Here is a 52,851-nt window from a genome sequence, read left to right on the forward strand (position 1 = left end):
ATTCGAGTTCTACCTCTGATCAATTCATCTCCTGTCATGTACAACACTGCTCACTAATGCCCACGGGGGAAATCCCACCCAAATATTTATTAATAACATCATTGTTTTGAGGCTTAGGACATAAATCAAAAGCATACGCTCAGCTGTATCCTATTAAAGGGCAATTATCGCTAATTGGAACAGCATTTATAGAAACCACTGTGAAGTATCCATTATGTTATTGTGTAATAATAATAGATCGTTTCAGAAACACTGTACAATGCACACCTTTCTTGTGTTTGAGTTTTAAGCAACAAGCATGTTGTGTGGAAGTTACTGTCAGTATACAGGAAGCCTATTTTCAGGAAGATTATGAACACTTCCAGCGAAAACTGCAGTATTTTTGGACTCTGATTTGTGTTCATTTGTGAAAATGCATAGTTTTATTATTGCATAACAAGTGCTGTATTTCTGATAAACATAAAAAAACTCTTGTAAAACATAGAAAAGACATTAGTGTGTGCCTCCCACAGCTCTTAATGCCTGCTGTTTAATTTAAACCAGAATCATGCCATAATCTGCTCCTCATTAGTCACAAATGTGTTTGCAATGAAGACAAAATCTAAAAGAAACCATTTTTATATACTTTATTTGCATGTTGTCTTGTAGATCAGCCAGTGTATATGTAATATGCTTTCTAAAACCACACAAGATTCCCTGAAGATCTGGAAGTCTTTCTAAACTAAACTACAATGGAAAAAGAAAATGTATAAAACAGATAATTTACACACCTATATATATATATATATATATATATATATATATATATATATATATATATATATATATATATATATATATATATATATATATATATATATTGAAGTCAGAATTATTAGTAGCCCTGTTTTTTTTTCCCCCCAATGTCTTTTTAATGGAGAGAAGATTTTTTTCAACACATTTCTAAACATAATAGTTTTAATAACTCATTTTTAATAACTGATTTATTTTATGTTTGCCATGATGACAGTAAATAATATTTTACTAGATATTTTTCAAGACATTTCTATACAGCTTAAAGTGACATTTAAAGGCTTAAATAGGTTAACTAGGCAGGTTAGGGTAATAAGGCAAGGTGTTGTATAACGATGGTTTGTTCTGTAGGCTATAGAAAAAAATATATAGCTTAAAGGGGCTAATTATTTTCACCTTAAAATGTTTTTAAGAAAATAAAAACTGCTTTTATACTAGCCTAAATAAAACAAATAAGATTTTCTCTAGAAGAAAAAAATATTGTCAGACATGCTGTGAAACATTCCTTGCTCTGTTAAACATCAGTTGGGAAATATAAAAAAAAAATTCAAAGGGGGGCTAATAATTCTGACTTCAACTGTATACAATATAGTAATTTTACATTTATAGTGATGGACAAGTTCAGATTTTCTTTACAGATTTTTTTTTTCAGTAAGCCAGCACAATTTCTTCTGGTGAACTCATGCCTTTACAAAATCGCAACATCTGATTTCTTTAAAAATCAGTGATCTTCACTGCTTGATTACTATAAAATATAAAGTGGGTCTCAGACCGAACTGCATCAAATTCCATTGTTCTGGGCCATGTCTTTAAAATATGGAAATTTATTTTACCCTAGTATTTTCAATGGACTTTCAGCACTTGCCTGCAGATTTTTATGATGTTTTTATCTCATTTTATGCTTGAACAACCAAAAGAATGCTTAAGTCTATTTAAGTAATTATATTTTCAATACATTACAACATCAATGTAAAAAAATCATCACATAAACCTAAAGTTTTGTCAGTGGCTGAGAAACACTTGCTGTGCGTGTACCTCATTGGTGAATAGAGACGAGTGCAACATGACACAAAAGCAGCAGAGCTTTTATTATGACACAGTCCACCGGTTCTCATGGGTGCTGGAAATACTTGAAAATGCATGAGGTTTATTGTAGTGTGTTCAAGGGCTAAGTGCATAGATTTTGGAGAAGCTTTGAAAATTTCACTGTGTTGCTTTCATAATTTATCTTACTTAATAAGTAATAATAATTAACATTAACAATAATTGTTTAAATAAAAATGAATCTTTTTGCTTTCCCAAAAAAAGAAAACCGGTGTTTGCGCATGTGCCTGTAGTGTGATCTGCCTGTTTCACCCTTTGAAATTGAAATTATAATATCGGTAACACTTTAGTTAAAGTAACAATTGAATTGAATTCAATTCATCTTTATTTGTATAGCGCTTTTACAATGTAGATTTTGTCATAGCAGCTTCACATAGAAAATTATAGTGAATTGAAACCATATAGTTCAAAATGCTAATTTTGTAATTTAAATAGTAATTAAAAGCATTTACTACTGGCTTATTAGCAGCCTATTATTAAGATATTAACTGTCTTATGAAATATGACCTTATTTACATCCCTAATCTTTCCCAATACCTAAACACAACTACTACCTTAATTACTATTATTAAGCAGCTAATTAGTAGTTTATTGAGCTAAACATCTTAGTTAATTTTTTGTTAATGACGTTAACTGTAGTTTAAAATAAAGAAATATATTTTCTTTGGGGGGAGCAAAGTCGAGTATAAAGGGAACGAGAATGCAGGAATAAGAATTGAGAAGAACCCTGTGTCTCTTCGGTCACGTTTCTTCTTTATTCTGATGCTTCAGCAGATCACCATGACCACATCATCATGCTTAAATGCTGCCATGTCATTGATTGATAAGATATTTGCTTTAAAAAGCAATTGATCAGATGTGCCTAATAAAGTGGCCAATGAGTGCATTTTCATCAACTATAATGCCCACGAAACTTAAAGTGGCCAGATGGAAGTGCCAGAACTGCTTACGTAAAGGGATAGTTCACACAAAAAGGAAAATGTACTCATTTCAAACCTGTATGTCTTTCTTTTTTCTGTTGAACACAACGCATAGTAGGAAAATCAAATAGGAAGTCAATGTTTACTGGTTTTCAGCATTTTTCAAACGATCTTCTTTTGTATCAGGTGACAAAAAAAGGTCCAAACAGGTTTGTGACAAGAGAAGGGTGAGTAAAAGATGAAAGAAATTTCAATTTTGGGTGACCTCTCTTTTTAGGAATGCTGGAATTTCCTGATTTAAACATGCAACAGCTTTGCCATGTGTAGAAATCACAGGTCTAAACATTACAGAACTACACTCACCAGCCACTTTACACCTGTTCAATTGCTTGTTAACGCTAATTCCTAATCAGCCAATCACATGGCAGCAACTCAATGCGCTGCAGTTCAAACTTAGCATCAGTTTAAATGGGGGAGAAAGGGGATTAAAGTGACTTTGAATGTGGCATGGTTGTTGGTGCCAGGCGGGATGGTCTAAGTATTTCAGAAACTGTAAATCTAGGGTTTCCAGAGAATGGCCCTAAAAAGAGAATATATCCAGTGAGTGGTAGTTCTGTGGGCACAAATGTATAGTTGATGCCAGAGGTCAGAGGAGAACTGCCAGACTGGTTCTAGGTGATAGAAAGACAACAGTAACTCAAGAAGAGCATCTCTGAACACATCGAACCTTGAGGCAGATGGGCTACAGCAGCAGAAGACCACACCGCGTGCCACTCCTGTCAGCTAAGAACAGGAAACTGAGGATACAATTCACACAGGCTCACCAAAATTGGACAATAGAAGATTGGAAAAACGTTGCCTGGTCTGATGAGTCTCGATTTCTGCTGTAATATTCGGATGGTAGTGTCAGAATTTGGCTTCAACAACATGAAAGCAAGGATACATCCTGCCTTGTGTCAATGGCTTGTAAGTGTTAGAGCCATAAAGAACACTAAGAATATTTGTAATATTTTTCTATAATATTATATTATTTGTATTGAGATATATAGTTATTGCTATTTAATATAGCACTTAATATGTATATTTTGTGATATTATATTATGTACATGACGTTTTATATGTTAAATAATGCCATACACTGAAAAAAGTGTTGCATGCAAAACTGTTGCAAACAATTTATTTGTGTTGAATTTAAACAAACAAATTAAATTGAGCAATGTTCAACTTAATTTGTTTGTTAAAATTTAGCCCAAATAAATTGTTTACAAACACTTAACGTAAAAAACAAATTGTAAATCCAAGGAATCATCTTTGAACAATTTTTTTCAGTGTACGTCATATGTATGCATAAGCAACAGGAAAAAAGATTGGTAAGAAGGAACTGGCTTGATGGTAGACAGTCTTTTGACCGTTCTTTGAAACCATATTTATATTGAAGCTTGGTAAAGTGTAAATAGTTCTTCCGTTTGTTTTTTGATTTTGTTGTTCCTGACAAATTAAAAGTAAACTGTTGCATTGCAAGTTTGTGGTTTTACGCGTCAAATCCTTTGTGCCGAATCCCTATGGAAATGGTGGAGAACTGGAAGAAATAGATCGCCATTACAGTAGTGTTGGTGAAATGGTGTGGGGAATATTCTCTTGGGACACTTTGGACTCTCAGTTAGTACCAGTTGAGAATTGTTTCAACACCATAGCCTACCTGAGTATTGTTGCTGACCATGTCCATCCCTTTATGACCACAGCGTACCCATCTTCTGAACATGACAATGAGTTCACTGTACTGAAACGGCCTCCATAGTCACCAGAGCTCAATCCAATAGAGCGCCTTTGGGATGTGGTGAAACGGGAGATTCGCATCATGGATGTGCAGCCAACAAATCTGCAGCAACTGTGTGATGCTATCATGTCAATATGGAGCAAAATCTCTGAGGAATATTTCCAGTGCCTTGTTGAATCTATGCCATGAAGTATTAAGGCAGTTCTGAAGGCAAAAGGGAGTCCAACCCAGTACTAGTAAGATGTGCCTAATAAAGTTGCCGGTGAGTGTATATAGTTGAGATTGAATTTTCTGGATTATATATATATATGATCACAGTGGACAAGAAAGTGCCTGTTTTTTCCGTCTGTTAAAACACGACTCTTTTTTTTCCAATTCTTAGATGGCAAGCAATGTTGGTTAAGGAAAGGGAAAAATCCAGGAGGTGAAACTCTCAGAGAGATAATAACTCTGGTGTGGTTTTATTTGGGGGAATCCTAGAGGCCACAATCACCAATCACGTCCATATTGGCAGCAATCAAACATCTAGCAGGTCCTAAACATTTACTGCGCACACTCATTAAAGATGATTAAAACATGATGGAGAGCAGATCAGACAGGTTTAAACGCTGAGGGACATTTAAAGACTTCTCAGCTTAATTGAAAACAACAACAGGAAATAGAAACTGTTGGTGTGGGGGGTGTGTGTGTGTGTGTGGGAGGGGGGGGGGGGGGGTGAATCGTTAAAGAACAAAACATGATCAGCAAGAATAAAACTAAAGTGAATAAAGTAGACCTGAAGTGAACAAAGAGACCCACAACAATAAGTTTAAAACAGATGGAAGCGTTTTTTGGTTTTGTTCAGATTTCAATTGTCGCCGTTTCTTCTGATCACGCATTTGGTGCATAAAACCTCTGCTTTTTTACTTGTTTGTCTCTTTAGAAACAAAGTAACAGTCATGCACTCGTCATTATATAAATGGAATGTTTCATAGTTTGACGTTTAAATAAACAGAATATTTCGAAGTTTAAATAATTGGAATGTTTCATAGTTTCAACTCTGACTTCACGTTTAGCTGTTAGTTAAATAAGTTGAAAGAGCGGTCAGCAGAGCGATAAAACATCATCAACAATAAATATAAAAGCTGCCTTTCTTTTATAGTTCCCCTGTGTATCGACAAGTTCACTCTGTGCTTTATTACTACTTTTTAAAAATGGCTATATTCATTTTTTAGCATCTTACATCATCTGGAAATATGTCTGTTTATTATCCATCAAACTTCTTTTTCCAAGGCTGCAAATGTTTGTTTTTACATCCAAAGACAATCAGTGTGGATGAAGTACTAGTTTCACGAAGAACGCTTTCAGTGTTAGTTTTCAAAAGGCTCTTGGGAAGTTTAAAGTCTTTGCATCTTTTTGAAGCTTGTTAGAGAATTTTATTTGGTGGAATATAAAGTATATGAATATGAAGTCGTTTTGAAGGAAATTGAAGTGGAAATCAACTGATTTAAAATTAAATAGTATATATGATTTTATGATGTAAGGCAGGGATGCCCAAACTCGGTCCTAGAGGGCCGGTGTCCTGGAGAATTTAGCTCCTGCCCTAATCAAACACACCTGAACAAGCTAATCAGGCTCTTATTAGATTTACTAGAAACCTGGTAGATGTGTTGAAGCAAGTTGGAGCTAAACTTAGCAGGACTCAGCATTTCAGTACTGAGTTTGGACACCCCTGATGTAGGGGCATCTGCTGTGTAAAACATATTCTGGAGAAGTTGGCGGTTCATTCCGCTGTCGCAACCCCTGAATATAGGGACTAAGGAAAATGAATTAATTAATTAATTATATGATGTAATATTTTGATATGAGAGCGACATAATAGCTTTGTGGTTAGCAATGTCACCTAACAGCAAATAGGTCGCTGGTTCGAGTCCCAGCTGGGTGCTGGGTTGCAACTGGAATTGTATCCGCTGTGTAAAACATATGCTGGATAAGTTGGTGGTTCATTCTGCTGTGGCGAGCCCTGATGATTAAGGGACTAAGCCGAAGGAAAATTAATGAAATGAATATTTTGATACTTCCATTGCAAGTAAATGTTAATAATACTGTAAACATAACTGGAGCTAGCCATGGTAGGACAAAGTGTTTTATTGTATGAAAAGTGATATCTTTTGATCAGTGATATTTTTAGTTAATGATTCTAAGCTAAATTGTTGAAAACTATAAATACTATCACTTGTAATTCTTTGAAATGGCAAATCACTTTTAACCAGTAGGTGGCGCTGCACACAAATTGGTGTTGCGTGGTCAATTTGGGGTGACAATGGGCCCACGCCGTTTTGGCGCCCCCAGAGTTACTATTAGTGGTCCCCTAATTTTCACTTTCATTCATGACAGAAATGATTTCAAAAAGTCTTTACTAAATTTTGCCATCATGGTCTGATTTAATTTCTTTGAAGATCCAAGTTTACAAAAAAACAACGTTTTTTTTACCTTTTTAAAAGAGCCAAGAGATAAAATGTCCGACGGTTGAAATGATGTTTACCTCTGAATAGTTTTAGACCCAGAAAGTAGACAGAGATTCAATATCTAAAGATTTTAAGTCTTCATATACTAAATCCTCTGTATAAGTCTGTTGATCAGACAAAAATGCAAGTTTTTTTGTTTGAATATTTTGTTTTGAATATTTGTTTGAATATTTCCTCGTAAATTTTTACTAATTTGTGACATTGGCAAAAATAGCCCTAGACTGCTTCAGACAGTGATGTCTAAGTCACATATCAAATTTGGTAAATCTACACGGTTAACATGATTTAACCAATAGGAACATATTGGATCAACATCTCCTGGAACAACATTCCAATCAACCAATTAGATTTGAGGGATAAGGTTATATTTATGTTGAGTTTAGGTTTATAACAATTATAAGTTAGAGTATTAACTAGGGCTGCATGATCTTGGAAAAATCTGACATTGTGATATTTTGTTTTTCTGCAATAAATATTGCGATATGAATACAGTTTTACAGGATAGTGAATAGCACGACGTATTTCTGAAGAGGCTACCCATATTCAGGGACAGAAATTGAATAATTACAATGCAAGAAATGCATTTCTTACTTTGAATAGTCTCATTTCTAGCCCAAATATCTAAAAAATCTTAGATCACGTAAAATAAGTAGTTTTGTTTTTAACTTGAGAAGAAATAAGTCAATATTAGGAGTTTTTCCTTAAAGCGAGCAAAATGATCTGTCAGTGGGGTCAGTAAAATAATCTTGTCTTCGCTTTGAAATGTATCTAGACTGGAAACAACACAAAAATTCTAAGTAAGAAATACATTTTAAAATTCCATATAAATACAGTAATTAAATACCACAGTACCACAGTTCTGTGGCTCATGGTCAACTATAATTCAGACTCAACATTGCATAACTTATGATGTGACTATTGTGGATATGGACATTGCGATATCGATGCTGAATGGACATATTGTGGAGCCTTAGTTTTAACACTTTTAAATTAAGGAGTACTTGATTACTTCTGCCACATTCTCATTCACAAATCCTGATTTTATGAATAAATTCCGCAAAGTCAAGCTTCGGGTCCAGTTTTACCCAGGAATGATGTTCTACATTTAAGAAAAGTTTTTGATCCAGAAAATTCTTACAATTTGCCTGATTTTCCTTTTTTCTTGCGTTTTTTTGCATTTCTTCATTTTTATTCTTGCATTTTTTTTATTTATAGTAAATGTTACGTTATATGCTGTGGTGTACCATTAGTTATCTGATCTTCACAGGTCAAGACATGTTTGTATGAAATTGGGTTCAAATTGGCTGTGACTAGTTTCAAGTCTGTGTATTCTATCTGTGTGCCTAATTACAAAACAGTTTTACATAAACTTCAAGAGTGGAAGTAGATGAAGTAGAAGAAAACAACTAACAGATACACCTTCAGTCATTGGCCCCTTATTTCAGCTTTTCCACTCCATCATGAGAGAGTGATTGGCAGTGACAGACCCAGTAGAAAACAAGCTGTCAATGACCCATCAGTTATTATAAGGGGAGGCAGTTCTCTCCTCCAGATATCTCCGCATACTGGACCTCTAACCAACAGGGCCTGGGAACAACATGAACTTAAGCGGTGCTTTCCAAGAACGACATGTATTCATTCTTCTCCTTTAACATGATTCAGACCCCAAGGCCTGATTATCAATGAATAACATAGTCATATTTCCAATGGCTGATTGTGGAGAATCTCTTCGGACCATGTTGGTGCCATATGTTACAAAACCGAAGCCAGAATTCAACATTCAGTGCTAAAATATGCTACAAACAAAAAAAAGTCGGGAAATGAACTGGAGTTTGTCCATGAATAGCTAAACAAATGTATTGCTAGATCAGAAATAAGCATTGCGTATTTATCTAACTCAGTAGAGTTTCAGGAAGAGAGGCTTAAGTTTGGTCTGTCACATCATCGTCTCCGTTGATATGATTTACTGTGGTAGTAACTGATGAGTTTTATTCGCTGTCTTTCTTCAGAAAGAAGGCGAGATGAAGGGATATAGAGGGAGGAAGAGAGAACATGCTGCCACTGGATCGCTCACACCCACACCACGTGTGTTGTGTTTAGACAGCTGCTGTTTAAATGACCTGCCTGAGGACAAGAAACATGCACTCCGCACAGCCGTAAATCATCTCGATTATGGAGTTGGTAAAGCTTATAGCGATCTCTGCAGAGCACTTACAGAATAATAATTGTCTCTTTAAAGTATAGGGCCATATTATGCTCTGACACGCAAAGCCTACTTCACTGGATTGCTTCGACACTACTGTAGAATCTGGAGGATAGGTTTTAACACAGATTTCAAATGCGACATTGCTTTTTGTATAAATGTTAATTTCATATCAAAGGCACAGTGGATAATTTTTGCTACTAGCTTACTAACAACAAACAAGGTGTAGGTGTGAAGCTGTGATTGAGTGTGAAATCATGGGAGTTGCGGTCTTAATTTCATCCTACCGGACTCCTGCATAAATCATGTCCATGGATGAGCTAAAGTTCTTTTTATTATGGTAATATGAAGTAGAGTAAGGGGTCATTCACAAAATGCTTTTTTTTCTTTCCATTTTTTTGTTTTTCAATGTAAACATGTGGTTGAAGAACATGTGTGACCATTACAATTATGTCTGTTGTGGGCGTTGCGTTTTTAGAGGCCGTGTCAAGTTAATTGTCTTTGACTTTCACATGCATCGCTACTCATCAATGTCAGTTCCAAAGTAGTGGACCAATCAGAAGACACACACAGAAAGAACCTATATAAACATATATGTTTTAATATAGGTTTTGATATAGGTTTTTAGTATATGTGACATATGTAAAATTGGCCGTTTTGCTATATTATATGGACATATATGCACATATATGAGTACATATATGAGTACATATATACGTGCATACATGTACCTATATACCGTAGGTGCATTTTATATATATATATATATATATATATATATATATATATATATATATATATATATATATATATATATATATATATATATATATATATATACACACAGCTGAAGTCAGAAATATTAGCCCCCCCCCAGAATGTTTGGCCCCTTGTTTGTTTTTCCCCAATTTCTCTTTAACGGAGAGAAGAATTTTTCAGCACATTTCTAAACATAATAGTTTTAATAACTCATTTCTAATAACTGATTTATTTTGTCTTTGCCATGATGACAGTAAATAATATTTGACTAGATATTTTTCAAGACACTTCTGGACAGCTTAAAGTGACATTTAAAGGCTTAACTAGGTTAATTAGGTTAACTAGGCAGGTTAGGGTAATTAGGCAAATTATTGTTTAATGATGCTTTGTTTTGTAGACTATTGAAAAAAGAAATATCTTAAATGGGCTAATAATTTTGACCCTAAAATATTTTTTAATAAGAAAATTAAAAACTGCTTTTATTCTAGCCAAAATAAAACAAATAAGACTTTCGCCAGAAGATAAAATATTATCAGACATACTGTTAAAATTCTCTTGCTCTGTTAAAAAAATAAATAAATCAAAGGGGGGCTAATGATTCTGACTTCAACTGCATATATATATATATGTATATATATAGTTTTTTAGTTAGTTCTTAGTTATTGCCTTTATAATAAAAAATACGAGCTAGGTATTATGACAGTTGCTAAAGTGAGATATGAGCTATATAGGAAACATATCTTGTATGTACATATAGAGCTTAAATGTAGAAATAAAGATGCAATGCAGGAGACCTATATGGGCTGTATATGCAACTCAACTTTGCCTATATGTGGCATTCATACACAAATATACAGCATAAGCACTATCATGTATGTGCAAATACTGCATATAGGTTTCATATATGCGCATACATCCTCATATTGGTTCTTTTCATGTGGGGAGCTCAGAGGCCGGAAAACTATTGCAACGTTCTGTTTACTGGATACCCTTGTGCTTTATACTGTGCTTTTTTTTTTTTTTTACAAACCATTCCTGAGCACAGAGTCCTACATTTTTGGAAGCAAAGATGCATTCGGTGTGAATGAGCCCTAACAAATGTTTCACACCACATGGATAAGCAGTGCACGCTTTTTCTCTGAACTCATATTAACAGATTGCAGCGTTCACACTACACACAGAAGCAAATCTAAAGCAGCAGTCTATTTTTGTGGTGCTGTTTACGCTCAATCAATGTGATATTACGTTGATTATGATCAAATACATGAATGCACATTGAACAGTGGAGGAGGAATTAAATGGAAAAGATTTATAAAGTCATGTCATAGACACACTGAACAGTATGAAGCATTCATAGTAACAGTGTTTTGTGTCTGTGTTCACAGGCCTGTCACAATAATTACTCTATTGACTTACAGTACAATATATGGACATTACTACAAAACATTTTAGGGATGCAAAATTATTCAAAATTATACATGACACAAGCACACAGTTACAAACTCACCAACATGCATAGCAAATAGCACTGCAGCACTGCGGTCCACTGGAAAACACACTTAAAATGAAAACAACATGAAGTTTCAAATAAAGCCACTAGATGCTATCTTTGCCATTTCTTTACAGGTAAATGATGTTTTTGATTTAAATTCATGTTAGACATCATAAAATGAGTATTACACCTATAAAAACACCAGTTTGTGGATATGGGTTTCTTTATTATGTTAAAGAGCCCATATTATACATGAAATAGGGTCATATTTAGGTTGTAAGGGTCTCCAACAACAGTCTAATATGCATGCAAGGTCAAAAAACACGTTCATGGTCTTATAATCTGCATTTATTTTTACCTAATTATTCCAGCAACTCTCATATGAATCGTTCAGCGATTCATTTGTTCCCAAACCCCTCCTCAGCGCGAAGCTAATTTGGCTGATTGGACCGATGACAGCCTGCTGTGATTGGTCGACGACACTGACAGGCTTCAGCGCGAGACAGAGTGAAATGCCCAGCAGATAATCAACAATATAAAAGTAGTCACAGTGCATACACGCTTCATAGTGGATTTTGGCTGCCAGTGGGTGAATGTAAATGCAGACAATGTATTTAGCCCCCGCCCTCCGTCCTCAATTTCAACCGCGACCTGGTCCTCACTTTACTAACGGGTCCCTTTCGTTTTCACTATCGCGTTGAGGGCGGCGTGATCATCCTTTGCCTAGACCGGCAGTTCAGCTTGCTCCGGTGCTACGCACACACATTACACTCCTCCCCAGAGAACACAACACACACGCCTAGAGCGCCAGTTCAGCTTGCTGGGTGCAATTTAGACACCTCACCTCGAACCTGAGCTGAACCATGATGCACTGATCCATGTTCTGACAGTCTTTACTGATCCTTCCTTTAACAAACTGATGAAGTCTTCTTTGTAAGCATGTAGTTTCCAGAAGCACTCGATCTGCTCAAGGCTGGGCTATATTGCTGAGGTTTCATCTTTGATTAGACTGTCCATAATATCCATCTGCACAGCGTGACTTCATTCGACCGGTGTCTGTGTGCGTCTCTGTGTGTGTGTGTGTGTGTGTGTTGCTTTTTTTCTGTTAGTGGGCGGGGCCGCAGGTTTCAAATCTCCCGGGTTTGCGCATGCAACTACTTGTGTTTCGTAGCTGCGTCATCACGAAACACCTAATGACTCGTTATCAAGACGACTCGTTTGAAGCACTATGAGTCGACTCCTTTATAGATGAATCAATGGTTTTAAACACTGTACACTTACAGATTTAAGCCTTAGCTGGATATTTCACTTCACTTAGAGCTGTGTGACACACTACATGGAAGAGCATTTTCAAAAACCCATAATATGGGCTCTTTAAACACCAATGAAGATATTTTGAAGAGAGCTAAAAATCTGTAACTATTGACTTCCATGTTATGAAAAACAAAAACTATAATCAAGATATCTTCTTTGGTGTTCAACAGAAGAAATGTAACCGTAAAGGTTTGGACTAAGTAAAGGGTGAGTTTAATGATGACTGTTTAGGGTCAACCATCCCTTTAAAACATACTTACTTGTAATATATTTTCAATTTTTTTTTTATTTAAATTTTTAATTTACTTTTGATTATATTTTCATTATGCTGTCGATGGCATTAAAATGTCAATTATATTGTTTTTTGCTATTTATTTTGAGGACATTAGACCATAGAGAATTAGACCGTAGCACATGCTAGATGGTGCTGTGAAGTTGTGTTATATGTAGTGCACACATAGACATGTCTGATCATCCGTCAGAGCACAGAAAACCATTGTGCTCTTCAGAGTCACCCAGCAGCTTACTACGCTGTGTTAATATTTGCCTCATTTTAGATAATTTGTCAATGGCTGGAGTTTGTGAGGTTGATGATGAGGAGCTGATCATGTGACATGAGGCTGAAGCCAGACTGGGCTTCCAGAAGGGAAATGCACTGCATTCCTCACCGATCCCTACTGAGGGCTGGCTGAAAACCGATAGTGCTGATGTACAGCGCACAGTTATAAGAGCCAGATTCAAACGACACAGCATGAAAGAGCCATACAGAGCCTTGCTTCAGAACTGACATCATTTCTCTTTATTCACTTTAATGTTAAACTGCAATGCAGAGGTAATTTTTATGATTTTATAGGATCTTCAAAGTAGGAAAATGGGGTTCAGGTTGATGCTAATTATTTTGGTCGTAATTATATTTAGCCAAGTTTTTCTTACAGTAACACTCCAGTTTTTTCTTTGGTAAATAGGCAAATTTTACAAGTTGAGTTTTACCATTTTTGAATCCATTCAGCTGATCTTTGTGTCTGATGGAAGCACTTTTAGATTAGCTTAGCATAGATTATTAAATTGGATTAGACCATTAGCATCTTGCTCAAAAATGCCAAGAGTTTAGATAATTTTTCTACTTAAAGCTTGACTCTATAAATATTATTGCGTTTGCTGCAGCCGTGGTACGGCAGCAAGGTTCCTTGATTAATACGCTGGAATTAAAGTTCCTATCTATATCAGCCTAAAAAGCAGCAACTTTGGCAGTCATAGTACATGGTGTAATCACAATAAAGTCAATCTTTAAATAGGGAAGTTATTGAAACACTTAGGTTATTCGAATGGTCTAATCCAGGGGTGTCCAAACTTGGTCCTGGAGGGCCTGTGTCCTGCAGATTTTAGCTACAAACTTGCCTCAACACACTTGTACAGATGTTTCTAGAAAGTCAATTAAGAGCTTGATTAGCTAGCCCAGGAGTGTCTGATTGAGGTTGGAACTAAACTTTGCAGGACACCAGCCATCCAGGACTGAGTTTGGGCACCCCTTGTCTAATCTGATTCCATAATCTACGCTAAGCTAAAATAAAAGTGCCCCCACCAGACCCAGAGATTGGCTGAATGGATCCAAAATTGGTAAAACTTTAGTGTTCCTTTCTTAGCTTCCTTTAAAGCACCCACACCATGCAAGTTTTTGTGTGTGTGCTGTGTTTTAATGTCAGGAAGCATGCGGCTTATATCAAGTCAGTTTGTTAAATACTTGAGGCACTTGAAGAGTGCTTGTTAACATTTGTAGTGTGGGAAAATTAATCGTTTCCTCACACATCTTTTCTGCCCTTCTGTGCGATGGCAGTGAAGGAGAACTCTCTTTTGTTATTCTGTGGAGTTGCATGATGATAATGATGGAAAACAAAAACCCACGCCTTCGCTCTCCACCCTTTAAGTGGTCATTCGGCTATTCCCCCAGATATTGTAGTCAGAGTTTCCATTTTTCAAAAAGGGAATTCTTTCCACTCTGAGTCAAGAGTCAGTACAACTTTTTTGTGGGCTATTTGATTTGACAATTGCATTAGGTAGGAGCTGTATAGGGTGGAAACAGAGTGTTTTTCCTTAGAGCAAGCAGCAGCTTGAATTTTGTTTGTTGTTGCCGTGAAATATAAAGCATTGTATATTTTTTATGTTCATTTAGCAGATGGTTCTATCCAAAGCAACTCACACATACATTGTTAACATATCTGGAGCATTGGGGTTCAGTGCCTCAAGGGATTCAGCTCAGCCATGGTTTTGAGGGTAGAGAGGAGTGCTGGTTATTCACTCTCACAATATTTAACCCCTGCCAGTGTCAGGACTGGAACCTGCAAGTTTGGGTTCACAAATCCAATCCTCTAACCATTAGGCCACAGCTGCATTTACTGAATTATGGGCTCATGCTACAAAAACTTTAACTTTCTCCATTATATGAGTGAGATTTGTTTCAGCTGTTTGCTGGGCCAATTGTTGGAGGACAGTCCTTTGGCAACATCTAACCAGAGGTGGTCGGAATTTGGAAGATGGAAGGGTCTGTGAATGAAAGGCTGCGTCAGAAATGACCTACTACAGGAGTAGGAACTACATTTGAATTTGAATTCACTACACGACTGTTTGAAAAGTACATTCTGGATAGTATGAAATAGAATGAATGTTAGTAGTATGAATGGAGTTCCGATGTACTACATCTGTCATTTGTCAATATCACTTGACCTACTCATGTTACTTTCGTCGTTTCACTCCCATTCATAAATTCTTTCACATGGCATCATGGGATAGAATAGCGTCCATCGAATGTGCATTTCTGAATCTCGCCAGAAATAGTAGGTCATCTGGTACTTCTTGGCGACTGGACATGCTACTTGGCTTGCATACTGTTTTTATGTACTATATACTATGGAAGTATGCAATTACGGACACAGACAATTGCTGCGTCCCAATTCACACACTCATTCGTACTTTTTTGTGAAACCAAAGTATATACAGTTGAAGTCAGAATTATTAGCCCCCTTTTTAATTTTTTTTTTTTCTTTTTTTAAATATTTCCCAAATGATGTTTAACAGAGCAAGGAAATTTTCACAGTACGTCTGATCATATTTTTTCTTCTGGAAAAAGTCTTATTTGTTTTATTTTAGCTAGAGTAAAAGCAGTTTTCAATTAAAATTAGTCAAAATTATTAGCCCCTTTAAGCTATATTTTTTTCTATAGTCTACAGAACAAACCATCGTTATACAATAACTTGCCTAATTACTCTACCTAATTAACCTAGTTAAGCCTTGAAATGTCACTTTAAGCTGTATAGAAGTGTCTTGAAAAATATCTAGTCAAATATTATTTACTGTCATCATGGCAAAGATAAAATAAACCAGTTATTAGAAATGAGTTATCAAAACTATTATGTTTAGAAATGTGTTTAAAAACTCTTCTCTCCGTTAAACAGAAATTGAGGAAAAAATAAACAGGGGGTGGGGTGAATAATTCAGGGGACGCTAATAATTCTGACTTTTGAGTGTGTAACAGAAGAGTGTGCAAGCTGTGTGACATACTGCTTCCTTGTTGACAGATCGTTATGTTGCTTAGTTACATCCCCTGTCAATCATCTCGTCACATCATCTACATTTCTTTCATATGTAATTATCTACCTAACTGAAAAAGCAACAGCAGGTTAATCTGCCATCTCCTCAGGTCTTTGGGTAATTTTGCATTCAAAAGTTAATGTCCAAACATATCTTTATATAAGTTCACATTGTTGTTGCAGATGAAATATAACATGGTAAACATGATTTAAATATTTTCTTGTGGGCTAGATATTAATTAAAAGTCTTTACCGAAGCCTCTCTGCTTAACGGCTGGTCTTGCGCGTCCGCCATGTTTGTAGTTTGTTTACACTTTTTACCAGAGTTTGAAGTTCTAGTCAAATTCGCATCTAACGTATCGAGAGCAATATTAGCAGTTAGAATATGGATGGTTCTACACCTCGAACTATTACCGGAAATAGTAGACCATCCGGGAAACTGGCATACTCTTTTCAGCATTGGGACACACTAATTCTATTTTCGAAAACTATTTAAGGTGGATAGTATGCGAATTGGGATAAAGCAAGAAAAAGTCTGACCATTTGCTTCTATCTTTGGAGTGGTGGTGCTTCTCTGTTGGGATCAGTTTGACAGCTTTAAATACAGTATTCTTAATAATGCTCTTACCGTTAGTTTGGTACAAGAGAATGAAGCACAAAAATAAAGTCCCTGTCCTACTAAATAATCTGTTTCAGCACATCAATATGCTGAAATAAAAGTCTCAGCAACTTTCCATTCATCCGAACTTTAAGTATTGGTTTGGTTATCTACATTTTAATTACTGTCTTTAACAATTAAAATGCATAAAAAGAGAGAGAAATGTTTGATTAATTTTTCATTCTATTTCTTCACTTCCTGAAAATGACTCCGTCTGACACTCACGTCCCCCATCAAGGGCATGAGAACCCAGAGTTTTATCCCTAATTAGGGAGGACTGGAAAATGAATTAAGGAATCTTGTAAATCTAGCATGTAAATAAAACCCACATTGGAATCCAGTTGCAGGGCTTACTGCGGTTGCCCACCAGTGTGTTTGTGAAATACTCTGGCAGAAATCCTGATCGACCCAAATCAAAACCAAATGAGAGAAAGAGAGAGAGAGAGAAACGAAAAAGAGAGTGAGAGAAAGAGAAAGGGAGAGTGAAGATCATTAAAATACTATCCAGCGCAATTACCGGCAGATTTAAAACAGATGACTCAAGCATGTTTTTGTCTTGCTAGATCAACCGGATTAATTTCTGCACTGTATTTTTTTGTTTACGCAGGCTTTCTAACTGCTTCCTGTCTGAATATGATAAAAGCGAACGAAAACTCTAGGTCATCAGTGATCTGTGGCAGAAATTTCCGTTTCAATGGTGAGTCTGCAACAAGTCAGCGTATGACATAATGAAGTTTGCATGCTAGGAATACTAGTTTTTTATCTCTTTGATTCTCAAAAAGTTCTTAGAAGACTTATTGACATTAGAAAAAGCTGTATTTAAATAAGAAATAAATCTATCTTAAAAATCCAACATGTATCTGAGGGGAATTGGTGCAACTCAAGACTTGCTCACTGTAATCAGATGTAAAGAATTTGAAAATAGAATTTAATATGATTGAGATCTCCTCGCCACGCTGACAATTAGTCGTAATTGGTAATTGGAAAGCTAAACTGAGGCTGTGGGTTTGCTGCCAGACAGGAAATTAAAGGCAGATTTTCTGTGGCCTCCTGACCAGAGTCTGTTTGGATGGAACAATCATAGGCATGAGAGTTATGTTATTAAATATCTCATTAGTATGACTGAAACCTTAAATGATTTCATATACAGGAAGCTACTCATGAATTAATGAGTTCCACTGCAGTCAAACTTCTCATTCTTGACTAAAAATAAGCAGAAGCTAACAGGATAACTGACTATACATTGAATTAAAGCGTTTACTTACTTTTGTAGTCAAAATTGCAAATTTTTCCCTTTACTTTGCCCTTTGAAACATCACAATTCTTAATTTTTTGGGTGAATATTTTTTTATGTTCAATCCACTTAAATTTGTAAAAGCCATTGGTTAACTTAAAGGGCACTAATTTTACCTCTTTTACAAGATGTAAGATTGGACTTTGGTGTCTCCAGAATGTGTCTGTAAAGTTTTAGCTCAAAATGTCCATCAGATTATTTATAATAATGTAGAACCTGCCCATTTTAGTGTCTGAGGACTATGTAGCTGTTTTTGTAACCTGTGGCTTTAATCCAAATGAGGTGCTTCTCCCCGCCCACCGCTCCGATGTGCATGTCTGCTTCTCATGTGTTACGTCAGATAAACAGCCATCAGTGACAGAGACAGACACGGCTAAAGCTGAGATGAGGTCATTAGTCAAAAATACCAAGCAAGTTTATTTGATGTATTTGTGGTGGAGTTTATTCAAGCCTTTCTGAAATAATGAGTCACACGCAAGTGCCGTTTGCAAGTGGGTTCCTATTTTAATGTCAGTAAATTTAAAAAAGAGACTTGTGTTTATATCACTCCAATATGACAGTAGACACATTGCACAAAGTTCTGTCCAAACAGCTTACAAAAGTTTGATAACTGGATCATTTTTGCAGCATTTCTGATGAAAGCTCAAAAGAACAGTGCATCAATTTTCTAAATAAAATTTTCTAAAGTTTTAATGTGAAATTTGCTGAAAAATTTTAATACTAAATCCTACTCCATACTAAATACTAAATAATATTTATTTAGTTTTGAATGTATCTTTGCTGAAGTTGCTTTTTAATTCAATTTCCTTTTTTTTTTGTTGCTTAAATTGTTAATTAATATTTAATTATATATCTTATATAAATTATTTATATTATGCTAATATTATACCATAAAATATAATAACTGTAAAACAAAATTTAATTGCATGTACAATTTTTTCAATAAATAAACTTTTAATACATCATTTTTGTGTAATACAGAATGGTAAATCTGCAGGAAACCATAATTTATAATCTTTTCTAGTGCACATTGTTAACATTCCTTCATTCTGTAATAAAAGTCTACAGCAAAGGATCACATGGACTTTACACACACACATATCACAAGGGTAGCACAATGGCCTAGTGGTTAGCACTATCGCCCCATAGCAAGAAGGTTGCTGAGTCCCGGCTGGACCAGTTGGCATTTTTGTGTAGTTTGCGTGTTCGCGTGGGTGCTCCGGTTTCTCCCACAGTGCAAACACATGCGATACAGGTGACTTGAATAAACTAAATTGCCCATAGTTTATGACTGTGTGAATAAGTCTGTATGGGTGTTTCCCAATACTGTGTTACAGCTGGAAGGGTAACCACTGCGTAAAACATATGCCGGAATAGTTGGGGGTTCATTCCACTGTGGCGACGTCTTAAATAGAGATTAATTCGAAGGAAATTAAATGAATGAATGAATATCACTGACAAACAAAAACTTCAACTATCATTTTAATAACTCAGAGCTTTTCAATTTTAATAACGATATTTTTTTTTCTGAAAGACATTCGTTTTGCTCATTGAACAACCTGTAATTTGTTAAACAAAAGCTGAATGTCTATATTAAGTGATAAATCATAAACAGTTGTCATAAACTCAAACCAAGTTCATCAAAATCATGTCAATCATTTCTCTAATCAAACTCGACGTAATGATAATGCTATCTCCTTTCATGACAGTGCTGTCCTCTGGTTCATAATTAAGTGTATAAATCAGAGGTATTTTTGAGCTGCAGCGGGGGGCTGATTGAATTGAATATATGGATGAATTATGATAAGGCAGCACAATAGTAGGCCTGTTTCTGGCCTTTATGAATGAGGCCTCCTAATCAGCCTGGGGAGGAAGGTGCAAAGCCTCTGGGACAGATGTATAATATCACTACTTCCTTCCATAAGCCGCTCTGAGGATTTATGGCGTGGCTACTTTGTTAGAAAAACTCTCTCATGCCGTCTTCCGCTCAGACCTGTTTTCCTTCTCCTGCAGTTTTAGTGTAGTGTTGTTTCCTTCACTCGGGGAAACAGGGAGTTTCCTTTAAAGCAACAGAGAATGAACAGTCCAGCTCATTTGGGCCAAAGAGCAGCTAATTTGCACACAGTATATGGGGTTTGACTTACCAGCATCTTTGACTTTCCATACGGTTTTAGATGTGATATGTGAATAGCCCCAGCCACCAGTACAAAGCTGCCTGAAGCAAACACAACTAAATACATATTTTGAAACCAACAGATAACAAAGAGGCAACCATTTTAGTCACATTTAAAGGTTGTGATTCAGAGGAAGAAAAAAATGGTCAAAATAAATTGTGTACTGACAAAAGTCCTTGTCAGGTTTTGACAAAGTCCCATTTACATGTTTAATCTTTGGTACTGATCCTTCCTTTAATAACAAATGTATTATGCATACTAGCTGTCAAAAGTGTTGTCATCAATCACAGTTATAAGAGCAACAAATAATAACTTTATCATTTGGAATCATTTGGAAAAGTGGCAGAAGGTAGATTTTTCAGATGAATCGTGTTGAGCTGCATCCCAATCATCACAAATACTGCAGATGACCTGTTGGAACCCGCATGGACCCAATATTCTCACAGAAATCAGTCAAATTTGGTGAAGGAAAAATCATGGTTTGGTGTTACATTCAGTATAGGGTGTGTGAGAGATCTGCAGCGTGGATGGCAACATCAACAGCCTGAGGTATCAAGAAATTTGTGCTGCCCATTACATTACAAACCACAGGAGAGGGCAAATTCTTCAGCACGATGGCACTCCTTCCCATACTTGAGCCTCCACATCAAAGTTCCTGAAAGAAAAGAAGGTCAAGGTGCTCCAGGATTGGCCAGCCCAGTCACCAGACATGAACATTATTGAGTATGTCTGGGGTAAGATGAAGGAGGAGGCATTGAAAATGAATCCAAAGAATCTTAATGAACTCTGGGAGAAGAGTCATTGCAGAGATGTATGGATGCAGTCCTCAAAGCAACAAAATTTATTATAAAAAGAAAATTCTTCTGACAAAAATATAGGCACTTCTTTTCTTCAGGTGTAGACTACAGTTGTCACATTAACACACCCTTTGGCAACTACAATTAACAAATTGCACAAAACACAAACAGTAATATTTAATTTAAAAGTAAAGGCTAATATTTAAGTACACTTTAAAAAAGTAACTACATTTGCTTTAATGAGAGAGAGCAATGTTATGCTTTGAGCCAAAAGCGTCAGTTGCTGTTATATAAAAAAAAAAAACATTACAGAAATGAACAACTGCAGTTTTGGGGGTGAATGGGCTCTATGCACAGCTAGTGTTTTTCCAGTCAATGACGAACTTCCGGTGAAAGCTTTATGTGACTATTTTCAATAGACCCTTTTCACACTTCCGGGTTTCTTAGTAGCAGAAGTCATCATAATTGGGAAAACTTAAGAGCGCAGTGAATAGAAGAATACAACAAATAATCTTTTTTACAATCTTATTTGCTGAAATAATAAAAGAAAAACTCCACGATGATGTTATAAAGACTTTCAGAAAAAGGAAAATAATTGTGTGAGACTGATGACGACAACCAGAGGAGAGAATAACATCAAATTCGCTGCATTAGAAACACCTCACATAAGCGGTAATTCGTTTTTTGTAATTTGAACCAAAGATGATATACTACATACATAAATAAATAAATATAAATATTCATAAGTTTTTTTTTAAATAAAAATATAAAAAACTTTAAACGATTTAAGAATATGATGACCGTTAAACACGTAATAACAGGCTTCTGAAAAGGTTTCTTTTACAGCATCGACATTGTGATGTAATTCAAATATATTCAGTTAAATAGACTTAAGCATCTACTTGGTTGTTAAAGCGTAAAAAGAGACGAAAGACTGTTTAAACACAGGCGCGTCATTAGCAGCAGGCTAGTGCAGAAATTCCATTGAAAATACTGGGGTAAAATAAATTCTATTTTTTAAGGACATGGCGTCGAAAAATATAATTTAATACAGTGCTTCTTGTTTAGTTTGATACCCACATATCGTATCTCAGCTCAGCAGTGAAGATCGCTATTTTTTTTTAAAGAAATCAGATCTTAAACGTAGTAATTTTGAATGGGATGACAATTAACTGGAAGCCCTGGGACTGGCTGACTGAATTTAAAATCCGTGTCCATATAGCCCTTTGCGTGCCCATCCTATGCCAGTATGATTAGTATTATTTACTCAGTAAGCCTACTTAGTAGGCTATTAAACTTGATTTTTATATTAAAGTTATTTTATTCATTCATTTTCTTTTTGACTTAGTCTCTTTATTAATCAGGGGTCGCTACCGCAAACTTATCCACTAGGACTTGTGGGGGAAACTAGAGCAACCGGGGAAAACCTACGCGAACACGTGCAAACTCCACACAGAAATGCCTACTGACCCAGCGACCTTCCTGCTGTGAGGTGACAGCGTTACCCACTGCACCACCGTGCCTCCCCATTAAAGTTATTTATTTTATGATATTAGGCTCGGTGTGTATTCTTTATTTCTAATCTTTGTTGATGAATGGTTACACTTATTTTTTATTACTGATAAAATGATATTTTACCTTTCTGTCTCCAAGATAAGTTAATGCAATTTTCTTAATTATCTAAATTATACCATTAACATGTGCTGTAAAATAAATGCGTAGGCTAATAATAACTATTTTATTCTTGACTTTTGGTTATGTCTGGCCAGAGGACAATACACATATGTACAGCTGCAATTGAGCCCACATAAAGTATATTAGATGTTTACTCTAACTTTACAGATAAACGGCTATCCTGCTGTTTTTCCCTCTAGCAGTAGACAACAATTAATATGACGTCACCACCGCACGTCACAAATCGAAAGTGGAAGCAAAGTACAGCGTTCATTAAAAAAAAAAAACAAACAGTGATATTTCGCCATTTTAACAGCTAGATGATCATTTAAAAAGCCAAGTCGGGAGCTGCGTGTAGCAGCACGTGCTGTAACAACAGAGGTTCATTATTTTAATCAAAAAGACTATATAAAAAGCTAATCAAGGTGAGTGCTCAGAATAGAATACAGGTGTGACTTCCGCATTAACAGTTTCAGCATGTACACAGCCATTTTAAATGTGTTAGATATTTTCGTTTCTTAAAGTGTTTAACAAACTTTTTTAGAATGCACTAGTACATTTAGCCTACTCGTAAGAAAGGTGGAGAATTGTTTCAGAGAGTCTGTGAGTGTGCTTGATTTAAAGTGTGCTCTTGTCTAGGCTCTATTAGTTTGTAGGTTTGGTTTAGGTATTGTGTTTTTGTCTATTTTGAAGCAATTTAATTTATTTCTCTTTTCTTTTTTCTTTCTGCTTATTCGTCTTGCTTGTTTATTTATATAATCAATTTATATCAACATAATATTTCCTGAACCAGTTTATCCAACTCAGGATCTGTTGTGATGAATTATTTGGTTTGTTTGTCATTTACATTAATTTAGTGTTGCAGATCAGTTTCTTCTTCATCATGGATAACACACAAACAACCAAAGATGATGATGTTTATCCAGGGTGCAGGTATTTAAACATTTTTAAATTACATTTGATGGAAGCAAGCTGTAACTTTTTTTTTTTTTTTTTTTTTTTTTTGGCCAAAAATCAGTTATTGATATTTTTAGGATATTTGGGTGATCTGTTATCACATAGATATGTATTTGAGTCAATTTCATTGTTTTTCTATAATTGACAGATTTTTAGTTACCTGCCTATAATTAATTTGTCTGGTAAACAAAATGTTTACAGTAGTTTTTTCTTAGTTCCACAGAATTCACACGCTATAGTGAGTTAAGGTCTTTTGTTTTATGGTATCCATGATATTACATTTCATATTAATCTTATATTTCTCACACACAGAGAGAGATCTGTAAGTGTCCTTAGTTCAATTTATAGTTTTACCTTCAACAATCAAACATTGCATTTTAATGTAGAAGTAAATGTGTTTTATATATAGTCATTGTTTCAAACCATTAACCTCAGCTCTTATTTGTTATAGTTCAGTTCATCAGATGAGACCAAAGCCAGAGCCGGAGCCCAGCAGTGTGTCTGTGCAGAGTGACGGGTCTATGGCTCATATCGTACATTTTAAGAGTAAAGACACACAGACTGATATCAGGTCTATCTAGCTTTCATCATCATTCATCCACTCATTTATAGAAGGTTCTATTGACATTTTATGTTACTGACTTTTGTGTTATTATTTATGCTAGTATGGTATTCATACTACTCAATTGTGTCTTAATTATCTTACCAGTTTTATTTCTCACACCAAGAGACTCATCTGCAAGTGTACTTAGTTCAGTTTACAGTTTTTATGTCAACAGAGTAATTGAAAAAGCACACAGTGCTATTTAAAGGATAAATAAACTGTTTATTGTACGTTTTTTTAAATATCCAACACTAATTCAAACCATTAACCTCAGCTTAAATTTTTTATAGTTCAGTTCATCAGAAGAGACCAAAATCAGACCCCAGCTGTGTGTCTATGAGGAGTGATGGGTCTATGGAACAATTTGTACATTTTAAGAGTGAAGACACACAGACTGATCTCAGGTAAACATTTCTATAAAAACGATATGATGATGATGATGTGGACAATGAATTGTGCTTAATTAATGTAGTGACTTTTACAGCCATGAAGCTCTCAACACATTTCAGTCAAATCTGATGAAGAAGTTTGATTGCCTCTGTGAGGGAACAGCGGCGCAGGGAAAATGCACACTCCTGAATGATATCTACACAGAGCTCTACATCACAGAGAGTGAGAGCGGAGTGATCAGTAATGAACATGAGGTAAGACAGCTTGAGACGCAATCCAGGAGATCAACAACAGAGGACACACCAATCAAATGCAGAGACATCTTTACACCTGAGCAAGACAAAGCCATCAGAACTGTGCTGACAAAGGGAATCGCTGGCATTGGAAAAACAGTCTCTGTGCAGAAGTTCATTGTGGACTGGGTTGAAAAGAAGGAGAATCAGGACCTCCAGCTCATATTTCCACTTCCTTTCAGAGAGCTCAATCAGATGAAGGACAAAACGCTCAGTCTTTCAGATATTCTTCATGCCTTTTTCCCTGAAATACTGAAGATTGAAATATTCAATGATAAGTATAAAGTGTTGTTCATCTTTGATGGTCTTGATGAGTGTCGGCTGTCTCTAGATTTTAAGAGCACTGTGAGGTTGTGTGATGTCAATGAATCAGCCTCAGTGGACGTGCTGCTAATGAACATGATTGTGGGGAATCTGCTTCCTTCTGCTCTCATCTGGATCACTTCCAGACCAGCAGCAGCAAATCTCCTCCCCTCTGAGTATGTCCAAAGAGTGACAGAGGTACGAGGTTTCATAGACCCTCAGAAGGAGGAATACTTCAGGAAGAGAATCAGAGATCAGAGTCTGGCCAACAGAATCATCTCACATATGAAGTCCTCCAGGAGCCTCTACATCATGTGCCACATCCCAGTGTTCTGCTGGATTTCAGCCACTGTACTAGAGGTGATGTTGAATGAAGCAGAGAGCGTAGAGATTCCCAAGACTCTCACTCAGATGTACACACACTTCCTGATCTTGCAAACCAACATCAAACATGGGAAGCAGTATGAGAACAAGGTGAGAGACGGAGACATGATCCTCAGACTGGGGAAACTAGCTTTTCAGCAGCTTGTGAAAGGCAATGTGATCTTCTATGAGGAAGACCTGAGAGACTGTGGCATTAATGTGACAGAAGCATCAGTTTACTCAGGATTGTGCACTCAGATCTTCAGAGAGGAGTTTGTCTTGTGTCAGAAGAAAGTGTTCACCTTTGTTCATCTGAGCATTCAGGAACATATAGCGGCTCTTTATGCGCACCTCTCCTGTCTGAACAAAAACGTAAATGTCTTTGAGCAAATGACATTTGAATATGCTCCTTTGTCTAACCTGCATCAGAGAGCTGTGGATGAGGCTCTGCAGAGTAAAAATGGACATCTGGATCTTTTCCTGCGGTTTCTCTTGGGTCTGTCAGTGGAGTCAATTCAGATTCTCCTACAAGAACAAATGAAATGGACAAAAAGAAGCTCTGACAGTTTTAAGGAAACAGTTGAGTACGTTAAGATGAAGATCAGCACCATTTTCTCTCCAGAGAAATCCATCAATCTGTTCCACTGTCTGAATGAACTGGGTGACCATTCACTAGTGGACGAAGTACGACAGTATCTGAGATCTGAACAACTAAATGAAACCAAACTCTCTTCATCTCAGTGGTTGGCTGTAGTGTTTGTGTTCTTGACAGCAGAGAAGAAGCTGGAAAATTTTGAAATTAATGAATTTGTTTGTGGAAACGACCAAACTGAAAAACTGGAAGTGTTGAAGAAGCTGCTGCCTGTGATTAAAGAATCCAGATCAGTTTGGTAAGTATTAATAGCAATGTTTCCATCACCCTATTTTATTACACATCAGAAACTCGGAATTTAGAAAAAATATCAGTGTCATTTTTGATGAAAAACAAATATATATATATATTTTTTGTTACAACTCTGGACTACCACTATATATTTTTATGTTGACTAAAATAAGCACAGTATTGTGTCACAGAGAAACTATTTTCTGTGGACTGGTAATATAGACAAGGTTTATATTAGCTAGATAAGGAACACGCATATGGGCGTTGATCCCCAGTTTGAGGGTTGAACAACAAGCACACCATTCAGCAAACAGACGTCCAGCCATTGGCAATACTCATTGTGAAGGCTCTTGCCTGAGTGATTGTGTAGGGAGGAAGGGAGGGGTTATCATGAGGTGTGTACAATCTGAAATCCAGGTCAACATCACTGTGGTGCAACCAGCAAGTCCTGTTCCTCATCGTCCTTGATTTTGCAAAGTTTCTGTGCAGACCCAGGGACCAGCTTTTAGCTAGTGCATTTGTGCAGATGGGGGGCTTGGTCAAGGAGACAACAACCAGCAATGTTCAGGTAACTGATGCCAACTGATGCCAATCCAGGTGGTGTTTCGTAGACAAATCCGACGGTGCATGCTGGTTGAACATGGTGCCCCAGCCTGTTCTCGATTTGTTGTCAAACAAAAACATGCCTCAACACTTGTTCTAGGGGCACACTGGCCTGTAGAAGGGCTAAATGTATGGCAAGATACGGGAGTAAATGGCACTCTGTGTGTGCTATGCCAGGACATGCCAGTTGCATGTGTAGCAATCCGAGTAACATGACAGCAGCTACCTAATGTCCTAGAAGCCTCTTAAAAAGTTTCATTTGGACCACTGTCTTCCTTCTGAATGGGCTCTATGCATAGCTAGTGTTTATGATGAACTTCCGGTGAAAGTTTGACTATTTTTAATTTCACAAGGTTCCTTTTACAGCATCGATGTTGTGATGTAATTCAAATATACTCAGTTAAATAGACTTAAGCATCCATTTGGTTGTTATAGTGTAAAAAGAGACGAAAAAACATTTAAACGCAGGCGTTGTGATTAGCTGCAAGCTAGCGCAGAAACTCCATAAAAAATACTGGGATGAAATTAATTTCCATATTTTAAAGACATGGCGTGGAAAAATATAATTTAATACAGTGCTTCCTGTTTGGTCTGATACCCACTTCATATCGTATCTCAGCCAGGCAGTGAAGATCGCTGTTTTTTTACAGAAATCAGATCTTAAATGTGGCAATTTTGTATGGGATGACAATTAACTGGAAATTCTGGGACTGGCTGACTGAAAATAAAAGTCTGTGTCTATATACCCAATTGTTTTATACAGTGTAGCCATCATGGTGACAGAGAAAAAGAACAAATAAACAAGACTCTTAGCTTAATTGCTAATTAATTCCCAGGGGGAAAATGAGAGGAATGAAAATAGCACCTGTTTGTCTCAATCTTTTTTACTTCAAATCAGGCAAATGACACAACATACACCACAAACACCATACAGTCTTGTTCAAAATAATAGCAGTACAACGTGACTAACCAGAATAATCCAGGTCCACGCTCTTAAGGCTGTGCAATTGGGCAATTAGTTGAAAGGTGTGTTCACAAAAATAGCAGTGTCTGCTGTTGACTGTACAAACTCAAAACTGTTTTGTACAAATGTTTTTGTTTCTAGGATTTAGCAATCCTGTGAATCACTAAACTGATATTTAGTTGTGTGACCACAGTTTTATAACTGCTTCACATCTGCATGGCATGGAGTCAACCAACTTGTGGTACCATTCAGCTGTTATTACACTCCATGATTCTTTGACAATATTCCACAATTCATTTACATTTCTTGTTTTTGCCTCAGAAGCAGCATTTTTGATACCCCCCACTAGTTCTCAATTGGATTACGATCTGGGGATTGGGTTGGCCACTCTATAACCTTAATTTTGTTGGTTTGGAACCAAGACTTACTAGTGTGTTTGGGGTCATTGTCTTGTTAAAACAACCATTTTAAGGGCATGTCCTCTTCAGCATAAGGCAACATGACCTCTTTAAGTATTTTGACATATGCAAGCTGATCCATGATTCCTGGTATGCAATAAGTAGGCCCAACACCATAGTAGGACAAACATGCTCATATCAAGATGCTTGCACCACCATGCTTCACTGTCTTTGCTGTGGCTTGAATTCAGATTTTGGGGGTTGTCTCACAAACTGTCTGTGCCCCTTGGAGCCAAAATGATAAATTTTACTCCCATCAGTCCACAAAATGTTCCTAATTTTTTCTTTAGACCAGTTGATGTCAAATTGTAACCTCTTCTGCACATGCTTTTTTTAACAGAAGGACTTTAGGGCACTCTTGAAAATAGATTAGCGTCACACAGACATCTTCTAACAGGTAACTCCAGTTTGTCTTTGATCATCCCAGAGCTGATCATTGTCTGAGCCTTTGCCATTCTGGTTATTTTTCGATCCATTTTGATGCTTGTCTTCCATTTTCTTCCTTGTCTCTCTGGTTTTTCCCTCCATTTTAATGCATTGGAAATCATTTTCCCCTCTCCAATCAACTTTTTAATCAAAGTACGCTATGTCTTTAACAATCCATTTGCCTCAGGCTTTAAAATGTATGTTTAACAAGTGCAGGCTTCATCCTTAAATAGGGGCCACCTGATTCACACCTGTTTTTTCAACTGATCAAAATTAATGACCTCACCGAATGAATGCCACACTGCTATTTTTGTGAACACAACCCCTTTGAACTAACTGCCCAATTGCACAGCCTTAAAAGCGTGCATATCATAACCGCTGGGTCTTGTTTGTTTTCTGAGAATCTACTGCACCTACTGATAACTTGTTTGCCATGTGTCAATAGGAAATATACTAAAACCTGGATTGTTCTGATTAGTCACATTGTACTGCTATTATTTTGAACAATACTATACATAGTAAAACTACTCTACAGCCACAATGATATGATACAACACATTGAAACACCTAATAAATCAACACAATTTCTAAGTAGAAGGAATCTTCCACTGGTGCTTTCTGACTTGGTGGCTTTGCTTAAAGGTGCAGAAGAAGAGACTACAGTAAGCTTAGTTTTTGACAGGCGGGGTGCAGGAATTACAGTTATTAGTAAGCCATGCTTACATGCTATTTCAGACAGAGTATTCAAAGTAGTATGATAAACAATGTAGGGGCCGCATCACAGGCTGTCATTGTTCAAAAATGAACCAATCTTTACCTCAGCAAAGCAGGCTAGACAGAATAGCACTATTTACTTGTGTTTTGCTGTCAAACTAAATACAAATCTACATTATCGATGCTGTAAAAGGTCCCTTATCAAATTGAAAATAGTCACATCAATCTATCGCCGGGAGATTTCAGTGGCTGAACAACACTTCTGTGCATATTACCCATTTATAACAACACAATCTACATCAGGTTTGCATGACTCAAATACTTTCAAAACATAACATCACCTGTCTAAAAGAAATACTTCAGCCATGGTGTCATCCTTCCTCCAGCGTGCAAAAGTAACTCCAATATTGATTCAGCATTTGTTGCTGTCATTTTCTCTTGTGCACGTGAATGCGGCGCGTTGAACAGGGTGCGCAGTTGTATAAATCTACATTGGTTGACAGACAGTTTGGGCTGCTTCTCAGCTCTATAGGAATTGTCGGCCCGACAATTTTTAATTAGATAAACATTTTTTAGTTTCATGCCTCACCCAGAATGTAAAAATACATATAAATACATTTAGATAATTTACTTTAATTATTACTATCGTAATGTGAAGAGACTTTCAACCAGTACAACAAAAAATGTTTCCGAAGACATTCACCTACTGCACCTTTAAAGATTAAGTCTGTTTATCTGTTTTAGGAGATATTGTAATCCCCAGTTGAAATGTAAACATATTTAATTTCTTTTAATTGTAATGAGTGTGTGAGATTGAAGAGCGTGTCTTTGTTCTCTACAGGTTTGTTAATTATAGTCTCACAGATGAAGGTTGTGCTGCATTGGCTTCAGCTCTGATATCAAATCCTGAAAATGTGAGAGAACTGGATCTGGCATTTAATGATCTGAGAGGTTCAGTGACTTCGCTCTGTGCTGTGCTGGAGAATCCTCACTCTAAACTGGAAAAAATGGTGTAAGTTCATATTTGACTCTCACACTTGAAACACAATTGAACGTAAATGTGAAGAGTTTTTTTTTAATCGCCCTGAAAGTACCCTTAAACATTTCAATGTTCATTTTATTTTCGGCATAGTCACTTTATTAATCTGGGGTCACCACAGCAGAATGAACCGCCAACTTATCCAGCATATGTTTTACGCAGCGAATGCCCTTCCAGCTGCAACCCATCTCTGGGAAACATCCATACACACTTCCTTCACACACATACACTATGGACAATTTAGCCTACCCAATTCACCTTTACCACATGTCTTTGGACTGTGGGGGAAACCGGAGCATCCTTAGGAAACCCACGCAAACGCAGGGAGAACATGCAAACTCCACACGGAAACGCCAACTGACCCAGCCAAGGTTCGGTTGTAAATATCAAAAAACAAAAGAGTAGAAACATGTTTTCTTGACTTTCATTCATATTTTTCTGGAAATTGTTACATATTTTACTTTTCAAGACTTAATAATAAAGAACTGTTGAAATATGATTAGTATTTTTAGAATTGGTTTTGACCAGTTGAACAAGTCTTTGATGAATTAAAGTATTTTTAAAAGAAAAAAGCATGATGATGAAAATTATTGATGATGATGATAATAATAAAATACATGTATAAATTGAAAAAATATTTCTCAACATTCACATTTTTATCAAATAAATGCAGCTTATGTTTATCCTATTATTTAAAGCGAACAGATGTATATCCTGCTTGAATGAAACTGTTTTATGATCATGTTTTGTGCTCTGTCATTTTAGACCTCAGTTCTTCAAACATGTTGATTTGGGCTTTTAGTTCAGGCTTTCTCTTTAATAATTGATTATTGTACTCTACAGGTTGGCTAATTGTGGTTTGACAGGTGAAAGTTGTGCTGCTTTGGTTTCAGCTCTGAGATCAAACCCTGCACAACTGAGAGATCTGGATCTGTCCAGGAATAAAATAGGAGATTCAGTCATTCTTTTCTGTGGCGTACTGGAGCATCCTCATTGTAAACTGGAGAAACTCTGGTAAGATCATATTTGACTCTCTCACACATGAAACACAATGTAAAGTTTATTTAAAGTGTTGAGTCTCTTTCTGCTGCTGTGACTTGAAAATTATTTAGCTGATTGAGCTGTATTATTGAACACAAGAGCTGGTCATCACTAACACAATACTGCAGGACTGAGAGACACTCAAACAGACAATTTCACATTACACTCATCTCATTCTCTGAACAGAAAGAGTGATTATTCCGCTGCGAGTCACATGAAGGTATATTACTGACTCTAGTTTCTTTCTTTCAGTCTACTAAAGCAAATGGGCATGATGAATGATTATTTTTCTGATAGTTTCTGCCTGGTCTTCATTAATTCAGCAAGATTTTTTTATGATACATGAAACGGAAAGATAAAACCATCTGAAAAATGTAAATGTAGCAACTTAGTAAGTGAATGGAATGGTAAATTTGTTTTGTGATAAAGCATTTCTGATACATTAGTGGGCATTTTATCTATCATTGTACTGTGAGATGCATCAGAGCCGGCCCAAGCCTTCAGGGGGCCCTAAGCCGTATTTTATTTGGGGCCCACTTGGTGCAAACAAATTTTCATCAATCCTTGATTATTTGAACACTTTAAATTTACAACACGCATTATCATTTTTATTTGCTGTTGCGTTGTTGTGTTTTTAAGGTCCCAAGACATTCTTTGAAATGTGCGTGTTTTATTCAATGTTTGACGTAATCTCAACTGAAACATGAAGAGAGAGTGGGGCATAGAGTATGGGTTTTTTTTTCAGATCTATTTTTAAAATAGATTTAAATGTTACCACTGCAAAAAATGTTTTTCTTACATGTATATTTTTTGTATTTACTAGTTTAAATATGTAAAAAATCTATTTAAATCACAATCAAATTAAATCAAGAAGCATTTTCTAGACATGTTCGCATATCTATCAAATTGCTTAATATCTAGAAAAGAAATTCAGTTTTCAGAAATAATTCGGAATTAAGTGTTTTTTTTTCTGTAAAGCATACAAACTAATCTGCCAGTGAGGTAAGTAAAATGGTCTTATTTAAAACCAATATTCTTTTACTTACACAAATTGGCAGATTATCTAGCTTTCTTAATGAAAAGCTCACATCATTTTGACTGAATATCTGTCTAGAAAATGTTTTTTTTTTTTAAGAATTTTTACATATTTGGGCTAGAAACAAGACAAAAACAATAAAAAAGGAAATAATTTTTGCAGTGTATTTACCAACTGTCAGTGATTCATAGTACATGGCTGTGTGACAAGAAATTTGATCACAAGAAAACCAACCATGATATATCACAATTTTTGTAAATGAGGGGTAAAAAATGCATCAAAAAGTTTAACAGCATGTGTTTATAGCATTTCAGCAGTGTAAAACAAGCACACAGCTGTCCAACAAGTTGAAAAATGCAGATATATGTTTGTGACTGAAAGCACTCATTTAAATTAGTCAGAGCAGCAGCATCTCAATTTAGTAGAAAATATACATTTAAGAAAACACTGCATAGCAATTTATTGCTTTCTAGTTTTCTGTAAACTAAAGACACTTATTACAACTTGGCTGACTTATTTGATGTATTTTATGCTTAGCCTTGGTTTATTTTTAATCAAGCAAAATCCAGCATTCCCACTAGATGAATATATTTTCTTCAAAAACAGTAACTGATCCGAATGCACAGAACGATGAGCACAGACTCCTCTGAGCACTTATAATGTCTCCAGCAGTGGAGAACATTGGTTAATTACGCATCAATTTAAAAAGAGCATCATTTTAAAGTTTTTTTTTTATTTCTCTAATGTTTTCAGCCAAAATACCATCTGCAAGACTTTGCAAATGTCTGCAAGGGTTAAATAAATGCAAGGCCCTTCAAATTATATGTTTATGTCCTATTGATATCTTTATATGTTTTGTTGGAATGAAATAGTTTGAGCACATATTCCTGTATGAAGTTTCACAGCATTTACCGCAGGCACACATGAGTGATCTAGCAATGTGAGGGTCTGTGAGGGAGAAACTAGCGGAAGATTCGGGAGAACAGTGATGTCTGAAACACACAGATACCTTGGTCCAGCTTGGACAGAAGAAGGTGTCCAAATGGCTGAAATTTTCACCATTGCAATGGCTCCTGTGTCAGTGGTTGAAAACGCCGTCTCTGATGTATTGTTTATCCGCCATTATGGGGGGGCAGCTGGGTGTACTGCAGCCACAGTGGTAAATGGCTGCAGTCAGTGTAAGGCTGATAAATTAATTCAGATCTTTTGTACATTTAGATAAATATTGATTCTTGGCGCCAGAGCATATTGATATTTTGTCCCATTCATAATCTATAACCAAACTCTCTAACAAACTAAAACAAAAACAAAAGTTAGGCCATGTGTTAGACCCCTGTTAGGCCATGTGGCCCTGAGCAGCCGCTCAGTTCGCTTATGTCTTGGGCTGGCTCTGGGATACATGAGGTGTTGATGTGCAGATTGTGACTTGCTGGTTTTGTTTTTGTAATCTGAAAGACTGAAACCTTTTGTCAAGGTGAACGAAGTTTTCAATGTGTGTTTATTCTCATTGAAAATATTGTAAAACAAAGGAGAAATCTTTGTCTGACTTTTAAAAGATTTTTTGTTTTGTATTTTTGTGTGAAGCGCTATACTCGTTACTTTTTCAGGATCTTTGAAGAATTCAAGGTGTGGTCCACAGTGTATTTTTAAGACTTGGTTGTGTTTATAAGATGCAAAGCAATGTGTGCTCATGCTTTATTTGTAGAAAATCACGTTATTTTTTCATATATCTTACTTTAATATTTTACCGAAAGACGAAGGTAAAGTGTTGTAATGTCACTAAACAGATAACAAGACTCCGCAAAGTCTGTGTGTTTGTGTGCTGTATAAATAGTCCAACTAATCAGTCTTTGAGCAGTTTTAGCTGTGTAAGTGTAATCAATGGAGAATTGGATAGTCCATATACTGGTGGATTTGTAGTTCTTTAGTGAACTGTGTGTTTACGAGCGATCTGTACAGGCTGGATCGCTAGTGATTGTGACATAGTCCCCCCTCTAAGGAGCAGATTCCAGATGCTCCAAACAGGTGGGAGGTGGAGCGGAGGCGGAACAGGGGGAGGGATGGAGGGCCAGGACCATGCAGCGGAGGTGTACCTGGAGCGTAGAGCTGTGGAAGACCTGGAGTGTGGAGCTGCAGAGGGCCTGAAGCATGGAGCTGTAGAGGGCCTGGAGTGTGGAGCTGGTCGAATGGCGGGCACCAGATATCTCTGAATCTCTCGAATAGCGGGTGCCAGAAACCTCCGAATCCCCCGAATTCAGGTAATTCGAGAGGATCTGGCACCTCTGGCCAAGAGGATCTGGCGCCCGTCATTCCAGGGATTCAGAGATATCTGGCGCCCACTATTCCAGGGATTCAGAGGTTTCTGGCACCCGCCATTCGAGGAATACAGAGGGTTCTGGCAGTGTCAATGCCTCTGGTGGCGGTGGCGACTCTGGCAGCTCTGGAGGTGGTGGTGGCAACAGCTCTGGCAACTCAGGTGGTGGTGGCCATTCTGGTGGCTCAGATGATGGCATTCAGGAACAGGAAAAACAGGAACTATGGCAGGAACAGACTCAGAACAGGAAGCCATCTTGTGAGCTGGTGGCAGACTGGTAGTAACCCTCATGTGAGCTGGAGTGGTCCATTGAGTGTAATCAATGGAAACTTGGAGCAGGTGTGTGTGCGTGTTGCATAACAGGCCTTGTAGTCCATATACTGGTGGATTTGTAATTCTTTAGTGAACTGTGTGTTTACCAGTGCACCAGTGTTTATCTGCGCAGGCTGGATCGCTTGTGATTGTGATAATATCGCAGTGGACCACCCCTTTGAAAAAGTTAAAAACAACATCTGAAATATTTTGAAACGTTACAGTTATTTGTTTATCAAATTCATCAAATAAAGAGGACAGAAAATGTATTATTCTTTTGAATAATAATACAGTTTATCGCAAAAAATAAAGACAATTTTCAACACTGAAAAAAATTATAAATGTTTCTTGAGCAGCAAATCAGCATATTAGAAGGATTTCTGAAGAATAATGTAACTGATGTAATGATACTAATATATTACATATATATTAATTTATTATATTGTTCTCATTCTTTAAGGATTAAAATGTGAGTGAGAAGATGGCCTATTTTTTTCTACAGGTTGAGTGATTGTGGTGTCACAGATGTAGGCTGTGATGCTTTGGCTTCAGCTCTGAGATCAAACCCTGAAAGCTTGAGGGATCTGAGTCTCTCTTGGAATAAACTATCAAAATCCAAAATGAAGTTGCTGTCAGATCTTAAGGATGACCCACATTATAAACTGGACACATTATACTTTTGTGAGTATGTTTTTATTTAAACCTGCCTCAAAGGTTCAGTAACAGGTGATCTGGCGATCTGTACTACCTCCTCAGAATGTAGCTTGATCTGTCATGTTTCATCTAAAAAATCAGGAGTGGATCGGAATGAACTACCATTCTGATTAACAATAAACAAATTTTAAATAGTTAATTCTGATAGACATTTGAAGCTGACAAAATGCGCTACCCCTGATTTTTAGACAAAACATGACCAGTTGCACATTCTGTGGAGGTAGCACAGACTGCAGTACAATTGGTCTTGTTTGTAAATGGAGGGTATGGGATAATAATTCAGCTTCACTGTCGTCTCTGTGCTTTAAACAGTTTAGCAAGAGTTTGTAATTATATCCTAATATGTCTGGTTGTTGTTTTTTTCTGATATGGATCTGCAGATATGATCTGACAGCAGTAATGTCTTATATTTGTGTGTTTTATTGCAGGACTCTCAGAGTGGTGAGGTATTCTACTTAGTTGCCAGTAGTCCATCAGTTAGAATGCATGAGCCTTGGTAATCACTTATAGTTTCTTAATTCCCCCCTTGCTTCACATAGGTAACAGGTGGATAGAGTTGTGGTTCTACAGAAAACAAAAACATTATTATTAAATCAAGCTACATCAGTCATACAACATTAAACGCATTGCAGTATTAATATCATTATTAACTGGTTAATTGCAAATGTAAAATTGCATTTAAACATTGAAAGCAATATGCTATAAAGCATAAAGAATCATATGAAAGCATATAAAACTCTCAGCCATAAAAAACAAACTATCTTCTTATTGCTACAACAACATGAATTGTATCAGATTGGAAATACAAATGGCAAAGCTCTGAACAATCCTATTATATATAGACCTGGCATAGATTTAAACATGTCCAGGCAACCCATTACCACACAATAAGTTATACATATAAAATTACACATATAATATGCAGGCAACGTGGTGGCGCAGTAGGTAGTGCTGTCGCCTCACAGCAAGAAGGTCGCTGGTTCGAGCCTTGGCTGGGTCAGTTGGCATTTCTGTGTGTTTGCATGTTGTCCCCGCGTTCACGTGGGTTTCCTCCGGGTGCTCCAGTTTCCCCCACAGTCCAAAGACATGCGGCACAGGTAAATTGGGTAGGCTATATTGTCCGTAGTGTGAATGTGTGTGTTTGGATGTTTCCCAGTGATGGGTTGCATCTGGAAGGGCATCCGCTGCGTAAAACATGTGCTAGATAAGGTAGCGGTTCATTCCGCTGTGGTGACCCCAGATTAATAAAGGGACTAAGCTGAAAATGAATGAATGAATATAACATGCCTACACCCTTCATTTTTGTACATCTGTAAAAAAAAATTACAGCAGTTATCCCAGTAATTGTTTTTATTGTTTTTTATTGTTTCTTGATTTGTCTTAAAATAGCTACCTCATACATCTCTTGAATAGGTCATTTTGCTTTCCAGCCTACAATTTTTAAAGAGCTCTATTATGGGTTATGAAAACAAGCTTCCATGTGCGTAACACAGCACTAAGTGAATGAAAACATCCAGATGAGGTTTAAATCTGAAAGTGCACTGTGTTTAAAACTATTGATTCTTTAGCGAAATAGTCGACTTAGAGTCGAATAAATGAATCGTGTTGGATTTGGATCTTTTGCTTGAATGCGTTGATGTCGATAAGGTACATCCCCAAATATGTTTTACCTGTTGTCTAGTACTGGTAATAATGGGAACGCCCTTCAGACACTAGCGGAGCACGAAGGATCACTGTACTGATCATGACACGAAGATGACGATCACTGACAGATGGAGATTCAGCTGTGGGGAATAAAGAGTTAAAGTTCATTTTGACAACAACACCACAGTATAGCCAATTTAGTGCTGTGTTTGTTCCTGTCATTTTTCTGATTTTTGATACAATAACCTACGCTGCAATGTTGGATTCATCAACCGTTTGCTATTAAATGAAGGAGCAGCAGAGACTGTGTATGGGACTCTGTCAGACTTTGACAGGGACTTTGTCAGTAACTGTTACAGTTCATATTGACCAGTTTCTTCTTCCTCTGGATCATTAAATGTAAGTGTCATTTAAATTGTTGCCTTGTTTTGTGTGGTTTGTAAAATATGTATTTTAATGTGTGTTGTAACTTGTAATTGCTCCACACAGTTTGTTATCACTTATCTATTATAGATCAGTGCTTGAACTGTATCTCTCAGGTTAAATCTTTATGGGGATATTCACGTATTGCGTCCAAAACCACAGTAAAAACGTTTTCTGAACTCGCGTTCCTTTGTCGTTTGCCTTTGCTATGGCCACCCTCAGCTGTTCCTCACACTTTTTGATACTACCAAAAGAAAGAGATAACAAATAAAACTGTAGGTTGTGTAAGAATTTTACGCTTAATGTCACTTTTGTTTGCCCCTTTGTGATGAGACATGAGTGCCACCTTAAACCTGAGGTTCCAGTCTAGTGACTGCCAAAGGGTAAAACTTTGAGGTAATTTTTTCCCCTTTGCATCTATGATGCATGCAAAGACTCATATATCAGACTTGCTTGATGTGGGTTTCTTAACAGTAGACTGACCATTCTCTAATGCAAGCTGAAGGACAGCGCTTCTTTACTTTGCTCTTCCTTGTTGGTAAAGCCCACTCTGAGGACCATTATGCAGATGATGCATGGACAAAAGCCTGTGCAGAGAGCACTGGTCATTCGATCAGCATGTGTAACAGTTGTGAGCACATGGTGTGCCGGTGCTCAATAAGAATGAGGAAATAACAGATATGCTGTTCTGAAATAACATCGGGACTCGCTATATTGTTAGCCCGCCCGCTCCCATTCAAATTACACCAGAGTTACCGACCATTACCAAGTTTTATTCAGAAATTTATTCCCGCACCGCAAGAAATCTGGTCGGGCCCATGGACCTCAATGCAGACCTCTACTTCCTACCTCCACCTGCTCTACATCCCCTCCAGGAGCTTTCAGTCGGTGAGTGAGCACTGCCTTTGGTGCCTTCATAGAGAGGCTATAAGTCACGTTCCAAACCTTTTCATTCAATGGTGGAATGATCTTCCTATTCCCATGGACTGCTGATTCATTGGTATCATTCAAACGACAACTTAAAAACCCATCTCTTCCACAATCACCTGAACCCCTGTGAAAAAAGGTGAGTGGGCTTGACAAACCACCTGTAGAAACACTCTTTTCTCTCTCTCTAAAAAAATCCCTCCTCCTTACTCTAGGACTTAATTCTCTGAGCACTACCAGTTCCTTTGTATAATTGTCACTTCTTATGTGTATTGCCTCTTGTTGAATCGCTGAATGCCTTCACAATCGTACATCGCTTTGGACAAAAGCATCTGCTAAATGACTAAATGTAAAGAGGAACATGAGTTGAGGCTGAGAGCATTTCTTCTGTGCTCTTCATCCCTTCTGTGCTCCAGTTGCAGGTAATAAAATACTATGGGAGCATTGGCGAAATACTGGTGCCAATCTATGTATACACATTCATAGAAAACTAGTTTCAAAAACACGGCATGGTTCTTTGTGTACAGTGCGTGATGAGATTTATTAAGAAGCAGTTCTTCTCAGGCAGCCATCTGGTAACAGCTATCAGAATATATATATATATATAAAAAAAGAAAGAAATACTTTAGAAAGATCAGATGGTTGAGAGGTCAGATTTGACTGATGGCTACAAATATTATTTCCAGTTTATTGACTAAATATTGTTTCTTTTTCTTAATGCATTTACTTTGAATATTATTTTAGCTTTTCTGATAAAACTATAAAATATGTGGTATTTTTTCTTGTGTTCACAGGAAAATTAGTATACAAAGAACTTCAGTCATGTTTTGATAAGTTAAATGTTTTTCAAGTTTGTATATGATAAAATGTGGATGTGTTTTTAGATGTTGGATGTAATTACTAAATTACTAAAAACTAGTTATTGTAATCGAATGTCATATCTGCTGAAAAGGTCAATTAATGTCTATTTTGAATTTTAAGGTAATTTAACTAGTTACTTGAATGATGTACTTGCCCTAAATGTTGTAAATAAATTCAACAAATGTATAAAAATCAATTGTACTTTTTTGTCATACAAATATATTTCAAAGAATAGTTTTATTTTTCATCTAAAGAAGGTTACATTTATCAAGACGTTTATATGGTTAAGAAAAATTTGAGAAATCAATACATGACAATAAAATCTGAGAAGGAGAGTAACTATGTTTACAGAGTAAGGGTGAGTTCAGTCTGTACAGAGTAAGAAAATGTTTGACAATCAACTATTTTGCAATACTCAAGTTTACATTTGTCTGACAATGTTTTAGAAACAAACAATGAATTTAATATGACATTGATGACAAAATGTAATATGAAATATGTCTACTGTAACTAATTTAATGTTTTGATACAGTTGATACCAAGATTATATAATAACCAAGATCATATAATAAAAGATCAGTATATGGAAATGGGTGTACTGTGATTCTCAGGATGCTATTACATCTGTGGTTCGGTTCATTTGGTCTGGACCAAGGGCAACAAATGATACATTGTAGCATTTTCTGCAGTTTATTTTTGTTTGTTTTTTTGGTCCTTTCCACACCAAACTGACTGCTTTGGTAGGAACTTGTTGAAAAGAACCAAAAATGCAGTCATGTGACAAAATCCACATCACTCATTGGCCGGATGTTATTGAATTTTAACTGCTTTTTGATTAGTCAGAATTAACATGTGGGAAAATGCCAGTGGAACTCCCACAAGTAAAAAAACCGGCAGACACAAAATGTCGCTTTTTACTATGCATGCAGGGACGACTGCTGGCTGATTGTTTCCCTGGTCATAGTATACTATATAGTTTGTTTACATCACTTTAGACAAACTATACATTTCAAAAATGAAGCACGGCTGTGGCTGGAAAACAATGTTTTAATGCACTGCAAATGGCGAAGGCACATCGCAAGTCACTACATAGTCATCTTTTGGAAATATTACTAATGATCCATCAAGTAATGTTTTTCCCTCTCTCAGTTTAAAATTGATGGTAAAGCGCTGTCAACAAATATTTTCCCTCCACATCCCATAATGTACAGCGCATTGAGTACATCAGCTGGATTAGTCCAAATAGGCGCATTGCTTACTGCAGTTGGGTTTGTTCTAGCTCAGATCATGTTTTCTCCACAAGTGAAACGCTCCAGGGTTTGTTTGTAAATGTACCGAGACCACCACTTTAAGGAGGTCTCGGCCTGCTTTATTGGTGCGCTCTCGAGTGCGATTACTACATTCACACCTGCCCAACTGAACCACACCAAGAAGAAAAGCGTATTGTGTGATTCAACCGAACTAAATAAGACAGGTGTGAAAACACTCTGAGACACTGTTTTTTTCGTTCTCATGTAAATTCCATGAGTGTAAAACCCCGGTGGACAATACACTTATTTCACGCAGCCGCCATTTTAAAGAACCAAAGCGAGGCTGCGGTGGGAAGTATAGGACCAGCACTGTAAACATTGCAGTAACATGCTGAGGACAACACACCTCCAGCTGTTGCGATTATTTCAATGCAGAAATGGTGTAAACATCAATTTAATATCATTTAGTAAGTTTTATTTAAACAATTAAAAGCAATTTCAAACAACATCACAATCTCTGTAAGAGTAATGTTAACATGCTTAAGTGTCCTCCTAGGCTTCAGTTCATGGCACCAGTTAAACACCGTGGGGATGCTTTCCTGCTTAAGCCTATGTAACCCGGTGAACAATAAAACACTGCAGTCCTCTGCAGCACGCCCTCGTGTTGTCTGTAATAGTGTTGTCCCGGTACTGAAGTTTCAAAACCGTCTATTTCCCGCTAACATTGAAGCGTCGCTGAGCGCGGATGACTCGACTGATCTTCACAGCTCCTTCGCGCTCCAGTCTTCGTGTATCTGTGTTTGCACTCAGTTTACTGCTCTTCACTCAGTGCAAACACAGATACACGGAGACTGGAGCGCGAGCGCGAAGCAGCTGTGAAGATCAGTCGAGTCATCAAGCAGATCGTCTTCATCTCGTCTGTGTTTGTGCTCGGTAAACAGCAGAGGGTGAACTGATGACCTTCTCAGCCAATCACAAGCATTTCTGTTGAGCATGTGAACACATTGGCAAATCAGCGCTGTTTTAAGAAAGCTATCAACAGTGCCCTAAATGTTAGCGGGAAATTGCCGTTTTTTCTTTTAATTCAGTATCATGACAAGTCTAATATAGTGAAAGAGTAAGTTCCTTAACTCGAGTTTGATAAATAGCACCTAAAACTTGTGTTTGCGAAAGGAACTAGTGCCATTTCCCTTAACTTAGCTGAAAATGAGCTCTGATATCCCTTTTTATCTTCACCATTCATTCAGAACGGATCTTCGGGTCACTCGGAAGGCGGTGAAATTATAAATGTGTGTCCCTTTATTTTCGCTGATAAGATATACAGCCAGCTACACAACGTTCCTATAAAACTCCCAACGATACCTCCGAGTTTCTTCCCACCGCAGCCTCGATTTCGCTTTTAAAAATGGCGGCTGCGTGAAATGAGTCTATGGGCTAATCAGAAGACAAAACAAACTGTGAGGAGATTTACGGGCCATCCCCTCCTCATTTGCATGTAAGCATTCAGACCTTATGAGCAGTAGTCATCAAGAGCACACCGACTCATATGCTGCTCTGAGACAAATACTATAGAATACAATAATATACATAATATATCCTTACATGGACTTTGTCTGAGATCATAAAAAAAGCTTTGAAATTATTAACATGCACGCCTCAGGTTGCATTTGATAAGCCAAACGTTTTCTAGTGATACAAGGATATTTTTCCTCCCATGGTATTTTAAGGATATATTTCACTTACGATGGATATGGGACTACTATTTTGAAAACGCGAGCCCAAATTGTTTACTGTGTGTTACTAGGCAACGACAGCACGAGGCATGTTCAAAATCACATCAGAATGCAAGATTTAGAGATTACACATTCATTCATTTTCACTCTGAAGAGGCATAAGGTATGTTTAGTTACATCTTTTGTTAATTTATCGTGTTTATTGTGAAATTTGATGCGTATGTTTCAATAAACACATGTAGATGCTGATTTGTGTCAAATCACTCAGCTCTACTGTCATATGTTCATGCAGAGGTTGATACTAAGTCCTGGCTGTTTTCTACAACGCGATACATCTCTGTCACTCTCTTTTGTCAAGTTTAATTGCAATTTAGCCTTTATCCACAACAGATCTGGTGAGCAAAATAGGTTAACTTAACTCTGGGTTTATTTTCGTCCTTGTTCTTCAGCGTACACCATGGTCTGTGTGTGTGTCTGTAGGAGGCACACATTAATAATCACGACATAAACTACATAAGGTCAATCATGGACCTTCTAGGAGTATTTTATGGAGTGATAAAAGAGCTTATTAAACCTTCTCTGGAGATTTTTTTTTTACTTATCGAAGCATAAACCTACTATGTAGATATCAGAGAACAATGTAACTTAAACCAATACAACATATGGCACTTTTAAATATTACATTATTTTAAGAAAACTGAACGGCTCGTTTTGAACCAAATTTAAAGATTGAAGAGTTTAATTTCTTTTGAGTTGAGATTTATAGGTATTTCAATAGTATTGGGTCAAGTAGATTATAAATCATTACACCTCTCCCTCAAATTATTATTTTTTTTTAATGTTCTTTCATGACCAATCAAGACTTGTCTTCTTTTCAATTCAATTCAATTCAATTTTATTTATAAAGCACTTTAAAACAACACAGTCGACCAAAGTGCTGACAACAGAGAGTAAAACAAACTTTAAAATACAAATAAATAACCAAAAAATGTCAACATCTCACACTGTGCTAAAAGCCAAACTGACCAAGTGAGTTTTAAGAAAGGATTTAAAAACAGTAACGGAAGAGGCTTGTCTAATATACAATGGCAACGTATTCCACAATTTTGGTGCAGCCACAGCAAAAGCCCGATCCCCTCTGAGCTTTCGACTTGTCCTGGGCACACCCAGGAGGAGCTGGTCGGCTGACCTGAGCGAACGAGAAGGTGTGTAAGGACAGAGAAGCTCAGAGAGGTAAAGGGGTGCAGTACCATTTAGACACTTAAAAACAAATAAAAGTAACTTAAAATAAAAGTAAGACTTGTCTTCTGGGCAGCACTTCTCTTTATTTTCAGAGCTGCCAAATTGTAATGCTGCAAAATGTTGGTACAATGGAGGTGCACGTTTGTTTTTTTTTAAAGACAAACTCACATTTGATATACATGGAAAAAAAGTTGCAAAATATTGACTCACATTAATGTAATCATGGTAAATTTGGGGTTTGGGGTGTGGGTTGGGTTGTAATTGGTCTAGTTTCACAGAAAATGCACTTGACATAGGATCATTTATTTTGGTTTATTTACACAGCCGTATTTTTTGTTTAAGTTCATTAACACCCCATAAAAGCCTGATATAAACATATTTATCGTATAGTGTTATCTATACAGTGGTGGCCAAAATTTGGAATCACCTGACAAATATTAAAATATTGACCTGTTTTCGTTTTATTTCATTTTATAATGTTCAACATGCAAGAGGTTGCTGTGAGCTCAACAAGTATCAGATGAAGTAATTTGTACCAATGTCCCCTTAAAGGCAATTTTATCATCATAAGTGAATCATTTCACTCAGCGACCTACTTGGGCCACTTGAGCAGTATGCTCGGCATTCTGTCTGAATAGGGAAACATTAAATTCTCCAAAACTGTTTGCCAAGCTTATGATTACATCACATATTTGAAATCACAAATAAAATTAGACAACTGCCTCATAAATTTCGTTTCTAAACATTGGAATCAAACAAAATCAGCATTTTTTTAGGTTGCCCCAGCTAATGCACATGCACACTCAAAAAGAACAAGATCACGACACCAACCTCATTTATGGCAGTGTTACACATTATCATCCTCTGAATAATGCTGTCAGATCGTGCTGGTCTTCTGAAGTTAGGACTGGACGAAATGGCAAAACTTTATATCACAAAATATTTCCTAATTTCGGTCGATACGATATGATTCCGATATCGATATGGACAATATTAAAAAGCCAGGAAAAACTGTCAAGACCGCACACAATGGATGTCTGTACCCACAAATGTTTGCAAACTGAATTTGCAAAGTCTATAATAACAACATCCAGGCTCTTATTACTTTTTTTATAACTTTAAATAAAAACTACAAAAAAATGTATGTTTACTTATTTTTTTTTTTGTATTTAGCCTTTAAAAACAAGAAATGTGAAATAAACTATCAAATAAATAAAACTCTCAGACTCAGCTTATATATATAAGCTATATATATATATAAGCTATAATTCCAAAATGAATGTCTAATAATTATAGAATATTAATGATGATGAAAATATTTCTTATTATGATGGTGCTTTGAATGTGCTTGACTGTGAGTTATCAGCTATAAAAAGTCTGTTACTTTATGAAAAATAAATTTATGGTTTGCATCAAACAAAAATGAAGCATTGCAGTATGAAATATTTATTTTGCACTATTGTTTTTATATGTATATCAATTTAATAAGTAATATTTCTGCTACAAAACAAACAAAAGACTATAATAAATCATTCAATTCAATGCTGAAAGCTGCAAACCAGTCACCAGTACCTAAATAGAAAAATAATATACATCTCAAGAAAGAACAGACAAAAGAAAGCAAAATCTCACTTCCATCACTCTTTTAAAGTTTGGGTTTGTGTCATTTTAAATGCTCAGTCTCGTTATGAGCTTATCTTCATTTCTCTGTGTTTGTGGAATAAAGCAGGTGAGTCAGCCGCACCAATTATGCGCAGCCAGAGCAGGATTCTCGCGATGACCACCGCCGCAGTACCGCTCTTTGTTATGAGCCACAGTTTCAGTGTAAACTTAGTAAAGGCGAGCTTCTTTGGCGATGACGTGTACAGTATTAGATTTTACATTTAGCGGACATTTGCACTGAACACGCAGTGAACGCTATGCATCGAGATTCGGGCACCTTCTTAGAAAACACTCGATTGATCTTAGCTGGCGGATTAACATTCTTCACATGTCTTGATCGCTCTTATTTGCGCTATTATTTGTAACTTTAGGTGGGGTTAGCAAACCTGCTTTAAACTCTTCAGCCGTTTGCATTTCCCGCGGGCACAAAAGCTCCCTGTCATCTGACAGCGGAAAGCCTTGAGTGATTGACATATAATATGAAGTCAAGTCCCGTGATGGAGGTCCAGGTAGAAAGTTTTGTTTTGTGTTTACCTTATGATTAAAGTTGTTGCACGTCTGCCTCAGAATAAGCGAGTTTAAGCTAGCGTTGAGAAAAAAACAAAACACCCGTGAAGAAACCCGACACAGGGTTTAGGAAATAGGAAAACCTACTGCCAGCTAGCGTTTCGGAAGTGTTTTTGCAGAGCAACACAAACAGCATGCAGAACTATAAATGCACTGCAACTCGCCGTGGGTCACGCCAATCACTGGACGCAGAAGTATAAATCAGCCTTAACATGTAGCTAACATTATTCTAGCATGAATTACCATGTTATTAGCATGTTTCTAACATTGATTACCATGTTGTTAGCATGTTGCTAGCATGTTTGTAGCATGAATTAGCAAGCTGCTTGCCTGTTTCTAGCATGAATTGGCATGTTGTTAGCATGATTCATGGTAACGCACATGAATCAATGCAATAAACATTATTTATGAAAATAAGATTGCTAAAGAACTCTAATGTACATAACCAATGACATAAAAACTAAAAAAACTAAAAAGAACCAAAGCAATGGCAACAAAAAAAGCATAAAAATTAAGTGTCATGCAGGGAATTCTGGGAAAGTCCATTTACATTTATCCACTGTACTAAGGAAATCTGCTGTTACAGCTACAGGTTATAGATTGTTACTGTAGCATTCTTACTGTTTTTTTTTTACCATTAAAATGATAGCCATTTTAATTCATTAAAACATCACACAGAACATTAGTCAAACATGTTATCATTTTATCAAGGGAAAATTACATTAAGTTAAATAACTAGCTTTTGTTTCTTTCATTTCATTGAGTTAATACCCAATGTTTTCTAGAAAGAGCAACACACAAGAGAAGTGTCTCTTTTTCAAAGGTAACGGCTTGAGTAGAGATCAAACTGCAATTCCAGCCAATGCTAGTTTAACTGAACCCCCACCCCATTCTCTCTCTCCCTGACTGTCTCCTTGCTAATGGGCTCCAGATGTGGAGGTTGATGGGGGTGAGCTGTGTGTCCACGGGGAGCCTCTGTCAGTGGGCTCGCGGCTGAAGAGGGACGTATGATCGAGGCTCGGGTCAGATCTGGACGACATCTGGAAGCACTTGGGGTCAGCGAGTCCCGGCTGTGAAAGGTAAGATGGACGCCCGGGCAGGCGGACAGAGGAGAAAACATGAAACTTGTTTTTTCTTTTCCACTTTTCTAGTGGCTTCCTCACACAACTCTCACATGCAGAACTTTTCATTATTTATGAAATCAAAAGTGCGAATAAACACACGTATAGCGTCCCATCTGAGAACATACTTACATGTTTTGTCATACGTTCATTCTTAGGTGTTTGGTTGATGTTGGCGTGAGGACAATAATGATTCTGTCCAGGTTTTCGCATGTGTCATTAAAAATCCCTCCATCCAGAGACTCACTTGGTTAAGGAACCGTTCAAGGCCCATCGACCTTGATATAAATGGTTCAAAGAGGGTTATGTCAAAATGAAAAAACTGTCGAAATAGGAAATGGCTCCCTCTCCAAAGTGAACATCCCGTATATTGCAGGTCCTCAGAGGCTGGCTGTGTTTGGAAAGGGTTTGACTCATGAACTGTTTGGATCATAAAGATTCCGCCGTAAATTGGATGGAACGAGCCCAGCTTGTGGGGAGAAGCCACATTAAAGGCATCACAATTGGAATAATGACTGGAATTTTAATATAGATGCATCATTTAAGAAACAGCTCAGAGTCGGATTGTTGAAAAACACAATTCTTGTCCTTAACCATTAAAGGTCAAGCAATCAGGGATGGTCCAAATCCAGACTTATTGGATTGAATGAAAGAGGCCACAGCCAACTGCTTTTGGAAAGCACAAGGCAGTCATTTATTCGGTATTAAACAACATTGTCTTCCTTTTGCTTTTAATAGGTGGAATAACACCATTTATTTTTATATCTAATCATTCTGACTAAAGTTATTCTTATTATTATCAGCGTTTATTGGTATCACTTGTGCTTCTCAATATTTTTACTGAGGCTTTAATACTTGTTCTGTACTCTTTAATTAATATACTTTAAAATGTCAAAGTATTATTATTATTTTTTTTAATCTTACAGGCCTCAAGAGGTATTGAAAACAACTGTAAGTGAATGACTTACTCTAAGTGAGAGTTTGACTGAAACGATGATCAAAATGTCAAAATAAAGGAAATGTGCATGTATAAATAGCCAAATATCTACTCATTTTATTAATACTAACAATAATAATTTTTTTTTCAGCTGATATCCTACACTCTCAGAAAAATTGTTACAATGTTGTACCAAAGAAGGTACAAACCCTTGTCACTGGGGCAGTACCTTTATATGGGACAGAATTGTACCTTTCAAATTTGTACCATTGCAGTTTGTACCTTTAAGGACATGATTTGTACCATGGGAAACTAAAATGTACCTTTTGGTTTTTAAAGCCTGTAGATACAATATTGTACAGATCTGATCCATAAATGTACCACCACAGTGACAAGACACTTTGTACCTTAACAGTGTCAAATGTCTTCCTTCAAGAACTATTTAAAGGCATTTTGCTAAATCCAAAATGCATCAATTTATTTTCAGTAAATATAAAACATCAAATACATTTTTAAACAGTGTTTTAAAAAACGTTTCTTTTTGTGTAAATGCACATTTTCCATTGACAATAAAGAATAAATAATACTTTAACATAAATCAAAAGATCTATTTTTGCTAAACATTTCACAACACTTCACTAAAAAGTTACAGAAATACATTCTCCCATGTACAATATAAAACATTTTTTCTGCAATTTTCACACAATACTTTTGTAATCACTTAAAATGTAATTTAATTTGATTAGTTTTAAAATAGAAATAGAATTATGCAAACGTATTGTAAAGAGATTTGCACAATGTTTGATTAGTTTTACAATAGTAAAATGTCTGCAGGAACACTTTGCATATGCAGGACTTTTGTCAGCTTACATGCGTAGTGGAAAGGAAACGCCAAAAGGTGCAGGTATCAAAAATGAAACTGTATTTATCAGAAAATGCTTACCAAATGTTTATTAAAAATGCCTTAAATGTTTATTTACAATATCTACAGTTTTATGTTTGACCAGTTGTTATGTTTTATAGAACTTAATAATTAATGTTTATGAGTTTCTTTAAACACATGCTTTTAAATGCTGATTCATGTTTTAATATGGAAATTATTCATAAAATCACTTTGCCTTTAATATTTATTTTCATAGAGATTGTAATAAAGGAGTTGTTCAACACTTTTGTACCTTTTATATGAGAACAATTGTCTTCCTTTATTTCAGTTGTACCATAAAAGGTACAGAACGGTATCATAAGAGGTCTTTTCTGTACCATATAAGGAACAACTTTTACAAAGGTACAAAACTGTTCCTCAAGAAACATTATTTGTACCACCGTGTAGCTTTTTCTCTGAGAGTGTATGTGAAATAGATCATATTTCTAATTTTTTGACAAATTGCAAAAAAAAAAAAAGAAAAAAATTGTGCTCAAGAGTCTCAATCTGCGAAACATGACATAAACAAACCACTGGGCGATATTTAAAGAGCTGCATTACAGCGACGACAGCTGACAGATTTCTTTCACGGAGCTGAAAGACAGATGAAAAGAAAAACAACTCACCGGCTCCCCCTTCCTCCAACGGACTGTCTGTGAGGTCACCTGAGGTCACGTGTAATCAGCCGACCAAGGGAGCCATCAGGTACATAAACAAGCCAGTGTCAGCCATTCAAAAACAGCTCGCGGCCACTTAAACTCAAACGATCGCTTCCTGTGCCATAAACAGACTGTTTTGAAAGTAAACATTCCCGTTCAACAAAAAAAATGACCAGCGTCGGCCGTTAAAGAAACCAAAGTTCAGCGTGCGACACCAAAGTCTCCATCATCAGGTAATAAAACTCAGAGGCTGTTTTTCAGAAATGATTCTGTCAGCCGATTTTTTTTTTTCTCTCTTCAACCTTTAAAACCGTTTCAAATCCAAAGCAAATACACACATGCACTTTAATGGAGCGATAGCTGGCAGGGGAAGAACAACAGCACTTGAAGTGTTTGGATCACATTGTAAATGACCAGTTTGATTAGCTAAAATTTTGTCGTTTCCTTGCTTTTGTTTACCCTAGAAAAGAGGGAAGCTGAAAACGGGCGGAGGGGAAAAGAGCCGCAGGAATTTCTGTTAAACTTCTGACGAAGCCCCACAGGAGTCCTGACGAGAAGTTATTTTACAGTTTAAAGGTAGATGTTCACACTGAGAGGAAGAAAGAGCAGTTTCACTTTGGAAAAGCAAATGCAACATCTGCACACTTGTGTTTCGAACTCTCACTGCTCTTGGGTTTCTGAATGATTTCACCTGGCTTTTCTTCTGTTGCGTAATGGCGTGGATTCAGAGGGGCAGTATTGTGGGAGGACGTGTTTCATCTAGTTTTAATCCAAAATGCCTCCTCTGAGGCTATACATACATACATAATGTATTAAGGTTTGATATCTGATATGTGGAACTGCTTGCCAGCAATTCAACAAACTGGAAAATAAGTGACATAAACTGCTATAGAGAAAAATGAAGGGGCCATATGAAAATTCAAAATTCTTTATTGTTTTTGTGTTGGCGTAAAACCTAATTTTATGTTTTGTTCTGTAAACTACTGACACTTTTTCTCTGATTAACCTTTAAATGTGAGAAACTGAGGTGATCCATTTAGGCTAAAGTGACATACTGCAGGCATTCTCATCATAAAGATCTTAATGCGCATTTTGCCACTCTTTTGGAGGGACACTAAATTATAGATATCCTTAAAACTAACATGCTGATAATAAAATAAAAAAACTACTTTCTTTTAATTTCACAGGACCTTTAAGAACCCTAATTTTCAGTCAAAACAAATGAAAACAGTTGTTGTTCTGAGAAATTGTCATTTACTCAACAACAAAAAAGATGATGTAAATTATACTATTTTTATGTGAATTTTGGAAGAAATGCTATCAGACCTTTATAGCCAGGCATACCTAATAAATGTGTTCTCATAATTTTTTTTTCTCAGTAATGGCTCTTAAAGAATTAAGTAAATTTTGAAAGGTTTTGTGTATAAAAAAAGTTCCTTGTCCTTAACAGAACAACTCAAACAGAAGTAGCTTTCAAACCAAGCAGATTTTTTTGTTTATCAACAATTTGTCTGCAAAATTTTGCATAAGCAATGGTAAATGCAGGGTTCGTACGGGTGCTGGAAATCCTGGAAAATGCTTGATTTTTAATATAGTGTTTTCAAGGTTAGAAAAGTGCTTGGATTTTGGACAAAGTGCTTGAACCTGCTTGAATTTCAAATTGCAGGGCTGGAAATTGTGACCATTTTGGTTGCATATACGCCTGAATTTCTATCTATGCAAACTCTAAATATATTTAGGAACATTTGTGCGACGTTCACGCAGAATGCATATTTGCACCTAAAACGCCAAATGGTGCGCTCAGGAATAGTTTAACCTCTTAACTGTCACCATTTGACAGGTAGGACATTTGCAAACAGTTACAACAGTACCTTAGTCTTAACCTAAAGTAATATTGACAATAATAAAAAGTAATATTTGTTAAAGATTTACAAACTATGGTTTCTATTTGGTGACTGATTTTCTAAAGAGTTAACATAAGAACAGTTCGTTCATTTGGTGCAAGAACATTCTCGGACTTTTAAGGATTTAATTTGTTACTTGAATTTTGAATAGCAATGCACATAAAATATCTTGAATGACTGGTCATGAAAGTTGGGTACTACACCCAAGCACAACCTGACTGTAAGCTCATTTTGACTTTGGCTTCATCCAATAACTGAACTTTTTTTCTCACAAATTTTGGGTGAATTATCCCAATAAATCTATGTTCCAAAGTATTCAACAATTTAAGTTGAAATATCATGATGCGTTTTTTTTAAATAGCACAATGGATTTAAATGTAAAAGAAGCACATCCAGCATATAGAAACGTAATTTACAGGGGTTGTTAGGTGCTGAAAAAGCATAAAAACGCACCTTGAAAGTGCTTGAAAAGTGCTGGAATTTCAAGTTGGAAAAGGTGTAAATGTGACCTCAACTTAAAGGGAAAGTTCATCCAA

General features: G+C 36.5%; 1 protein-coding gene across 1 annotated transcript; it reads left to right on the forward strand.

The window, feature by feature from the left end:
• The first annotated feature begins 23,335 nt into the window (after positions 1-23,335).
• Positions 23,336-38,522, forward strand: LOC130235926 (NACHT, LRR and PYD domains-containing protein 3-like). The gene is made up of 9 exons (XM_056466462.1): positions 23,336-23,474; positions 23,907-23,982; positions 24,458-24,577; positions 24,901-25,014; positions 25,095-26,849; positions 30,849-31,019; positions 31,890-32,060; positions 36,252-36,430; positions 36,892-38,522. Coding segments are annotated over exons 2-9 (2,562 nt in total). The 5' UTR covers positions 23,336-23,474; positions 23,907-23,932; the 3' UTR covers positions 36,894-38,522.
• The last annotated feature ends 14,329 nt before the right edge of the window (positions 38,523-52,851 follow it).

Source organism: Danio aesculapii, chromosome 2 (genome assembly GCF_903798145.1).
Source record: "Danio aesculapii chromosome 2, fDanAes4.1, whole genome shotgun sequence".
Taxonomy (NCBI): domain Eukaryota; kingdom Metazoa; phylum Chordata; class Actinopteri; order Cypriniformes; family Danionidae; genus Danio; species Danio aesculapii.

Excerpts from the sequence above, each read along its gene's own strand:
- LOC130235926 (XM_056466462.1), top strand. The coding sequence starts at position 23,933 with ATGGATAACACACAAACAACCAAAGATGATGATGTTTATCCAGGGTGC. Across the intron at positions 23,983-24,457 it reads GATGTTTATCCAGGGTGCAG|TTCAGTTCATCAGATGAGAC; the intron begins GTATTTAAACAT and ends TATTTGTTATAG. Across the intron at positions 26,850-30,848 it reads AAAGAATCCAGATCAGTTTG|GTTTGTTAATTATAGTCTCA; the intron begins GTAAGTATTAAT and ends TGTTCTCTACAG.